Source organism: Schistocerca americana, chromosome 3, assembly GCF_021461395.2.
Source record: "Schistocerca americana isolate TAMUIC-IGC-003095 chromosome 3, iqSchAmer2.1, whole genome shotgun sequence".
Classification (NCBI taxonomy): Eukaryota; Metazoa; Arthropoda; class Insecta; order Orthoptera; family Acrididae; genus Schistocerca; species Schistocerca americana.
The window spans coordinates 335,582,580-335,654,668 of record NC_060121.1 but is presented as its reverse complement, the minus strand read 5'-3'; the positions used below and the strand labels follow the sequence as shown (position 1 = coordinate 335,654,668).

The 72,089-nt window shown below is 40.6% G+C and overlaps 1 protein-coding gene across 1 annotated transcript; it reads left to right on the top strand.

Moving 5' to 3' along the window:
* Positions 1 to 36,113: 36,113 nt before the first annotated feature.
* LOC124606070 (lipase member H-like) lies at positions 36,114 to 55,179 on the top strand. The gene is made up of 7 exons (XM_047138034.1): positions 36,114 to 36,159; positions 44,972 to 45,095; positions 46,752 to 46,885; positions 51,411 to 51,659; positions 52,808 to 52,996; positions 53,912 to 54,068; positions 55,057 to 55,179. The coding sequence occupies exons 1-7, from the start codon at positions 36,114 to 36,116 to the stop codon at positions 55,112 to 55,114; spliced, it is 957 nt and encodes a 318-aa protein (XP_046993990.1). The 3' UTR covers positions 55,115 to 55,179.
* Positions 55,180 to 72,089: the final 16,910 nt, after the last annotated feature.

The window sequence follows — 72,089 nt, the reverse complement described above, 5'->3', positions numbered from 1 at the left end:
AAGCTGCCGAAAATCGCTTGTCACCGGCCGTACGAGCGGCTCTGGGGCAGCGCAGGATGACCCAGATCGAGCAGAACGCCCTCTATGAGGAAGAGGAAGGACTAGTTTATGGACTCGGAATAGCAGATTGAACGTACGTTGCATAATATTGCATTTATATGTGGTCAAAACTTCAAAAGCGCTTTTCTCGAAATGTCGTTTTCTTTATATCAGCCGGTATGGTAACTTCAAATCTACGGAACCGATTGGCATGATTCTTTGTTTCCGACGACGCTAACTTAATTGTCTAGGAGTTGTACCACTTTTATTCCGATCCATCAACTATAAATATTTTTACTTGGCCGACGAAGTCAAGAAATCGTTAAAAAAACCTTTTTTTTCAAATGGCCACCGTTTTGTTTCCTATGGTCCCAACAACTTAAGCGACCTACAACTCCTAAAGAATCTTATACACTTCGCTCAATATTGTTTTCAGACGAGCCGGCTGACTTGTGACATACCGCACGTGGAGATCTACATCGAAATTTTGTTTCGTTCCGATGGTATTTCCGCCTTTGCGCTTCAACATTTGCGGTCGAAAAAATTCCAGGTTGTAGAGGAAGTATCAATAAACATTTTGACCAAATTTGATATTGATATCTATAACACATCCCGAGAAACAAAATTCTTAAAGAACATGTTTTTTTTCGGGCCACAGATATTAGACCTCCCCTTAAGGGAAACTTACGTTTTCTCTTCTACACATTTTCTAACATTTGGACCTTTGCCGTTAGATATGTATTTCTGATATAATAATGATATACTATAACCCAAAATGGATTCGTGGCAGTACTTTGCGATGAACTGTCTGCATAGAGGTGCGTTAGCTGGCCACACACGAGCGGATGTTAGGGACGGGTCACAGATATTTCCGACGGATTCTGGAACACTTGGAGTCTTCGCCTATGCTTAAGTGGAGACACGACCTTTTAGCCGTGAACTGCAGTTCTCGGCACACGGGCCAGGCCACGTCCAGAAAGTCCATGAGCTTTCCTGCAGTTTTCACATGACAGCAAGTTCTAGTTGCTTCCAATATGGCAAAGGGTGGACTAGTGACCACATCGAAAAACTCATAGAACTCTGCCGCAAAAGAGCTTGTTTGTGGAAAATTATCCAGGAAAATTACACGAAAGAGAGTAGAAAAGTAGAGTGTACGAAGAGATGTTTGTAGATGGTGTTACAACTGTGGTCCTAAATGGAATGAAAACTTAATTAATAAATTTGAGACCAAGTTTCATGTAAGAGATGAGAAAGGTGGCTGCTTTACAACGCAGCGGAAAAGGAAGGGATGAATTGCATAGACTAATAAAAATGATGTATTATGAACCACTGTCTTCCATCCATTACTTTACAGTAATGGTTTTTTTCTTTGCAAAGGATTAAAAACGCGCTATTCCTAGCTTTTCTAACCTTCAGGTTCTCAAAATAGTGCAGAAGCTTCAGAAAGCAATTTCGCTCCCGTGTCATTCCCGTCTTCCCTGTGCTGTCCGTTTCCCTGTTGCACCGAGCTCCGTTGACACCCGGGCTCGGCCGGGTACCCGGACGATCCGCTGGCCTTGTCGGTGCTCGCACACTCTGTCCCCAGTACAGTTGATCTCGACTCTACCAGCGGTGCAGTCAGCAGAAGGGAGCGATCGGCCGCAGGCTGGCTCGTCTCTGTCCCTCTGGGTGTCATCCGCGTCACCCTTACAGCACAGCGGTTCGTCGACGATATTTTGCACCCCGTTTTGTTGTTTGCTCTTCGTGCCAAGCCATCATTGGCTGTGGTTTCGGCGAGGAAGTACCCGACCGCACAGGGCGCGAGTTTCTACTGGTTGTCTTCGTACTTGCCAAACCCTACCTAGGCCAGCAAAGTCGCTGAATCTCTCTCCCCAATTGAGAACGTTTGGACCATTATGGGCTATGCTCTCCAACCAGCTCGGGATCAGTTGGACAGGATGTGGCACAATATCCCTCAGGAGGACATCCAACAACTCCATCAATCAATGCCAAGCCGAGTAACTACATTCATAAGGGCCAGAGATGGAGCAACGCGATATTGACTTGCTCAATTTGTGAAGGTCTTTTTCTTTAATAAATCATCCAATTTTTTTCTGAAATTATGCTCATTTGTTTGTCTGTGCATGTACATAACATCTACCGACTTATGTCCCATTCGGATAATTGCTTCGTGATGCGTCGTTCTTTTTCTGTTAGCGTGTGTATTGAGCCCGCCTCAATACATGCCAGCATGGTAGTTCGCTGTGTCTGGTCAGAGGATTAATTGCCCTCTGTAATAAAAAAAGTGAGTGAATGGCTCAACGAGGAACTTGAACGGATATCATGTGACGTCCGCCCCGAAAGCAACGAACAATAACTAACTAAATGAGATAAAAAAAATTGTTCAAATGGCTCTGAGCACTATGGGACTTAACAGCTGAGGTCATCAGTCCCCTAGAACTTAGAACTACTTAAACCTAACTAAGGACATCACACACATCCATGCCCGAGGCAGGATTCGAACCTGCGACCGTAGCGGTCGCGCGGTTCCAGACTGTAGCGCCTAGAACCGCTCGGCCACACCGGCCGGCAAATGAGATAAAAGAAAGATAGCTTTCGGACTTTCAGATAAGAAAAATGATGTGGTGTGGTGGCCATCAACTACGTACCCTCCGACACAGAGTTGAAATATTAAAAGTTTTGGCTGGTTTCGTTGTCTAGAGGCTGGGATACGTAGTTGTCGCATTACAAGCCAAACACTGCTGAGTCTACAGTATACAATATGAATATACACATGAATCGAATGGTCGAAGGTTCATATCACTCGGCAATTGCGAATTTTGAATGTTATACAGAAATTTATAGATGAAAGATTGCAATTAAATTAAATCTGCAGGTACTATCTTAACGACTTTAAATGATGAGTACGATAGCGGAAGTACCTTTTAGAATGCCGTTTATAACTGCAAAACACTTATTGGTGTTAGTGGTCCAGCAATTAAACAAAATATAAGTTCAATAACAGGGGAAACAATGGTTGCCTACTTCACGTAATTAGTTATGTACAACAACATAGCTCGCGAGATATTCTCTTCTAAATGCATACTACGTCTCCACTGCAGAAGCCACGGAAGTCTCACAAGCGCACAAGTCGGCACTACGAAAAATTTCTATCTCTCGCGACCACACGCAAACTGCTCCACTCTCCAAGTCTTTCCCGCGACCGTGCGTCCTTCGCGCCATACTGTCCTGGACTCTCTCGTGTCCTCCCCCATACCGTCCCTCGTGCCGCACTTACTCCCTTGTCCTCTCTCGAAACGATCCTCCTCCCCCAATTCTATACAGCCTCTCGACGTGTTCTTTTTGGAACGATCACTGTGATTAGCTAGAGCGCTCCCACCCTGTCTCCAAGCCAACGCACACTCACAAACATAATGAAACACATTCGAAATACTGGATTTACATTTAAATAACTTGATAACTTGAAATTAAATAATTAAATGGGCCATAAACATGCTCTAACACACATTATTAATTACATATATAAATTAAATAAACATATGAAATTAATATGTTCTGGGTTATTAGGCTGCGTCATGTTTCTTCTAAAATGATCGGCGTTTCGACCCCTCTGCTGGGATCTTCCTCAGGATCTTCTGGTGTCCACTACTGTTCTAGCCGTAGTGGACACCAGAAGCTCCTGAGGAGGATCCCAGCAGAGAGGTCGAAACGTCGATCATTTTAGAAGAAACGTGATGCGGACCGATAACCCAGAAGATTTTAACTTCAGTGACAATGGCCACGAAAGCCTGCAGACTTAGATAAATAAACATATATCAAAGGAATAGGAACAAAATAGGCCTGTAGCCTAATGTCTCTGTGCTTTCTAAGCATAGCAAATATTTATCCAATTTCTTCACGAATAATATATATCGGATATAAACAAAGACATAGACGAATAAATATACTTATACGCATGCTGCTACCGATTTTTCGTGTAACTGTGGAGTACTTATGGCTTGACGCAATTAATAGTAATTGGCCACTTTGACCTTAGATAACTCAAGTGCCATTCAAGTTACATGCCAGTAATTTATACCAATTCAGCTTTACACTAATAGCTTTCTAAAGACATGTCTATCGACTAAATAGGATGAATCATTTAGATTTTGGAAATCCATTACTCGGTGTTACTTGTATAATTTATCATCAGATACTAAACTTTAAACTAATAAAGATATTTAAAATCTGATTACACCATCAAAACCATCGTGCAAATAATGTAAGATGCATGTTTCTTTTTGAGGTACCATGATTCATCTGGCTGCTATTAATTTCTATACAAACTGTGAAATGTCTGCCATCAAAGTATCACAAAGTCTGCCATCTTTGGCACTCCTGGCTTGTCTCCTTCATCGACACGGTGTCACCATGTAATTTCCAGCCATTTGGCCGGCCTTCACCCCGGCTAACATTCGGCACCACGCTGCCGCCGATAAGCTGCGGCTCGCCGAGAGGCCCCAGCGCGGCCACGCCACCTCCGAACTTAAGAATATTTTCATGGAGCCACAATTCGCCCGTTACCTCACAAGCTGAGTGCTCAGGGCGGCAGAATGCCATGCAAGGAGCCCGGGTTCGATTTCCGGCTGGGTCGGAGATTTTCTCCGCTCGGGGACTGGGTGTTCTGTTGTCGTCGTATTCATATCCTCCTCATCGACATGCAAGTGGCCGAAGTGGTGTCAACTAAAAAGCCTTGCACCAGGCGACTGTCTAGCCGACGGGAGACCCTAGCGACACGACATTTCATTTCGTTTCACTTCCAATGAGTACATCTAAGTTGAACGACGCACCAAAAATGCCATGGCGTCTATACAACAGTCTACTACCACTGCTCGAATCAGTACTTGCAGACTCGTCCTTCAGTTTTGTCTCCAAATGCTGGTGCCAATATTATACATCTTGCAGGTATATGTTCGACATTCCTGTCTGAAAATAGCTGTTGGATATAGCTGTAACTTCCAATTCAGTGTCAGTAAAAGCAGTTATTCGACTGTCATCGGCCTCCACCTGAATCTGGGAACAGCTAGTAGTGCACTTCTCTTCCTCCGTTTCGCAATCTAAACCAGCTACATCTCCATCTTTGGCTTGCGGTTTCCAGTATTTCACTCTTTGCTATACGTCTCACTAATGGTGCTCCATTCGACCCCTGCCTTCTCTCCCATGAGATGTTCGTGTATCTATTGTTGTTTTATGGATGAATCTTTGTGGTCCACTACGTCCTTCTCGGAGAACGTAATTTTGTGACTGCTGACTGCTCGTTTGCCCAACGCCATCCAAAGATCTAAGCTATTCAATAAACTTATTGACTGATTTCTCGTCGAGAAGGGCACATTGTGCGAGGCCTGTTCAGAAAGTAAGCTCCGATTGATTGCCAAATTGAAACCACAGTGAACATCAGAAATGTTTTACTTGTAAGAACTAGCTACACCTTTCAGCTACTTCTCTACGTAGTCGCCGTTCTGACTTAGACTTTTGTCATAGCGTTGTACCAACTTTTCAATAGCCTCATCATAGAAGGCAGCCACCAGTGCTTTCCGCCAATTCTCCACGCTGGCCTACACCTCGTTGTCTGTGTCAAAATGTTGTCTTCAAAGACAGCGGTTCATGTGACCAGAGATGAAACTCAGGGGGAGGCAATTGCGGACTGTATTGTGGGTAATCTCACATTTCCATTTGAAAACGATGCAGGAGCATCTTCATTGCCCCTGCAGAATGCGGCTGAGAATTGTCTTGAAGAAGAAACAGCACGACAGTTATGTAATGTTAGCTGCATAGCTTCAGGCGAAATTTCTCACCAGGCCCTCGTACTTGGCGGCAGACACTATTTTCTAGACATCTTTACGCACTCACTGCGAGCTCAGAAATGAGAAGAACGACGTGATGCTAACTGGGGTTATACTAGAGACACTACCCAACACATCTGTACAAAGATTTATCGGATTTTCATAGTCGTTTCCATTTCGCGACCGATCGGAGCTTACTTTCTGAACGCCCCTCGTAAGTGTGCCGATAAAAGTGACGTCACAGTGTCTCACTACTGTTTTACAGTCTAACTGACCTGCAAGAACATCCAAGTTAGAGGCATATGTTGCCACTCTTCCTTTAATAGGTATCGTACAGTTCGTGGAAAACTTTGAGCAGGCGGATGTCTGTGCTGAAATTCCAAAGAGTGTCCGAGAACTTCTCAGTAAATTCTTGGTACTTCATCTGCTCCGTGCACAAGATTATTAACCATGCACTTTCTTCCAACTCTAACGTTTGTTGGATTACCAATGTCTCACTAATTTCTTTAACGCTAAAATATTCCTCGAGATAACTGTGAAATGTTTTCGGTTTCGCATTTCTCTTACGACCAAACCTATGTAAGGGAATTTCAGTTGTTGGCACACTTAGAAGAGTGCGTCTGTTTTCAGGGCTATGATTATTCTCTTTCGCACAATTATATTTCATTGCAGACGTATCTGACTTAAGCCCTCTGATAGCCTGATCCAATGCAACATTAGACTGTGCAGAGGTTTCGTCAAGTAGATTTGGACTGGCGGAGATTTTGTTCTGTATCTCGCTTACACCTCTCCAATTATTTTCTACTCTCGTTTCAAAAGCCGAGATGCATTCACTTTCTAGTTGCTAGCTTTGCTTTATTTATGCCGTATCCTCTCGAGTTGCTTGCTATCCCTGCTCAAACTTGCTGTCTGTTTCTTCTCGGAAGTTTTTGGTAACACTGGCAGTGTCATTCTGTATCTATATACAGGGTGTATCAGAAATGTCGCAGTAAACTTCGATAGGTTGCAGAGAGTGTCTTGAGGAACAAATCGAGGATAGGAACCCGATTCCAGAAACGTCATCGAACGTGCACCGTGCTCCGTGCACAAGATTATTAACCATGCACTTTCTTCCAACTCTAACGATTGTTGGATTACCAATGTCTCACTAATTTCTTTAACGCTAAAATATTCTTCGAGATAACTGTGAAATGTTTTCGGTTTCGCATTTCTCTTACGACCAAACCTATGTAAGGGAATTTCAGAGCGTCAAAGTTATATAAGCCAGCGCCTACCAGAAGGCCACCCCTTCAGCAGGAAACGTGACTTTGTGCGCTCACAGACCGTAGGCGGAATGTCTCGCAATGTTATTTGTCATTCATTGATCGCGACTGCCACAATCTCCAGTGAAGAAGATGGAGCTAGCTGCTGCATGGAAAGCCCTTGTCTCCTATGAATGTGATGCTCTGTTGCTTTTTGGATGACAGTTTCAGACACGCATTTCCATCTGTAGTCCAAGTTGGTTGGTTGGTTGGTTGTTGTGGGGAAGGAGACCAGACAGCGAGGTCATCGGTCTCATCGGATTAGGGAAGGATGGGGAAAGAAGTCGCCCGTGCCCTTTGAAAGGAATCATCCCGGCATTTACCTGGAGGGATTTAGGGAAATCACGGAAAACCTAAATCAGGATGGCCGGACGCGGGATTGAACCGTCGTCCTCCCGAATGCGAGTCCAGTGTCTAACCACTGCGCCACCTCGCTCGGTTCTGTAGTCAAAGTGCACGAACAACCATCCAGTAGTCATCAAATGCGCTTTTGGAGGAACGGAACGCCCTACCATAAGAACTCCTTCCTATTTTGAAAAATATCGCATTACCGCCTTTAGCTGCTGATAAAATGCTTTACTTACACAACCAGTGTATAATTCACTGTTTTATGATCTGGCGATAATACTTGTATGAACCTGATGAGGGTCAGACAACTGAAAGTGGTTGTGTAAATAAGGAATTTTACCATGAGCTGAAGACGGCAATATGACATTTTTCAGTTATATGAGAACAGTGGGGCACAATCTCCTGAAAATCCTTGCCAACCTCGCGGTCAGCATGGGATCGCCTAGCAGAGTATGCATTGCTGTCCGTACTGATCACACTCATATCCCAAATTTTTTAATGCCTACTTGGCCATCATGAATCGCGGTGACATCTGTATAATTCTTGTCTTTGAATAAAAACGCCCTTCTCTACCTCATATTGCTGTTCTAGACTGTGGCAGTTCTTTCAATGTATGGTCCAAGTTTCATCGAGCTATGTTACCTGGCAGTGACACATCTTGTGAAAGTTACTTTCGTCCTTAAGTTTTGCACACCATACACTGAAAATCATCTTGCAGCTTATGGCGGAGGGTACCTGTAGTACCACTACCACTTCTCCGCTTACCTTTTTCTTTCGCACCGATCAAGGTGATGCAGCGGCTAGCACACTGGACTCGCATTCGGGAGGATGACCATTCAAAGCCGCGTCCGGCCATCCAGATTTATGTTTCCCATCATTTCCCTAAATCGCTTCAGGTAAATGCCGGGATGGGTCCTATGAGAGGGCACGGGCGATTTCCTTCCCCGTCCTTTCCTGAGCCGAGTTTATGCTCCAATGCCCTGATTGTTGACTAGACGTTAGACACTAATCTCGTCCAATCCATTCCGCGAAAGGTGTTTGGGAAGAACAGCTGTCGCCAACACTCCGTATGAGCTACAACTGCACTGTTTTCTCAAAAAATGGCTCGGAGCACTATGGGACTCAACTGCTGAGGTCATTAGTCCCCGAGAACTTAGAACTAGTTAAACCTAACTAACCTAAGGACAGCACAAAGATCCATGCCCGAGGCAGGATTCGAACCTGCGACCGTAGCGGTCTTGCGGTTCCAGACTGCAGCGCCTTTAACCGCACGGCCACTTCGGCCGGCACTGTTTTCTCCCATAGCGGTCATTCCCAACATGCGTATGGAAGAAAGTAAAATGTTGACTGGGTTTCTTGGAACGTACGCTCTCGAAAACTGAACAACAACCATATTTTTGTTGAGTATAACTTCGCTTGCAGCGGCTGTCGTCGGAAGTGAAGAGCATCCACGTAGCGCTTTGTTTCTCACAAGCAGTCAAATTCCAGGACCCACAAGTTGCCATCAAGAATTCCCTAAGTTAATTACAAGCTAGGGGTGATGTCAGCTAATTACATGCTCGAATGATGCAACGGATGATCGTATCTCTGTTATCGCACGAGAAACCTGTTAGGAGTACACATTTCTGAACAGCGCTTGAAAGTACTGATTGATATCATAATGTTGATTCCCCTGTCCTTAAAAATAAATTACTTCAGTGGACAATCAAAAATGGACGTCTGAAGATTTTTTTTTGAGGAAGACCTTGTGCTGTGCACTAACAAACAGGGCGTTGTTGACTCGCCTGACAAGGATCGAATCCACGTGCCGGATTTACGAGCACTAATCCGCCTCTTCGGAAAGAATGAGCGTACTTTTTAAGCGGTTATACTCCTCCTGAAAACAAAACATACGCCTTTAAAATGCGGTAATCCAGAGAACATCGTTTCACCGATAACTGGCGCTAATGACTCCCACACCTTACAAGGGAACCTCCCCATCGCACCCCCCTGAGATTTAGTTGTAAGTTGGCACAGTGGATAGGCCTTGAAAAACTGAACACAGATCAATCGAGAAAACAGAAAGGAGTTGTGCGGAACCGTGAAAAAAATTAGTAAAATATACAAACTGAGTAGTCCATATGCAAGATATGCAACATCAAGGAGAATGTGAGCTCATCACCGCCGTGGTCCCGTGGTTAGCGTGAGTAGCTGCAGAACGAGAGGTCCTTGGTTCAAGTCTTCCCTCGTTTGAAATTTTCACTTTCTTTATTTTCGCAAAGTTATGATTTGTCCGTTCGTTCATTGACGTTTCTTTTCACTGCAATAAGTTTAGTTTCTGTGTTTTGCGACCGCACCGCAAAACCGTGCGATTAGTAGACGAAAGTACGTGCCTCTCCAATGGGAACCGAAAACATTTGATCGCAAGGTCATAGGTCAACCGATTCCTCCACGGGAAAACACGTCTGAAATATTCTATACGACGCTGGTGACGGCATGTGCGTCACATGACAGGAATATGTTGTCGACCCACCTAACTTGTACACTTAGCGAATGGGTAAAAAGATTCTTCTACCTTGCCCGATTTAGGTTTTCTTGTAGATGTGATAATCACTCCCAAAATAGTGATGAAAACATAAGAGTTTGTCACATAAACTGAAAATAAAAAATTAAACTTTCCTCTCGAAGGAATACTTGAACCTAGGACCTCTCGTGCCGTAGCTGCTTTCGCTAACCACGGGAGCACGGCGCACCTTGACTCCCAGTGTCCTTGATGTTGCCTATCTTCGCATGGACTACTCAGTTTGTATATTTTACTAATTTTTTTCATAGTTCCACACAACTTCTTCCTGTTTTCTCGATTGATCTGTGTTCAGTTTTTCAAGGTCTATCCACTGTGCCAACTTATAACTAAATCTGAGGGGGGTGCGATGGGGAGGTTCCCTTGTTAGAATAACTTGCATTTGCTGCTAGAGGAAGAATATCCCACCGCAAAAGTAAAACGAAAAATCTCTACCAGATGTAGAATAAGCGACCGTGCATCCCTAACAGGCTCTACCGTAAGTGAAACAAATACTGGGAAAGTTCCGGTGTAAAGTCAAGCGCCGACACGACGGACAAGAACGTTAGAACAGAGAGGACTGTGAGACGATGTCAGCCAATAGTGCGCTAATCGATACCTCTCTAGCACGACAAAGAGACAGTAGTGCCAACCACACGAAGAGATAAGCGCCGCGGCCCAGTTGAAGATGAGCCGTCCTACAAAAGCCACAGCTGTGACTTAGGAACTCTCTTATTTCGCTTTTATTACGAATTGTGTATACTGAAGAGACTTCTTATTGGTCTGTCGCCCATTGCTTGCAACACTTCCGTATTATTAGGCCGGCCGGGGTGACCGAGCGGTTCTAGGGGCTACAGTCTGGAACAGCGCGACCGATACGGTCGCAGGTTCGAATCCTGCCTCGGGCATGGATGTGTGTGATGTCCTTACGTTAGTTAAGTTTAAGTAGTTCTAAGTTCTAGTGGACTGATGACCTCAGAAGTTAAGTCCCATAGTGCTCAGAGCCATTTGAACCATTTGCCATCAATATTGTTATTTATCTTACTGTAACAAAAATTCATTAATACGATTTGCTAGAATTGTTGTCTAGCGGTCCGAGATAAGTTTCCTAGGCACTTTTCCTAGGCACCCTATATTAGACGAGTGGACAGGACACAACAGTGAAAAAGGAAGAAGAGAAAACTGCCTGAGGTTGAATCAGAGATCCCTGAAATTGCAGCTATAATTGCTATTGTCCTTTGAATAGTGTCATATGAGTTGGATGGGAGGGGGGTAATCATGGAAACTGATTAATAATTACTGGTTGAATGTTTAAAAAAACTGATTGGAAGCAATATTTGAAAGAGACTGGAAGATAATTTATAAACCTGTACACATATCCTGGGTCAACTCTTGACGGGTACTAACATCAACAGACCTTCAGTGTCAATACATTTAAGATAAATATTCAGATTCTGAGTTACGTACTGCTTCACATTAATTGCATTGTGCGTAGTGCTGATTCTCACAATGCCAATGCAAGATCACCTCTCCGCAGTTCGCCCAAATTCCTCTTGTCTGCTTCGAACCTCCTGATGCAGGATTCTCGTTGCGGGCGAAATGATGAACAGACAGGTGTCATCGATGTAAATATATGAATAAACTTGGCCTTCCTAATAACCTCTATAACACTTTTTAATAGACGGTTGGAATAGACATTTTTAAACAATACTGGTACGACGGAGCTAGTCATACGTCCACCCGCTACCACTTATAGAAACAAAAATGTGAGATACTGGAATTAATCAATTAAAGAGCGTATCTCTTTTCTTTTTTGTCTCAAAATATTATCTTTGCCATAAAACAAGTCGTTGCCTTACCTTCGGCTTTGTATAAACATATATATATAGCTTACATGTTTAAAAAGAAAAGAAAGAAAAAAAATAATAATATGACTCATCATAGCTTCCTTCATGCGCGAAGCGAAGCTAACGCGTAAGTGAAAATCGTCAGTATTCATCATCTTTAACTCTTTTTAAGAAAGAATGAATTTATTAACGATGGTTTACAGTGCTACACAGAGCTGTCAGTGTACTGTTCAACAACTACCAACGAACTCTGTTTCTTTTTATCTAAACATTATTTAAATTCCCCATCTTGGGTTTGGGCTGTCAGTGGCAGAATTTCCTATATTTCGCATCTTGATTACATAATTCATAAACATAAAATAAAATAATTCAATACGTTAATAAAGGTGGTTGGTAAGGCAGAGAGCGCAGAATTGGGACTGAATGTTGCCAGTGAAAAACCATTCACCAAACAAAAACAAATTATTTTATTGCACTCGAGGTCAGTAGCATTCCTTACATAAATCCGTAAACTTTACACAAGGTTAATACCGCCCGGCTTAACACAACTATGTATGGATTAGAATCCCGTGCTTAACAGGCACTAAAGATGTTACTCAAAAAAATCAGTTAAAATTCGCTTGTAGCCTTCCTGACAATCTTCACTCCTTCCAAGATAAGAGTGTTAAGTGTAAATCAGATATGGCTTGGATTCAAAGAAATAGTATCGACAGTAATAGAGAAATTTGTACCAAGTAAATTAACAAACGACGGAGCTGATCCCCCGTGGTACGCAAAACGGGTCAGAACACTTTTGCAGAAACAACGAAAAAAGAATGACAAATTTAAATTAACGCAATATCCCTAAGATTGACGATCTTTTACCGAACCTCGAAACTTAGTGCGGACTTCAGTGCGAGATGTTTGTAATAATTTTCACAACGAAACTTATCTCGAAAGCTGGCAGAAAATCCGAAGATTCTGGTCGTATGTAGAGTATCCTAGAGGCAAGACACAATCAATGCCTTCTCTGCGCGACATCATTGGAAGTACTATCGATGACAGTGCTGCTAAAGCAAAGTTACTAATCACAGCCTTCCGAAATTTCTTCACCAAAGAAGACGAAGTAAGTATTCCAGAATTCGAATCAAGCACAGCAGCCAACATAGTTACTCAGAAGCAGATAGCCTCAGAGTAGTGAAACAACTTAAATCACTTAACAGAAGCCAGTCATCTGGTCCAGACTGTATACTAATTAGGTTCCTTTCAGAGTATTCTAATGCAATGCTCCATACACAACTATCAATACAACCGCTCGCTCGACGAAAGATCCGTACCCCGAGAGTGGAAAGATGCACAGGTGCCGGCCGCAGTGGCCTAGAGGTTCTAGGCGCTACAGTCCGGAACTGCGCGACGGCTACGGTCGCAGATTCGAATCCTGCCTCGGGCATGGATGTGTGTGGTGTCCTTAGGTTAGTTAGGTTTAAGTAATTCTAAGTTCTAGGGGACTGATGACCACAGCAGTTAAGTCCCATAGTGCTCAGAGCCATTTGATTTGATCCACATATCACACCAATATTCAAGAAAGGCAGTAGCAATAATGAACTAAATTATAAGCTCATATCATTAACGGCGATATGCAACGGTATTTTGGAAAATATGCTGTGTTGGAACATTATGAATTACCTCGTATAGAACGGTGTATTGACACATAGTCAAGACGAATTTGGAGAACATCGTTCTTGTGAAACACAATTACCGCTTTACTCACACGAAGTGTTGAGTGCTACCGACAAGGTATTTCAAATTAATTTCATATTTTTTCATTTCCAGGTTTTTGACACCGTTCCCCACAAGCGCTTTGTAATCAAATTGCGTGCTTATCCTACCAGTGTGTTATTGAATTTCCTGTCAGAGGGCTCATAGGTCCTAGTACTTGACGCAAAGTCATCGACTAAAACAGAAGAGATTTCCGGCGTTCCCCTAGGTAGTGTTACAGGCCCTCTGTTGTTCCTTATCTATATAAACGATTTAGGAGCAGCTATCCTAGGCTGTTTACAGATGGCGTTGTCGTTTATCGACTAGAAAAGTCATCAGAAGATCAAAGCAAAAAGTTCAAAACGATTTAGGAAAGATATGTGCATGGTGCCGAAATTGGCAACTGACGCTAAATAATGAAGCATGTGAGATCATCCACGTGGGTGCTAAGGAAGTTCGTTAAACTTCGGGTACACTATAAATCAATCAAATCCAAACGCCGTAAATTCAGCTAAATGGCAAGGAATTTCAATTAGGAACACCTTCATTTGTAAAGGATACATGGAAAATAACGTGTGGAAAGCGAACCAAAGACTGAGTTTTATTGGCAGAACACTTAGAAGATGCCACAAGTCCACTACGCTTCTCCGTTCTCTTTTGGAATACTGCTGTGCGGTGTGGGATACTTACCTCATAGGATTAACGCAGTACATCGAGAAAGTTCAAAGAAGAGTAGCACGTTTTGTATTATCGATAAAGGGAGGAGAGAGTGTAACTGACACAGGATTTGCGGTGGATACAATGAAAACAAATGCGTTTCACGTTGCAGCGGGAACTTCCCACGAAATTTCAATCACCAACTTTCTCCTCCAATGCAAAAATATTTTTTTGACGCCGACCCACATAGAGAGAAACAATTATCATCAATGTATATTATAAAAGTAAGTGCACACTGTGTGTGCCTCTAAAACTCAGAAACGAGTTCCGGTACGACCATGGCAGTTATATGGTGTGTTAGCCGTCTATCCCCCATCTACGAAGAAGGTTCCCGCTATTACCTGAAAGGCATGTTTTCGAAGATATAAGGTCCGTCAAGTTTGGCACGTTAGGAATTTCTAGATTCCAGAAAATCCGACAGCATTCCAGAATGTTCCAAAATGTTCCATAATGATCTGGGATGTTCTGGAATATTCGGAAACAGTCTGGACCATTCGGGAAGATTCCAAAAGGTTCGGGAACATCCCAGAACATCCTAGATCACTGCGAAACATTTCAGAACACTCTCGAATGTTGTGGAATGTTCTGGAACATTGTGGACCAGTGGAAGCCTTTTTGGTATGTTCTGGAAGTCGTCATTGGGGAGCTATTCATTGGTAGGAGTATGTAAAGCAAGAGACGTCATGGGTTTGAACGTCAGTTTCTAATCTGTGGCATAGGGTGGAACCGGAAAAGTAGTGCAGTGAGTGAATAAAAACAAACAGTGATGAGTGAATTGTCAAAGTGGTGACTGAATATAAATCGAAAATAAAGTGCGAAAAATTTCTAAAGTGTACTTAGCATATTTCATAATAGAAACTTGAGCTATATTTTAAACGGAGCCCAAACGTTAAAGAGGAGGAGATCTTGCCAGTTCTGAAGCAAAACGACGAAAACAAAAAGAACAGCGAAGAAATGAAACAGACAAAGAGCGCGAAGCACGTTTAAGTTTCCAACGAACGAGAATGAACACTGCGTGATGCAGAGAACGTGGTGGCCAAGCGATGCCAATGCCAGTGGCTTCCGGGTACCCCAGATCCAGAATGCGATCCCCAGTGTGCTCCTCCAGGACATCACACTCCTGCTTCGATGGGGTCGAGCTCCGTCTTGCATGAACCACATTTTGTCTAAATCGGGGTCATTTTAGATTTTTTTTTTTTTTTACCAGTTCTTTATCTCATCAGTCCACCTAATTTTCAACATTCGTCTGAAGTACCACATCTCAAATGCTTCGATTTTCTTCTGTTACAGTTTTCCCACAGTCCATGTTTCACTACCATACAATGCTGTACTCCAGACGTACAGTCTCAGAAATTTCTTCCTCAAATTAAGGCCGATATTTGATATAAGTAGACTTCTCTTGGTCGGGAATGGCCTTTTTTTCCATTGCTAGTCTGCGTTTGATGTCGTTCTTGCTCCATCCGTCATTGGTTATTTTACTACCTTAACTTCATCTTCTTCGTGATCACCAATCCTGATGTTAAGTCTCTCGCTGTTCTCATTTCTGCTACTTCTCATTACCTTCGTATTTCTCCGATTTACTCTCTATCCATGCTGTGTACTCATTATACTGTTTTTGCCGTTCAACAGATCATGTAATTCTTCTTCACTTCCACTTTCTCTTGAATATACGGGATAAAATTTGTGACAGACCTGTTTCCCTTTATTTGATAACAGATGTGTTCTAACAAGAACCAACTGTCCTACCGAGAATTTTCGCTTGGATACACCTCTGTCAGCTCTAAGCTTCCGTTTTTCAGCTGCTCGTGTAATGTTTTCCAGTGCTATATTTATGATCTGTTGGTGTGTTGGCTTTTTGGATGGGGGGAACAGTACCACTTCTCTTACCCTACCCATAAGTTGTTTGTTCTTGAATACTGTGATTGGCGGTAAAGGTGTAGTACTATGTGGCATTTCATTAATGATATTTTGTAACTGATGTAAATTTGCATCCCATGTCATGTGTCATGAGCTACAGTACAACTGACACCATGTTCCAATATCTTTCATTGTCTGTTCCGCACTATTGGCGCTTGGTTTGTAAAGGGATATGAATAAGGGGTTAATTTTGTGTCTTTACAAAGTTGATACCATGGTTTTGACCTATATTGCAGCCCATTGTCTGAAATTAATCTTTGTACATGTCCCACTTGTTTAAGGAAATCACACTGTTGTGCTTTACTAATAGTAATACCTGTTGCACGTTTCAGAGGGGTTAATGTGACATATTTTGTTGTTAATTCTATAACCACGAAAATAAACGAGTTCCCATTCCTTGTTCTTGGTAACGGTCCCATTGAATCTGTTGCTGCCAAATGTTTTAATTTTTTCGGTGCTATAGGTGATAATGGTGGTCTGGTCTGAAATGTCACGTGTTTGGCTCGTTGGCAATCTTTACATCTTTTAAGTACTTGACGAATTCGTCTTTCCATATTGGGGAAATGTGCTGTCTCTTTGAGTTTCATGAAACATTTCTTTGCCCCAAAGTGTCCATCACTTATATGAGTGAACCGTATATACTTATTTATTAATTCATCAGGAATGCATACCGTCCACAAACTAGTGCCTGAGTCTCGTCTGTGGAACAACACATCATTCTTCAGCAGATAATGCTGACGAACGTCGACCGAGTTCTTGTCCCTCCATTTATGCTTGACCCCCAGTACTGCTGGATCTTTGTTTTGCTCGTGTGCTATATTTGAAAAGGTTGTTGTAATGTAATTCTCGAAAGGTACTCCTCTTATATAATATATTCCAACTTGGCCTTGTTCTGTACCGAACTTACCTGGTGTTGCGCCATTTGGACATCGTGAAAGAAAATCTGCTAAGCTGTTTGCAGGTCCTGGCATGTGTTTTACACAGAAATCATATTCTTGCAAGATTAAAATCCACTTGCTAGCTTACCATGTGTCAACTTTGCTATTAGTAAAAACTCAAGGGCTTTATGATCCATGTATACAATAGTTTTCCTTCGAAATAGGGAATATCGAAACTTTCGAAAACCCGAAACGATCGCTAAAGCTTCCAACTCTGTAATGGAATAGTTCCTCTCGCTTTTTGGTAAGACACGACTTCCATATGCAGTGGTTTTATGCACAGTCTGTCCATCTTGTTCGTAACGTTGAAATAATACTACTCCTAAACCAGTCTTGGCGCTGTCTGTTGCCATATAGAAATATTGGGTAAGATTTTGGTGTGGCAGAATTGGTGCTTCCGCTAAAGCCTTTTTTAATTTATGAATCTCTTGTTCTGCAGTTTCATCCCATATCCATGGAGTGTTTTTACCAGTTAAACTGCATAACCGTGGTGTAGCAAGAGTAACTATGCAAATAAACCTTTTAAAAATGTTTCTAGTCCCAAAAAGCCTCTGAGTGTTTATTATATGGTGTTACAAAATTTCTTATTGCTTCTAATTTATCTGGATTCGGTTTTATTCCCTGTGCAGATATGACATGTCCCAGAAAGTTTATCCAGTTTTTGTTGTGTTCCAAATGTGGATTTTTACAAATTTACTGCTACCCCATGTTCTTTAAGTGTTTGCAGTAATGTATCCAGAACTTCATCGCGATCCTCCCATGATGACTCAGCTATGAGAATGTCATCTACATAACATGTCAATAGTTCCTGTAACTCCTTAGGTAAAATACTTCCTAAACCTCGAATAATAGCTGCGGATGGTATGTTAAATACGAAAGGGAGTCTTTTAAATCTATAACACCTACCAAAAGTAGTGAATGCAGTACACTTCCTACTTTTGGGCGCTAGTTCAATTTGTCAATAATCAGGTGATGAGAATACTCTTACAGTATGAAATTTATGTAGTAAATCTTCTAGTGTCTCGGGATGATCTGTTTCTGGAATTATGATTGTGTTAATTTGTCTGGAATCTAGCACTAAACGTATCGTTCCACACTTCTTTTCTTCAACACGTAACGGGCTGTTATACGTTGACGGTACCTGTTCAATATCACCCTCCTGTTCCATCTTGTTTAATTCTAAGAATACAGCTCGTTGGTAACTCAATGGAATGTTATATGCGGCTACTCTAAAAGGTTTCTGATCTTTAACCTCGAATCTGTATTGAAAATTCTTGATTGCTCCCGGTTTTGGTTCAAATACAATAGCATGCTTGCGTAATATTCCATCTAAATCCCGCCTTTGTTGATCTGTTAAACTCTCTAGACTTTGTATTCTTTTCGATCTCTTTGTGAATATCTTCAAGTATTTCTACATCCATAGGCTCTGATTCACTTATCCTTAGATATCGCGGATTATCGTGACACGCCATATCTCCTTCTACTTGCATCTGTAACTGTGTGTAGTTTCCGCAGATTTCTTCGTGTCTCAGGTTGTCTTCAAACTTTAAAGCGATTTCTCCTAAAGTGAGACTTCTCTGCCCACATCTAACACCACTTTCTGTTGATTAAGAATATCAGCTTTGATAATCATATCGACTAAGTCCTATAATTGGACCATGTACTTTAACCATTCGTGTTTTGAAATCTAGCAACTCACTGTCACTATTACATCGATTAAATAACGTCTCCGGTATTGCCGTTAGCTCACTTCTGCTATCTATAATGACGTTAACGCCAATACCTTTTACTGTTACATGCAGGAGCTGACTTATTTCCAAAATGCTTTCACTTTTAACTTCCTCCATTAATTTATCCTCAATTAAATCATAATTAAATCGATTTATTTGTGTCTGTTCAACTATTAGGGGAGAAGTATTTCCCGTTTGCAATTCGTGTAACTGTATTTTTTCTGCTTTTAGATCAACTGCTACCTTAACCATCTCGATTTTAAAATTTCATTCTGATACCTTGCTCTCTCTTTTAAATGTGTTTGTTCGTCACACATTCGCGTGATCGTGTTTAATTTGGATTTTAAGACATGACAAATGTTCTTGAACTGTGATAGTACCTCTCGCTTAGATTCTGTGGTTTCATTAAATTCTACAGGGTGTTACAAAAAGGTATGGCCAAACTTTCAGGAAACATTCCTCACACACAAAGAAAGAAAATATGTTATGTGGACATGTGCCCGGAAACGCTTAATTTCCATGTTAGAGCTCATTTTAGTTTCGTCAGTATGTACTGTACTTCCTCGTTTCACCGCCAGTTGGCCCAATTGAAGGAAGGTAATGTTGACTTCGTTGCTTGTGTTGACATGCGACTCATTGCTCTACAGTACCAGCATCAAGCACATCAGTACGTAGCATCAACAGGTTAGTGTTCATCACGAACGTGGTTTTGCAGTGAGTGCAATGTTTACAAACGCGGAGTTGGCAGATGCCTATTTGATGTATGGATTAGCACGGGGCAATAGCCGTGGCGCGGTACGTTTGTATCGAGACAGATTTCCAGAACAAAGGTGTCCCGACAGGAAGACGTTCGAAGCAATTGATCGGCGTCTTAGGGAGCACGGAACATTCCAGCCTATGACTCGCGACTGGGGAAGACCTAGAACGACGAGGACACCTGCAATGCACGAGGCAATTCTTCGTGCAGTTGACGATAACCCTAATGTCAGCGTCAGAGAAGTTGCTGCTGTACAAGGTAACATTGACCAAGTCACTGTATGGAGAGTGCTACGGGAGAACCAGTTGTTTCCGTACCATGTACAGCGTGTGCAGGCACTATCAGCAGCTGATTGGCCTCCACGGGTACACTTCTGTGAATGGTTCATCCAACAATGTGTCAATCCTCATTTCAGTGCAAATGTTCTCTTTACGGATGAGGCTTCATTCCAGCGTGATCAAATTGTAAATTTTCAGAATCAACATGCGTGGGCTGACGAGAATCCGCACGCAATTGTGCAATCACGTCATCAACACAAATTTTCAACACAGATTTTCTGTGGACGTTTGGGCAGGCATTGTTGGTGATGTCTTGATTGGGCCCCATGTTCTTCCACCTACGCTCAATGGAGCACGTTATCATGATTTCATACGGGATACCCTACCTGTGCTGCTAGAACATGTGCCTTTACAAGTACCACACAACATGTGGTTCATGTACGATGGAGCTCCTGCACATTTCAGTCGAAGTGTTCGTACGCTTCTCAACAATAGATTCGGTGACCGATGGATTGGTAGAGGCAGACCAATTTTATGGCCTCCACGCTCTCCTGACCTCAACCCTCTTGACTTTCATTTATGGGGGCATTTGAAAGCTCTTGTCTACGCAACCCCGGTACCAAATATAGAGACTCTTCGTGCTCGTATTGTGGACGGCTGTGATACAATACGCCATTCTCCAGGGCTGCGTCCGCGCATCAGGGATTCCATGCGACGGAGGACATTTTGAACATTTCCTGTAACAAAGTGTTTGAAGTCACGCTGGTACGTTCTGTTGCTGTGTGTTTCCATTCCATGATTAATGTGATCTGAAGAGAAGTACTAAAATGAGCTCTAACATGGAATGTAAGCGTTTCCGGACACATGTCCACATAACATATTTTCTTTCTTTGTGTGTGAGGAATGTTTCCTGAAAGTTTGGCCGTACCCGGTATATTAGATGTGTCTGTGCCGGCCGGAGTAGCCGTGCGGTTCTAGGCGCTACAGTCTGGAACAGGGCGACCGCTACGGTCGCATGTTCGAATCCTGCTTCGGGCGTGGATGTGTGTGATGTCCTTAGGTTAGTTAGGTTTAATTAGTTCTAAGTTCTAAGTGACTGCTGACCTCAGAAGTTAAGTCGCGTAATGCTCAGAGCCATTTTTGAGATGTGTCTGTACTTGCACCCCAAGTCAATAATTCGTTCTCATTTTTGTTGTCTGCCACTGAAGGTTGCAGATTCATCTTTGTAGCTAAATTGTCTTTTATGGCGACGCTGTTTTCTGCATTTGGCTTGATGATGACATAGTCTTGTTGATATTGCTGTACTCGTATGTCCTCATATGTTCCACAATTATATATGTTAGACTCTGATTTATCGGCCTGTTCAGATACTTCCCGGTCTGATACATTTTCCGCCCTAGCCGAAATATGTGTCCTATTATTGACCTCTCTATGATCTACTTGTTCGTCTCTGTTCTGTTCGATTCGCTGTATCCACAGCGCTTCCGACTCTTTCTGTTTATCTTCGAAAGTGCCATGGAAAGATCTTAGCAAATCTTCTAATGTGTCAAACTTTTGGTTAGGTGTACGTGTTTGTACTTTCCTTTTTACTCTCTAACCTATGCTAGCCGTATTTGGTGAGTTACTCTTGTCGTCTTGATCAAAGGTATTGAGACTTACATTACGACGTACGTAGGGAGTTGGAAAATAAGTTTCCCCTGTCGACTGTGGTCAGAGTTGTGCGTGAAAGGAAAGAAAAGAGAGTGAGACATTAAAGATATGACATATCTTTATTTTTCTACATAATTTCTGAGTGCATTGAGACATCTGTGATACCGCTTTCTAAGCTTCAAAAAGCCTTCCAGAAAAAAATCAGGGCGTTGCATACGGAAGAAGTTTTGAACGGCTTGTTTGACGTCAGCATTGCTGCCAACGCGCCTTCCGCCAAGAGTCTTCTTCAAAGCTGGGAACAAATGGAAGTCACTTGGTGCGAGATCCGGACTGTAAAGCGGATGGTGTAGGCGCTCCCAACCAAGAGTTGCAATATCGTTTTACATTGCCGTCGCCGTGTGTGGTCTCGCATTGTCATCCGACAGACGAACCCCAGATCTGAGAAGGCCAAGCCGCTTTTTCCGAATCACTCCTTTCAATTTCGACAGTGGCACAGTACCACGTAGCATTGATGGTTGCATCCTCCAGAAAGCCCAGCAGCAAAACTCCTTTGGCGTCCCAGAAAACGGTGAGTAGCACTTTACCTGCAGACGCAGTGCTTTTGAACCTCTTTCGGACAGGTGATGACGGATGTTTCCACTCCATGGATGCGGCCTTCGATTCGGACGTGTAATGGTGGACCCACGTTTCATCCCTCCGTCACAATCCGAAACAGAAGGTCATTGCCAGATTCATGGTAACGCACGAGCTGTTCCAGGCTGAACACCATGTCACCATGTCGTCTTTCGCCCGTATCACACAACTCTACCCACAGTCGACAGGAGAAACTTATTTTCCAACTCCCCCTCATATATTTTCCTGTTCAGAATCGACTTTTGTCAGTTCAGAATCAAATATTTGCGCCATATACCTTAGCGCTTTCTCATTGTCATTTGTTTCTTGAATAGGTAAAGCTACTAGTTCGTTCTCGTTGTCCATATTTGCTCATTCTATCTCGTCCCAACACTTCAATTGTGACTTCCTTCCTAGCTGAAAAATCACTCCTGATACTTCTGACGATCCTTCTCTCGTCCCTATATCCAGTTTCTATTCCTGACCATTATATCTTAACCTATTTATCGCTACGTTTACTGTGTTGTCCGTCTCTGCAGAGGGTATATCATCTGCTCGAACCCCTGCAATACCGGGTGTTAGTCATTCTGTACGCTTCGCTGGATTTGGTGGTCGTAATTCCACGTCCCTGAGCGGTTCATTTCTCCTGTAATTTCCTGACGTGTTTGGTTGTGGCTGCGTTCCAGAGCCCCCCCCCCCCCCCCCAATCTGCTTTCTCTCCATGGACCTGGCGATCGCTAATTGAAGTAGGGCTGTCTGTTTTCCTAAGTTCTCCAGTTGCCATTCCGATTGTCGTCCCTGTTTGTCCTGTTCCAACAATTATTATTATAAAAACCATATCCGTTACGCTGTGGTCGCGTGTTTACACTGTTCCCACCTACGTAATTATTGCCATTTCTCCCAGAATTCAAGCCCATTACCTGTCTACCATCACTGTCAGTACTGTCAGTCTTATTACTTGTCCTTTCAAAGTTATTCTGTCCTGACTCGCGACGTCTTTGAGCATCGTTTTCATACATGAATTCGAACTCTCGCAAAATACCTTTGAATGTTTCAAACATTGTCATCCCCTCGTCCTATCAATGCCTGTTGATATCTCATCGGTAATTTCGTCCTGCATATTTGGATTAATTCACCGTCACTATATGGACTGTTCAAAATGGTTCAAATGGCTCTGAGCACTATGGGACTTAACATCTATGGTCATCAGTCCCCTATAACTTAGAACTACTTAAACCTAACTAACCTAAGGACATCACACACATCCATGCCCGAGGCAGGATTCAAACCTGCGACCGTAGCGTATATGGACTGTCTAAATATTGATTTCGTTTAGTCATATTCTCGAAGAATTTGACTGCGGTTTCCTCCTGCGAGTTTTCAAATGGGACATTTTGCAATAGGTCATGCTTTATTCTCATTTGTGCCTCCAGGGACCAATATCTGGCAATAAAGGCTGCTCGAAACGATTCATACGAATCACAAGCTGCGCTATCTTTTGCATAGTTTCGGCTATACTTCCGTCCATGTGTGCACAAATGAAATCTAATTTATGTTTCACAGGCCAGAGTGTTGGTATCCCTACTTTGAATCGATCTATGAACGTGCGAGTGTGCAGACTGTTCGTGTCTTCCTTATAGTGCTGATATTTGCGCACTGTAAGAAAGTGATTACCATCAAAGTTAATACTTCGTCCTGCGATGTACCTTCTGTGTTTTGGAAACTCAAATTCTACCCTAAGTTTGCATCAAATCTCGGCAAACGTGTGAAATTTGGATTCTCATGGTGTGACATTTGTGCTGCAAATTCACTTGCAGGTTTCATTGCGCAATATGCATGCATAACACCCACTGCTACCGGCTCTGTACCTTGTTTAGAAAGAATTTCTGACTCGAGACATACCGTACTGTAACATGTCGGCACTCGTGCTAAAGGTTGTGGTATTGCGTAATGTGGAGCTATCGTTTGGTCTGCGTATGTCACGCTCTGTGTTTGACGTACGTAACCTTGCTTAAACCACATTGTTCCCTAGTGTTACTGCACTCTTATGGAATATGCTGTTTTGAATTAATTTCCCGATCTCTGTTTGTGTTTTCGAAATGACATTCACATGCGCCTCTCCATCGTGCGTCACACGTACTTTCGCGTTCGTTTTCTGTCGTGTTAGTGGCGACTGTTGCCTTTACCGTCTTCACAGTAGTATCTACTGATGTCAACGTGGATTCTGTCGTCGTCTGTGACTCCCCACTAACACTAATGATAATTATGGGAATTTCACTTAGATAACTTTGCGTATCTATCTCAGAATAAAAAAAGATACTTCAAAAAATGTCCTACCCCTCCCTCTACACTATCCAGCTGTTGTTTTCATGTAATACTCGAAACAAAACGTTTTCCGAACTCTATACAGACTACTGTCAGTTGTATTTATCCTGGCAAAGTCAGGATATATCTAATACAGATGTTAGAGTATTGCGAAATTTTCATTCCTGATTACAAGTATTCTGATTAATTGTAGAAGGAGTGTCCAATTAGTCGTTCTTTCAATTTGTTTTGAAATTTTTGTGGATTTTTAATTTCCTGCCTGATGTCCACTGGCTACCTGTCATAGATTTTTGGACCAGAATACAAAACTTCATCAGGGACAAATAGTCCATAAGGAAATTATTTCTTCTCCTAGTATTGCAACTGTTAATTTCTGTGTTCATCTAAAATTTGCTCTTTTTATCAAGCGAAAACAGCATCAAGAAGTATATGTATTGGCATGTTAGTGTACGAATACCTAGGTCGATGAAGTTTCTTCTACAAGATGTTCCAGTGTCAACTTGACACAATATTCTTGTAGCACGATCCTGTTGAATAAATACCTTTTCGTCCCAGTTGCAGTGGCTTACAAGATTACAACATAGGAAAGTACAGCACAGGAAAGTAAGCTAGGTATGCCAACAATCCTGTCTGCACAACACAGGGAGGAAGATTTCTGAACTTAGACCGCCACAACTGAGCTTTTTGTTTAAGTTATCTATATGCTAGTGGCACATATGCTGGTATCCTTCTGAATGCTCAGGCACGTCACACATGTGGCATGATCCAGTGTGAGCCCATTGATCTTTACTTCAGGTGCCTCAAAGTAATTTTTGTTTCTTTGAAATTGACCACTCTGTGTTTTAAGATTAAGGGTTAAACTTTTGGCTATGAATTAGTCGCAAGGCCATTCAGTTACTTCTTGAATGTGACTGGCATTGATACGCTTTCGTGCTTCAGTAATATACTTGTGTCATCAACAAGCGTTATAGTTTTGTAAGAGTTCTCCAATTCTCCGGTTAAATCATGTGGACTAAGAACAGGAGCCGCTTAAGCACAGTACCTTCAATATAACGTATTTAATGCAACCTCCCTCTTCATTTTATCTTATTCCTCTGATATCGTTTGTTAATGTGACATTCTGCTTTCTATTTTTAATCTATGACTCCGACCACACAACGGAAAGACCTTAAGTACTATACCCACTTTAGTTTCCCGAGAAGAGTTGTATAATCTGCACAATCAATGGTCTTGACTTGACAAGATCGCAGAAGAACCCCACAGGGTAACATTCGTTGTCTGATTAGTCTAAAGTTCAGTTCTCGTAAAGTCTTTTCGGAATCCAAAAATAACTGCTCATAAAAGCTGATTCTCAGAGGAGTGGTTCAGCATTCACTTACAAGCTAGCTTAACAAAAACAAAAAAATTGATAACACAGGAAAGAAGAAGACGAGTCTATATTTGGAGGTCAATTGTTTATCTCCATTTTTGTGTATTGGTTTTACTACTTCATGCTTCAGCCATGATTTATCTAGTGATTACAAGAGCTCAAGAGTCTCACTAACAACTTAGCACAACATTTAGTACTTCGGCTCAGATAGCATCATAGTCACCAGAGTTACCGAGTGACTCCCAATCTGGAATGCAGGCAAAACACATTCAACGTCAAAACACATGTTGTATTGAGAAGGAGGCTTAATAGCTAAAAACAGAAGAAGTTCCTTCAAAATGAAACTGTCCATCCTAAGAGTCGGCAATTGAAATTTCTCCGATGTTTAGACAAATATTTACAAAAATGGCTCTGAGTACTATGGGACTTAACATCTGAGGTCATCAGTCCCCTAGAACTTAGAACTACTTAAACCTAACTAACCTAAGGACATCACACACATCCATGTCCGAGGCAGGATTCGAACCTGCGACCGTAGCGGTCCCACGGTTCCAGACTGTAGCGCCTAGAACGGCACGGCCACTCCGGCCGGCATAAATATTTGCATTTAGCTATACCCAGCCCAAACAAATACTGTTTATCACGTCCTCCATGCGATACCCAGTGTCAACGAAAAACGTCCGCTACTGCAGCAGCGTCAGAGCCGTCATGGCCAGTACTGGCTGCTACAGACATGCAGCAACGCTGTTCAGTCACTGCTGGAGTACTTGTCATTCTTCTTATTTTACTGTACCTGTTAATATATAAGGATAAGGCAAATGTCGCACTAGAATAATTTGCAACCCAGCTATCGAAAGTGGCCCTAAGAGTCTGTATTTAGGAAACAAACCGACAGTTTGCATCGACACTGGGCATCACATGATAGGCGTATGAGCAGTATTTGTGCTGACTGACTCCAGCCACACACTGCAAAAATGAAGTTGCAAATATCTGCCGAAACATCAGAGAAACTGCTCCCGGCGACTAAGGTGCATGTGTGTGTGTGTGTGTGTGTGTGTGTGTGTGTGTGTGTGTTTGTAGTTGGTCTAATCTTGTCTTCAGGATACCTACGTAAAAGAAATGTAGGGAGCTGACAAACACCTCTAGATGCATCACGTAAGACTGGTACCCGAAGGTTTATAAGTAAGCATTCAGGAGACAATTTGCTTCTATCTTCAAGAATCTGCTAAGTTTTTCAACGTTTCCGTGATGCTTTCTAATCAGTTAAATAAATTTCCGATCAATACGCTTGGATCCTGCTTGGTGTGGGTTGCAGACTCTTGAGCAATATCGTCAGATGCGAATCACAGAAATTGTAAGCAATCTCCTTTGTAGACTGACTGGATTTTCCCAGTATCCGTCCAGTGAACCGACGTGAACCACCTGCCTTGCCTACCACTGGCCGAAGTGCTCGTCTCATCCCATATCCCTCAAAGTTGTTACAACGAAGTAATTCTACAAGTTGACTGATTCCAGTTGTGGCTCATCGATGTTGAACTCACTTTTTGAGATTTGTAAAATGCACAATTTTATATGTCTGAATATTTAAAACAATTTGTCAGCTTCTGAATCATTTTGAAGTCTTACCAAGAATTGATTGGATATTTACGCATCGTTTTATAAGTAGCATTTCGTTATAGATAACAGCATAATCTGTGAAATAATGAAGTACATTTAATATTGTCTGCCAGGTCGTTAATTTCCATAAGAGTAACCAAGGTCTCAACACACTTCCTTGGGGAACTCCTGAAGTTACTTCTACTCCCGTTGATTATTCTCTATCCAAGGTTCCATAAAAATATCCTCAATCTGCTAACAACTTTTACTTCGTACCTAATACAATAGTACTTTTGTTAATAATCATTGCCATGGTGCTAGTCAAACGCTTTTTGGAAGCCAATAATTACTACAATGAAGAACCAAAGAAAATGGTTGTTGTTGTTGTTGTTGTGGTCTTCAGTCCTGAGACTGGTTTGATGCAGCTCTCCATGCTACTCTATCATGTGCAAGCTTCTTCATCTCCCAGTACTTACTGCAACCTACATCCTTCTGAATCTGCTTAGTGCATTCATCTCTTGGTCTCCCTCTACGATTTTTACCCTCCACGCTGCCCTCCAATGCTAAATTTGTGATCCCTTGATGCCTCAAAACATGTCCTACCAACCGATCCCTTCTTCTAGTCAAGTTGTGCCACAAACTTCTCTTCTCCCCAACCCTATTCAGTACCTCCTCATTAGTTACGTGATCTACCCACCTTATCTTCAGCATTCTTCTGTAGCACCACATTTCGAAAGCTTCTATTCTCTTCTTGTCCAAACTAGTTATCGTCCATGTTTCACTTCCATACATGGCTACACTCCATACAAATACTTTCAGAAACGACTTCCTGACACTTAAATCTATACTAGATGTTAACAAATTTCTCTTCTTCAGAAACGATTTCCTTGCCATTGCCAGTCTACATTTTATATCCTCTCTACTTCGACCATCATCAGTTATTTTACTCCCTAAATAGCAAAACTCCTTTACTACTTTAAGTGTCTCATTTCCTAATCTAATTCCCTCAGCATCACCAGATTTAATTTGACTACATTCCATTATCCTCGGTTTGCTTTTGTTGATGTTCATCTTATATCCTCCTTTCAAGACACTGTCCATTCCGTTCAACTGCTCTTCCAAGTCCTTTGCTGCCTCTGATAGAATTACAATGTCATCGGCAAACCTCAAAGTTTTTACTTCTTCTCCATGAATTTTAATACCTACTCCGAATTTTTCTTTTGTTTCCTTTACTGCTTGCTCAATATACAGATTGAATAACATCGGGGAGAGGCTACAACCCTGTCTCACTCCTTTCCCAACCACTGCTTCCCTTTCATGCCCCTCGACTCTTATAACTGCCATCTGGTTTCTGTACAAATTGTAAATAGCCTTCCGCTCCCTGTATTTTACCCTTGCCACCTTCAGAATTTGAAAGAGAGTATTCCAGTTAACATTGTTAAAATGGTATACCTGCCTAATAGGCAGGCCCCCGCGAGCATGCAGAAGTGCCGCAACATGACGTTGCATGGACTCGACTAATATCTCATGTAGTGCTGGAGGGAATTGACACCATGAATCCTGCAGGGCTGTCCATAAATCAGTAAGAGATCAAGGAGATAGAGAATCCTTTTGAACAGCACGTTGCACGGCATCCCAGATATGTCAATAATATTCATGTCTGGGGACTTTTGTGGCAAGTGGACGTGTTTAACCTGAGACGAGTGTTCCGGTAGGACCACTCTGTAATAATTCTGGACGTTTGGGGTGTCGCATTGTCCTGCTGGAATTGCCCAAGTCCGTCGGAATACACAATCGGTATGAATGAATGCAGATTATCAAACAGGATGCTTAAGTACGTGTCACCAGTCAGAGTCGTGTCTAGACGTATCAGGGGTCCCATATCACACCAACTGCACACACCCCACGCCATTACAGAGCCTCCACGAGCTGGAACAGTCCCCTGCTGACATGCAGGGTCCATTGATTCATGAAGTTGTCTCCATACCCGTACACGTCCATCCGCTTGCTAGAATTTGAAACGAGATTCGTCCGACCAGGCAACAAGTTTCCATTTATCAACAGTCCAAGGTCTGTGTTGAAGGGCCCGGGCGAGGCTAAAGCTTTATGTTATGCAGTCATGAAGGGTACACGAGTGGTACTTTGGCTCCTAAAGCCCATGTCGATGATGCTATGCTGAATGGTTCACAATTGTTGATGTCTCAGCACTGAAATCTGCAGCAATTTGCTAAAGGGTTGCACTTCTGTCACGTTGAACGATTCTCTTCAGTTGTCATCTTGCAGGATCTTTTTCCGACTTTAGCGATGTCGGAGATCCGATATTTTATCGGATTCCTGATCTTCACGGTACTCTCATGGAATGTTCGCATGGAATGGTCGCACGGGAAAATCCCCAGTTCCTTACTATCTCGGAGATGCTCCGTCCCATCTCTCGTGCGCCGAGTATAAAAGTACGTTCAAACGCACTTAAACCTTGGTAACCTGTCATTGTAGCAGCAGTGACCGGTCTAACAACTGCACCATTCACTTGTCTTATAGAGACGTTGTCGCCCACAGCGTCGTATTCTGCCTGTTTATATATCTCTGTATTTGAATACGCATGCCTATACCAGTTTCTTTGGCGCTTCAGTGATATTCACTAGATAACATTTATCCGTGGCTTTCAGGATGTGTTCATGGTCTTTTTCATTTCGCAAGATGTACCTCTGAAGAAGGAATACCATCGGCAGACTCATCTAGGAATGTACGCTCTTGCAACATTTGCACTAGACCCTAATGCGATGTAGAATGCCTCTCTTGCTGCGTCTGCCGCAGCAATTTGCTAGAGATCTCCGTGACGCTGCCGCGCATAGTTAATGAACATGTAACGAAGCGCACTGCCCTTCTTTGAATCTTCTCTGTTTCCTCAATCAGTCCAATTTGGTACAGATCTCAAACTGTCCATTATAATTATCCGGGCTGTTATGCCGTGGTCGGTTGGTGAATTCTTTGTCAAATTCCAACGTTTCGTCCCCGTCTGCGGGAGACATTTTGAAGGTGGTCTGTAGCTCGATGGAAGGTCAGTAGCGAGCCAGTGGGTGTGTTGGACCTTCCATCGAGCTACAGACCCCCTTGAAGATGTCTCCCGCAGACGGGAATGAAACGTTGGGATTTGACAAAGAATTCACCAACCGACCACGGCATAACAGCCCGGATAATTATAATGGACATGACATTTCCGGCCTTGCAAGTCTACATTTTAGTATCAGATCCCATACTGACGAGCAGCGTGCAGGTATTGGTCGAACGAGTCTTTTTACAAGCTACTTCCTCTGTCGATGGACAATATTTCCTAAAGATTCTCCCAATGAATCTCTCTCTCTGGCGTCTGTCTTACTCGCGATTAATTTTATGTGATTATTCCACTATACATCGCCCCGAACGCATACTCCTACATATTTTATGGAAGTAACTGCTTCCAGTGACAGTTCCGAAATTTGGCAATCATACAATAAGTGCCATGTGAGAAAAGCGCAAGAGTCGTACAGCTTTATCGATGTTATTGCAATCCATTCTGGTTGCCATGGAGGAGGTCATTCTCTTAGAGATACCGCGTTATATTTGAGCTCAAAATATGTTCTAGGATTCTACAGCAGATGGACATCAATACGGGTAGTTTTATGGATCACTTACGTTACGTTTGTTGTACACGGGTGTGGCCTGTTCTTGTTTTCTGGTCGCCAGTCACAGTTTTTTGTTCAAGGGAGTTGTCTCGGAGGATCGCAAAGGATTTCAACCGACGCCATCCGCACAGACCACGCCTTAGCCAGTGTCTGGTGGAGAAGCTTCCCGCGAAATTCCGCGGAACTGGCTCTGTCGCAGATAAGACGAAATTCGACGGTCTTAAACAGCTGTAGACGAAGCAACATCAAGCGCTGTTCTGGCATCGATCAATAGGAGTGATGTGGACAATCGGGCTTTTGTACTGTTGCGAACTTCTTCAGTACAGGTTCACAAATAGCAGCGCGTTACCTGCAGCTGTCAGAGGAAGATGTGCTGACATCGGTGCTGTCTGAAGACGGAACATTGGCAAATTCCTTTCAGCACGATAGTACCACACCTCAGTTGTCTGGATATACCTGTCTGTCCAGTTGCCTCGGATACGGAAAAATAGCAAATGTCGCTGAAGTGGTCCCCACGTTCCCAGAATTCATTAGAATGCTATCTATGGGGAGACGTGAAAGCAATTGTGCATACAGTGAAGGTCAAAATGCTTGGACCCCTCAGGAAGCGGAGTGTTCATGCTTCTGCTCGCATACCGGGACGTGTGTAGAGGATAATATGAACCTTACAGCATGATGAACATATCGGTAACATTCTGCAGCCTTTGTGTATTATAAGCAACATTTGCAGTGCTCTACACAAAACGCAGCATGAGTCGAGAATTGATAAAACTGCGTTCAGATGAAAGACACCATTGTTTTCCTTGCGTAACTGTCGCCTGTGTGATACGTTACATGATCACCTTCCAATTTCAAAATTCCGACTTACATCCAAGACGATTGATTCCTAAAATGGCCGTCATGTTGGTAACAAACCGTCACAGGTTCCACCCACCCGCCCTCCGGCCCCCACCAGCAACTCTCATTTCAAACTACCTGGCTTTACTTTCTGTTTATTGCTCTGAGCACTATGGGACTTAACATCTTAGGTCATCAGTCCCCTAGAACTTAGAGCTACTTAAACCTAACTAACCTAAGGACATCACACACATCCATGCCCGAAGCTGGATTCGAACCTGCGACCGTAGCGGTCGCGCGGTTCCAGACTGAAGCGCCTAGAACCGCTCGGCCACCCCGGCATGCTTCTGTTTATGTACATGTTTTTGTTTTTGAAGGATAGTTCCACACCTGTATATACTGTATTCATAGACGACAAGGAGAAACATCCACAACTGAATCTGTGAAGAAAATAAATAGTATTGCAGAATTGTGGGTATTTAATTCAGTGTTCATCTTAAGATTCTATGAAATGTTTCTTTTGGGTAACGTTTACCTTAAATCGTTCTACATTCCTTAGAGTTCTCAATCATAATGGGATCTATGGAGAATGAATGACCGACTCCCTCGGTAAAACAATACAGAGGAGATTTAAACTGCTAATACAAATAAAAGCATGTGTATATAGGGCAGTATTAAATGCTTGAATTGTACCTATTTGTGAAACAAATTTACGAGTATATAATAAATATATATTTTGTGCAAAAAACAAATAAAAATGAATAAATAAAACATGATTTTGCGACTGGTTGCTGCATATTTAGTAACTTTATGGTTTACGGTCGCTGCACGACTTGGGAACCACATGGAGCACACCATTCAAAAATGTATTTGCATTGACTGATTATTTTGTCAGCTCTTGGAGAATTTTTTGTACTTTACGAATTAAAACACGCAGGACACTGATATAATATTCTAAGCTTTTTTATTATTTCTACAAATTGCTTTTCGACTGTTACGCCATCATCAGATAAAATGACGAATATGTGTGCTGTAGGCCCAAAGATTTTAAAGTAGTACACTACAGCGTATCACAGCTGGTTTCCAAAGGAGACACATTCCAATATAGGACTAAAACGAGAGGGTTTTTATCAGTGAAAAGTCTGATAGTTTTTGAATCCGAAAGAGTAGTTAGAGGATATGCAAACATTGCCTTTTGAACTGGTTCTGAGAGCTATTTGCTACAGAATAGAACACGCGAACATTAGCTTACGGACTTTTAAACGACTAATCAAAAATGTAATATGTTGAGAAAAGGCTTCTAATACGCTCCACCACAAAAAGTTTCCGAAACTAACTGGAATTAATAAAAAGAGATCTAGGACGCCCACTGGGTGATGACATCTCCATTAAACATCTAGTAGTCTACTGACTGGAAAAATGTATCCTCATTTCTAATGCTCAGCCAGCTGAAGAAATAAAAGTTTTAAACAATTTCAAGAAGAAAGTGAGTGACAATAATGTTCTGGTAATCACATCAGAAAAAAGCAGTGTTTTTATCTTAATGAACAAAGGTTACTACGTAAACAAAGTGGTAGGTTTTCTAAGATCCACCAACTTACAACCCTCGCAGAAAGACCCTTCACAATCTTGTAATTATAAAGTTGAAATTGTTATTAAACTGTGTAAAACTATAATATTTGACTGTGATACCTACCGTATTTTCTCACTAACATGAATTCTACAGTTCCCATACTGTATGGCATCCCTAAACTCCATAAAGACGGTATTTCATTCCGTGGTGTAGTGTCTTCACTCTCAGGCCCATGTTACAAATTAGCTAGAGAATTAAATGAGATGATCAAAATCAAAACAAAGTTTAAACGTAGTCATCGTATTCTCAATTCACTTGACTTAGTGAACGACTTAGAACATATCCAAACCTCCTCCAAAGGAGGCAAGATTATTTTGATGTCAGCATCGTAGTCATCAATATAACTGTATAAGAATGCGTAAATGGTGTCACATACTTACTAGATAAACCACGAGGTACGTAGTTGACATAATGTTAGCTACACAAACTTGCCTAACACAAAATTTTTTAAGTTTCAGTGGTAAGATATACAAACACTTGGATGATGTACTATGGTATCCCACCTCAGTCCAAACCTTGCTGAGATATTCATGGCTAATTTCGAAAAACAGCTCTTGCAAAATAGCCCCTCTTACAGGGTTGGGCACTGGTTTAGGTATGCTGATGATGTGATGTGCTGATGGACGAGAACTGCCAGACACCTTCAAACATTCCTCAAGCAACTATAAGTACTATATCAAATTCACAATGGAGTTTGGGTGTAGCTACATAAATTATTTAGATCTAACCACAGATGTCAATGATCACAAGATTTATAGGATCTATCACCACAGATACTGTAATACTAGCTGCCTTTCATTCAATGCTATATCGTTAAATATCCACCCCACAAGTGATGACCACTTCCAAACTGAATTAAATACAGTCAATCAAGTAACATCAAACAACGGCTCTGTCCTCCCACGGTGGACTCCACAATACATAAAAAGCAGAAAGAATGTGTCCACTCTCTTCTCTATCATGTTCTCAACTCACTACCCCAAGATTAAGTCTTGGGGTAGTGAGATGAGAACAGGGTACCATATTCAATGAAAGTCGTCTGAATATGGCCAGAAAGGAGGTCGTGGATACAAGGTGCAAGTGAACCTTTACATCACATCCAAAAAGGGAGGAAGGTGAAACCGTCATTAATTAATGGAAATTAATAAACATATCTTCATTTCCTCAAGCTCAGTATCGACTGATCAGAATCAGTTCCCTTACTTGCCACTTGTAACTGCTTATTCCTCCAACTCACATGCGCCAAATTCTTCCTTTACACCATTTACTATAGTTTTATTCGTCCTGTTAAAAAATCACATTGTAGAATCACTGCTGCTTTACTTACTTGCTTAATTTCACTTGTATGTCTAACCTGTTTTTAATACTCGACCTGTTAAAGATAAAATTATTTTGTTCAGCCACTCGCTTGAAAAATGTCAACTAAGTTTACTGTTCAATTCATTTCCTTCTCAGAGTAATGTTGTAATTTCTTATACTGTTCAAATACTTTGTCTAAGTTCAACAATTTTACATAACATTTGCACTCAGATAAATCCTCTGGTGTTAATCCTAAACCAAACATTAAGAGCTGTAGTATTTGGAAAGTAACAAAGATATTCTGTAAAAACATCTGTACCCGACTAGTTTTAAATCTTTGATCCTACAAATTTTCACGTAGCAGATATTCATCTTTGTACTTCATGTTGGTATAGCCACTGAAAAATAGCTCACAAACGCTATAAATATCGTAGAATACTGCAGCAGTGTCATGTGTGTTTTAATTCGTAAAAATGTTTGTAATAAATCGATCTCTTCTGTAAAGTATTTCATAAATATTTTCTTTGCCTTTGTATTTACTTTCTGAATGACAGTGGTAAAATATTCGCCAATGAGTATATGGTTTCTTAATAAAGGCGCTGAAAATATTTACAATGAACGGTATTTGTTTATTCCCTAACTTTCTAATAAAAATCACTTCTACCTAGACGCTGTTCGGAATTTAACCCCTCCTCCCCATTTCTCTCTAGTAAGTCGTGGTCATTTCGCCACGTTTCTCGATACATGTTACAGATATATACAGTTGATTCTGATTCCTCATTAAAGTATCAAAATAACAGATTCCTGAAACGTATCGCAAAAAATTTCAAAATGTGGTGTCATCTCTCATCCCATTGTCCACGAGTAATGTTTAACTTTCTATACAACGAAAGTAGCTCCTGTCGTGTGCGGCCTGGGCTTAACTAGACTTCTGTCAACGACTGTTACTAGTAATAAAAACAGCTGTTTATATAGGAAGGAATCAAATGCAAATTAACCGATACAAGAGATTAAATTATTGATAACGAACTATGAGCGATGTTGATGACAGAAGTAATGAAACCGTCCCGCTATCTTTCCATCAGCAACGGGTGCAATTGCTGATAAGGACCCTTTTATATATGTCTTGCATTGCACGGTGTAGGACATGTCTTGCCAAGATGAAAGTCATTGCTTTGATTGTTATACTCTCAGCAGTAGTCTCAGGTTAGTAACCACAGTGTACACTTTTGTTTCACCGACGCCAGAAAGAGATTCTGTTCTAATACTCCTGTATTTATATTAGGTATGTGTTGCTGCAATATTAGAAAGTAAGTGTACTTGCATTAAAAAGGTTTTAGAAACTGAATAAGACTGTTTTGTGGTCAATCTGTCACATTTTAGACTTGAGAACCAGGGGTCCGTGTCTCAAAACGTAAGGAAATCAATTTTGTCAATAATCTATATCACTAGTCGGTTTCAGTTAGAAACAAAGCAAGAAGTAAACTTTTTAACTATGTCCATTCACTAACATGATATGGAATACTATTTCATGTGAAACATCTACTACAGAGAAAGTTTTCATTAGACGAAGGGGTCACGTGAATTATATGTAGTATTTGTCTATAATTATGGCACATTCAAAGAGCGAGACATTACTATAGCATCACAAAACATACATTTACGACTGACTTTTAGTGTAAATGATCATTCAGTATTGTAATCGAGTTGTAATATTCACAAGTATGTTACAATACGAAAATTAATACCATCTTTACTTCTCCCTAAAATTGATTGTGTCCGAAATATGGGCCAATTACACTGAGGTACAAATTGTTCATCACAAAACCAGAAAGGAAACACGTTCTTCGTGTTCTGCAACTATTATTTCTTTGATAACGAAGAGGTTTTAAGTTTCTAATGTCGTCGCCAGGTGACAAAATCGATTCGTGAAAAATTAAATACTAGTGATGAAAATGTTTCTTTGATTATATAATTTTCATATTCTGTCACGTATCGACGAAGAAATCAGTTAATATTATTGTTCACCTTCTCAATGATGTAAATTTCTAACAGATCCGAAAATAACCTTAAAAACGAACTTTTATTCAGTAATATATGACATAAATAATTAATTAGTTAGTACACATGCTTTCTTCTTGTTCTTTTTCTTTTTTCTGTATGGCGGTCTGTGTAAGACGATAGGAAGGCTATTTATAAGCTGGGTTTTCTTTTTCTCCCATTAAAATATATTCACCTTTTTTCTCCTTCTCTCCCGTTGTTCTTTAGATATCCTCAGTGTCTCTTTTCTTCTCTGTCTGACTGGTTACCCTTCATTTTGTTTCTCTGTCATTTTTTATCACTGATCTCTGGTATCTTAATTGATGTATAGTTTCTTCTTCAGTTCTCATTCTCTCAAATCTTGATTTCTGTGTCAGACCAATTCTTCCTAAGTGTAGTAAATTTAATAATCCACTTTTTACTCTTGTCTTGAAAAGTTTCTCCCATTCTCTTCTAATCATTCTACTCAAGCCCATCCAGATTATGTCTCGAACAGTATCGTTCATTTGAGTCCAGATTCTTCTATGCTGTACTAAACTTCCATCGCAGTTTTTGTCTTGATCTTCGGTCCCGTCTTTTTTCTCTAATTTTTGGCTTACAGTACCCCTCTAAAGAGACTGCTCTTTTTTTATTTTTTTATTGTTCTACAGCATATTTTCCCAGTGTTACGGTATTAGCCGAAAATAACACCGTGTTCCCTATTGTTGTCTTGTAGTACGTAATTTTGAGTCTCTTCATACGTTATTTTTATTATAAACGTCTCTATCTAAATAGTACGTCATTCCCACTCATTTTACCCTTTCTTTTACCTCCTCACCAGTTCAGTTTCTCTCTGTCATTCACAACACTAGTTGCTTAAATTGCCCAACTTTTCCGCGGTACCTTCACATGTTTTCTTGTCCTATAGGGTATTCAGTATTTTTGCCGTGTTGTTGGTGATTCTTAGCACTACTCTTCTCCAGGTCACCAATTACTGCTACGCCATTCACAAAAAAAAAACGGTTCAAATGGCTCTGAGCACTATGGGACTTAACATCTGAGGTCATCAGTCCCCTAGAACTTAGAACTACTTAAACCTAACTAACCTAAGGACATCACACACATCCATGCCCGAGGCAGGATTCTAACCTGCGACCGTAGCAGTCGCGCGGTTCCGGACTGCAGCGCCTAGAATCGCGTGGCCACCGAGGTCGGCCATCCACAAAAACCAGGGAATCCAAATGTGCCATTTTGCTCTTCTTGACATCGTTCTTTCTTTTGTATTCTTGTTTTGTCGTTTCTTATTCTCCATCATCCGATCGTATCATCCAGTACTTTTGAGAACATTACTGGTAACAGCTCATCTTGCAACACTGTCTATCTGAAATTTGACAATGCAGGTCCATGGTCTATCCCAGGTTTTTATCTCCTTTGGCTCGACATTGATGTGTGTTGTCCTCACTCTCATTTTATACCTTCGGCACGGTTCCATTATTCTTCTGGCAAATTTTGTTCGTCATCGTACTTTCTGTGTAGCCTCCGACTAGAACCTTATGTAGGCTCCTTCTCCATAACAGGGTTATATAATCTTCTACCAAAACTTCCTCTAACCTTTCAGGTACGTATCTCAGTGCATCATCGAATTTTAATCAGAAGTTGTGTCTCTATAGTCCTTCCCGCTTTTGTTGCCATTCACTGCGCGTTTGGTTACTACTGCACACTTTTTGTTGACTGCTCTGATGGTCATCTTATGTATCCAATCCGACTTCTCCTCACCTCTGTTATGCAGCCTTCGCATCTCTTGTCTGCGATAAACCGCTACCAAAGCACCCAGGTGTGTGGCTTTCTTTTCCCAGTGCGATTCCTGGTTCTGCTTTCGACGTTTAGAAACACCGAACTCTAAATATTTATGTTAGTACCCCGGAAACGACTTCGTTTCACGTCATTTCCATGTAAAACGTAAATAGCTTATATAACATGTGATGAACTGGTGGACTAGCTGTTTGATCATGGAAAAAGTACTGAACTGCCATGCTGCTAGGAGAACATACTGATACAATATGCAGAACTTTCCATGTCCTATGGCCAAAGGCCCCGTTACCATTAGAGACCATTCAGAGAAATACTAATGCAATACAAAATTTTCATTGTGACCAGAACGTAGAGCAGTGAAACGAGCAGAAACGTTTTCCTTTGACTGCAAGGAAAAGAGATGCTTTCTAAATGACAAAAAAATACTCATTAACCTCTTTTGCGATAAGCAATCGACATTATTCGTACCATAGGCTTGTAATCGAAAACACGAAAACTGTAATTGAGTACAGATTTTCCGTTACAGTGAAAAATGAAGCAACAGTTTTGAATAATTTATATATGCTGAGATTCTTCAAACATTTGACTACTTTTCTTCGAAGTTGTCGTTGTTCACGCATTTGTTCAGAGCGTGGCGGCGAAGCTATTGCCAGACTAGAGGAACGATTTTCAAATCCCGTTCTACTATCGTGATTTAGATTTTCCACGATTTTCCTAAATCTATCAGGACAAATATCATGATATCTTTGAAAAGGTCAATGTAGGCTTTACGAAACACGAGATAAGATAATTTTTGTTTCCTCTCATTACTGCCAGCATTTTCCTCCAGCTCATACAGGTTTGTATTCTTATGGCTGGATACTTTAGCAAAGCGATTGAAAATTCTTAACATTTGGTTACTATGCAACTTTCCCCCGTTTTGCCAGTAACGTAACTTAAGCCAACAGGTAGTTCATTCTGCAAAACCGGGTAACATCGTGCGCAGTAAATTCACACTTCTTACTGTGGCTTCTTCAAAGATCCTGGAAATTTTCATTCATTTCACAGTCCATTTGCTTCTAAAGGGTATCAGTATCTAGTAACGAAAATCAGCTCCGAGTTAACTGCGATTTACACAATCACAGTCCAACACAAAAATATAGCATCCATATAGACTTTGCTTTGCCTTACTGTTTCGTGTTCAAAATGGTGATCAGAGCCCAGCTACGAAGATCTGTATCAAGTGGCCAACAGACAGTGAGCAAGAAATGGGGAATACTTGTGAATTCAAAAGAAAACGAAATATACACTATGTGATCGAAAGCATCCGGACGCCAGGCCGAAAATGAGTTACAAGTTCGTGGCACCATCCGTCAGTAATAATGGAATTCAATATGGTGTTGGCCCACCGTTGGGCTTGATGACAGCTTCCACTCTCGCAGGCATACGTTCAGTTAGGTGCTAGAAGGTTTCTTGGAGAACGGCAGCCCATTCTTCACAGCGTGCCGCACTGGGGAGAGGTATCGACGTCGGTCGGTGAGGCCTGGCTCGAAGTCAGCGTCCCAAACATCCCAAAGGTTTTCTATAGGATTCAGGTCAGGACGCTGTGCAGGCCAGTCCATTACAGGGATGTTATCGTCGTGTAACCATTACGCCATGGGCCGTTCATTATGAACAGGTGCTCGATCGTGTTGAAATATGCAATCGCCATCCCCGAATTGCTCTTCAACAGTGGGAAGCAAGAAGGGCTGAAAACACCAATGTAGGCCTGTGCTGTGATAGTGCCACGCAAAACAACAAGGGGTGCCAGCCCCCTCCATGAAAAACACGATCACAGCATAACACCATCGCCTCCGAAATTTACTATTGGCACTACACATGCTGACAGATGACGTTCACCAGGCATTCGCCATAACCCACACCCTGCCATCCGGTTGTCACATTGTGTACCGTGATTCGTCACTCCACACAACGTTTTCCTACTGTTCAATCGTCCAATGTTTACGCTCCTTACACCAAGCGATTTTTCGTTTGTCATTTACTGGGGTGATAGTCCGCCTGCTTCGCTGGGTGGTAACGTACTCGCCTCCCATGCAAGCGGACCCGGGATCGATTCCCGGCTGGGCTGGAGATTTTCTCCGCTGGCAGACTGGGTGTTGTGTTGTCCTCATCACCATATCATCTTCCTCACCGGCGCGCAAGTCGCCCAATGTGGCATCGACTGAAACAAGACGCACTTGGCGGCCGAACTTTCCGGATAGGGCCTCCCGGCCATACGCTCATTTCATTTACCACTCGACCATGAAATCAACTACCCACCTAACTGTCGTAGTACTTGCAGTGGATCCTGATGCAGTTTGGAACTCCTGTGTGATGGTCTGGATAGATGTCTGCCTATTACACATTACTACCAACTATCAGCAGTCTCTGTCAGTCAACAGATGAGGTCGGCCTGTACGCTTTTGTGCTGCATGTGTCCCTTCACGTTTCCACTTCACTATCAAATTGGAAACAGTGGACGTAGGGATGTTTAGGTGTGTGGAAATCTCGAGTACAGACGTATGACACAAGTGACACCGAATCACCTGACCACGTACCAAATACGTGAGTTCCGCAGAGCGGCCCATTCTGCTTTCTCATGATGTCTAATGACTACTGAGGTCGCTGATATGGAGAACCTGGCAATAGGTGGCAGCACAATGCACCTAATATGAAAAACGTATGTTTTGGGGGTGTCCGGATACTTTTGATCACATAGTGTATGTTACTAACCACTTCTCCTACAATTTGTCTGATTATTCACAGACTAGATTATACACTGAAGAATTCAAAATTCCTAATTGTAGCATGTAGCACTATACGAATCAACGATGGCCCGCACCCTTGGTTGAGTGGTACGCGCTTCCGTGGTACATACACTAACATTCAAACGATACGGACAGGGTAAGCATGGTATCTCCACAAGGATGAGACGCAAAATCATTAAGCGTAAAACTCGAACTCGGAACCTTTGCCTTTCGCAGGCAAGTGCTCTATCACTTTTTTTTCGGTATTGTTCGTTGCGTTTGGTCTGGACGGACGTCACAAGACATCCGTGCAAATTGTACCTCGTCTCTTACCTTCAGGAGTGCCAGTTCTGCAAGGTTCGCAGGAGAGCTTCCGTAAAGTTTGGAAGGTAGGAGACGAGGTACCGGCAGAAGTAAATCTGTGAGGACGGCGTGTGAGTCGTGCGTGGGAGGCTCAGATGGTAGAGCACTTGCCTGTGAAAGGCAAAGGTCCCGAGTTCGAGTCTCGGTCCGGCACACAGTTTTAATCTGCCAGGAATTTTAAAAAAACTTTAAGTGGTCAACGCGTTCGACTGGGTTGCAGCGGGCCCAGCCGCGATTCCCGGCAGGGACAGGAATTTTCACCACCAGGTTTTGTGTTGCTCTCATCATCATTTCATCATCGACATGCAAATCGCCAAACGTGCCATCAACTGAGAAGACTCAACTGGAAAGACTTGCAACTCGGCAGCAGAGCTTCTCTGTGTGCGGACTCCCGGCCATTAATGCCATACGATCGTTTCATTTTCTATTTCAGTATAAGTTATCATTCCGAATACGCTTCCTCCTTATAGCATTTAGATAATCGTTATAGTTTAACATTTATCAGTGCCAGGCAAGATATTATACAAGAATTAGCAGAAAAACATTTGTTATCTTGGTATAACAGGGAAAATATTATTTTTTTGTACAATATCGACCTTTCTGCCAACGGTATCGCGTTGATTTATACACTTTCTGAGCCACAACAGAGAACAGCTTATGGACTATATGCTAATGCTACCAATAGAAGTATTTCTGATTGCTATTTCTCTTTGTGAATTTACACCTGGAGGCAGAAACTCCTTCGCTATTGGTCTTATAGATCGCAAATATTTTTTGCGGTAAAGAACGAAGTAACTGTCATTTCACTCTAGCTGTTCGTTGGATAGAAAAATGAAGTAGTCACATTATACGGTGATTATAGGAAATTTTTACGATGTAGCCGTAAAATATGCCACATTTTGTTGAAACTTTCCTATGCCATACTCAGTTGCTTCGCTGGTAAATCTCTTTTAGCAGCTGCTCTCGTACATACCATGTGAATGTACCAATATTCGTAAGTATGGGGTGATCACACAGTTATACACTACTGGCCATTAAAATTGCTACACCACGAAGATCAATTTAACCGATTGCGATACGCAAATGATTAGCTTTTCAGAGCATTCACACAAGTTTGGCGCCGGTGGCGACACCTACAGCGTGCTGACATGAGGAAAGTTTCCAGCCGATTTCTCATGCGCAAACAGCAGTTGACCAGCGTTGCCTGGTGACACGTTGTTGTGATGCCTCGTGTAAGGAGGAGAAATGCGTACCATCACGTTTCCGACTTTGATAAAGGTCGAATTGTAGCCTATCGCGATTGCGCTTTATCGTATAGCGACATTGCTGCTCGCGTTGATCGAGATCCAATGGCTGTTAGCAGAATATGGAATCGGTGAGTTCAGGAGGGTAATACGGAACGCCGTGCTGGATCCCAACGGCCTCCTATCACTAGCAGTCGAGATGACAGGCATCTTATCCGCATGGCTGTAACGGATCGCGCAGCCACGTCCCGATCCCTGGTTGTTCTGGGTACTGATTTCTCAGGATCTATGAACCCAAACTGCGTGAAAATGTAATCACATGTCAGTTCTAGTATAATATATTTGTCCAATGAATACCCGTTTATCATCTGCATTTCTTCTTGGTGTAGCAATTTTAATAGCCAGTAGTGCATATAATAAAAAAGTTTAGTGAAACCACCACAAGAGCAGCAGAAGGACGTTCGTGGGGATGCAATCAGAACATTCATATTCGTATTATGCAGACCACCATGGACTGCAGGGTAGAGGGTAGTTGGTATGATACCACATGTCACGTTTTCTTCCTAACCCAGTCGCGCATAGAGCGCTGGAAAAATGCTTGCTGAAGTGTCTCTGCGTGTTGCAATTGGTCTGATCATGTGCTCAGGGTCCCTATGGGAGCGATAAATAGGGGAAGGAAGAATATCTCTAGATTCTTTGGTTTACACTGGTTTCCAAAACTTTATAAGAAGGCTTTCGCGGAATGATTACAGTACATCTCCAAGCTCTACCGATTCAGGGTGGCAAATGGGAAGTTGCGGTACGGAAAATGGCCCAGAGATCACCAGTGTGTGTGTGTGTGTGTGTGTGTGTGTGTGTGTGTGTGTGTGTTTGTTTGTTTGTGTAGTGGGTAAAGTTTTATGAAACAATGTTTGTATAGTGTGTGCAGGGTCCCTATGGGAGCGATAAACAGGGGAAGGAAGAATATCTCTAGATTCTTTGGTTTATACTGGTTCCCTAAACTTTATAAGCAGGCTTTTGCGGAATGATTACAGTAAATCTTCGAGCTCTATCGATTTAGGATAGCAGATGGAAAGTTGCGGTACGGAAAATGGCCCAGAGATCACCTGTGTGTGTGTGTGTGTGTGTGTGTGTGTGTGTGTGTGTGTGTGTGTGTGTGTGTGTGTGTTTGTGTGTAGTGAGTGAAGTGTTATGAAACAATGTGTGTATAGTGTGTGCAGTGACTGATAGTGAGATATGAGTGAATAGTGTGGCATTACATAATTTAATACGTTATTTGTAAAAAAAAGTGTTGTATACCAGGAGTAAATCCAATGATTGTCTCTAGCTAGAAGTCTCTTCGACATGTCCTATATCCCTGTAAAAAGAGATGTACGGGAGAATAAAGCTACTACTACTACTACTACTGCTACTACTACTACATTTCACAGCGTTTCCGTGACGCTCTTCTGCGAGTCAAACTTGCGAAAATTCCTGCCGCCGATTTTTCTAAATGTTCGGTAAATGCCATGTTAGTCCTGTTCGGTATATATCCCACACACTTTTGCAATATTCTAAGATGGGAAGCACAACTTATTTGTAAGCAGTCTCCTTCGCAGACTGACGACATTTTCCCACTCTTCTGGCAATGACACCAAGTCTGTGACCTGCCTTATTTACAACTGAGTCTACACGATTATTCCATTTCATAGGTCCCACCTACTCAACACCAACGAAATTCTGCACTCTTACTAGTTAGTTCTTCATGTCGTAGGTCTGTAACTCAAAGAATCGCATGCCACTATTGTGCATAGATGTAATTTTTTTTCCCCACAGCCCATCTTCGTCGGTGGGAGCTGGTTCCCACGAAGGATGGCGGAGTCGAGCTTTACGACTTGACCCAGCCTTTGCCGGAAGTGCGGGTCGATACGAGTGACGTCATCTTCGAGCTCTACACAAAGTAAGACAAGTTACTGTTAACTGTAATACGCACTCTAATGGTAATATTTGATTCTTGCATCTCTTCTGCGTAAACGTTATGTCTAATACTGAAATCAGTGTGATATTTAATGTTGGAAACATACGCAGTGACTTGTTGAAGCTGTCGTGGTTGTGTGGATACTTCATGTCTCGCAGCATTGCGAATATTTCATCCGTTTTTAAGTTCTGAGGTATATGTAAAGTGGAATCCCAAAATTATGCTACCTCTGCTTTTATTCACCCACTTACTTCTAATTTTATATGACTCAATTTCCTTGACCACTAGGATGTGCAGTCACAACTCTAGATTATCACTACAGAGTAGCAACTTTCATATTTGCAGTCATCAGTCTCTCAACAGGTCCCCCATATATTCCCCCTGTATGTCATCGTTTCATACTAATTTTCATCTAATGACGCCAATACTCTGTGTAGCATATCCTATTTTCGATTCGTTACCCCTCCTACCTCCAACTCACCTCACTAAACCTGCTGCTTGTTCCAGTGTCAGTTTAATTATCACTGGATGCCGTAGGGCTTAGATCATGTACCACGAACGTGAACCTTCATCTTGTACCGATTTATCATAGTTTCCTTTCTGCCCTACACATTTTGTCCCTTCCTCTTAATTTATAGTTAATACTTTTAAACATACAAACTTCTCAGCAATTAATTATCCAAGATGCTGATAAGAATAATATGGAAAAGAAAGGAAAAGAGTATTGAGGATATATTAAATAGTGAACAGTTCCTCTTTCGGAGAGGCGAAGTCACCTGAGACGCAGTTCTGTCGTTGTACTTGGTAACAGAGGCAAGAAATAGGAAGAATCAAGAGACTCTCATGGGATCTCTCGAATTAGAAAAATCTTTCGACAAGCTAAAATTGTGCAATATGTTTGAAATACTCATAAAAATAAGCATAAGCTATAGGTAGAAACAGGTACCATACAATATGGGCAAAAACCAAGAGGACACATTAAGAATGGAAGACCAACGGAGAAGTGCTTGGACTAAAAAGAGCAAGCTTTCTTCGATGTCGTTCAACTGAAAGGCCCCCAGACCCAACAAGAAATCTCGTAAATGAAACAAATGTTCAGGATCAGAACCGTGCCAAGCTGATTCAGCGTCCCCGACACAATTGCTAATGCTTTTGCTTGTGTGAGAGATGTGTACATAATGTTGCGTCTTACACTCTGTAAAGATATTGACAAATGGGCGAAAATGGGAAGACACTGCCAGGAGCCATGTCACGTAATATGTTCCTTTGATTTACCCAGTAAGCATGATAAAACTCCCTCTGTGAAGCCCAAGCCCTCACTGGGAGACAGTTGTACAGGCACACTTTTAAGAATTGTTCGAGCTGCTGGTTGCCGAGAACTAGTTCGCAGCCCACCACTCATATGCGTGTATCACTGATGTGCGTGAACGTTTCTGTGCTATGATATCACACCAAAATATCCTTTAATCATTTTACAGCACTAATTGACCACTAAGATTGCATTCTGAAGGGGAAAAGTTTCCATGGAAATCATGATGACGCCTCAAATCACAAATTTGGATGTCGCAAACAATGACTTAATCTATCATACAAATATATATATATATATTGTCAACAGTGACTTCTGTTCCTCAACAGATCAAACCCAAGCAGCGCTCAAATTTTGACAGCTGGTGGCTCTTATACTGGGAACTTCGTTGCCTCAAAAGAGACGAAACTTGTTACCCATGGATGGATGAACGAAGGGGATCACATGAGTGCAATCCGTGATGGTAAGTGCTGTTCTTTAAAATAATGAGGTGCATATCACATAATACAAATTTGGAGACTCATCACAAATGAATAATACTTAATTCCAATCATCAACAATGAATACTAATCTCAGGTAACAGAAATCTTAACTGCAGTTATTGAATTTTTTTAACATCTCACGTCAGGTATCTATTATTTTCAGTCTAATGAAAAATATACTGCAGATCGAAGAATACAACACAATCCTTTACGAAATTACTCAGTAGAGTCATATAAGTCAATGGCTATATCACTGCCTTTGTGTAGCTTATTTGGCAGACACTTTCTCAGTTTGTATTAGTGCAATATTTATGATCAATTCGAAACAAAATACATGTATCCCTCATTTCAGTCAAACAGACTCAGTTTTGTCAGTTTTATGAATCAGGTTTTAGTAGTAAACTGTGGTTTAAAAAGGCTTCAGTAGTAAAGTGAGCTTATAAGGGGTATGACAATGATGTGACACACACATCAGTTCCAGAATGAGATTTTCTCTCTGCAGCGGAGTGTGTGCTGATATGAAACTTCCTGGCAGATTAAAACTGTGTGCCGGACCGAGGCTCGAACTCGGGACCTTTGCCTATCGCGGGCAAGCGGTCTACCAACTGAGCTACCCAAGCACGACCCACGCCCCGTCCTCACAGCTTTACTTCTGCCAGTACCTCGTCTCGTACCTTCCAAACTTTACAGAAGCTCTCCTGCAGTAGAGCGCTTGCCCGCGAAAGGCAAAGGTCCCGAGTTCGAGTCTCGGTCCGGCACACAGTTTTAATCTGCCAGGAAGTTTCACACACAGTTGCTTTTCACTATGTTAAACCCAGCCACAAATTCTTTCATAATAACGGTATTCATCTTACAAAAATTTGACACTACAAATCATGAAATTTCTTCAGATAAGACATTACCACTTTTAAAAGCATGTTCTTAATAACAAACATTAAAAGCATAGTACAGAAAAATGAAATGAAAAAAATAAAAGTAAATCATATTAGTAAGAAGTCGCAAAAATGAAAAAGAGAAAGAAACACGAATGGTGGGATGAAATACGTGAGGAAGCAATAGAACAAAGGATGAAGGCATGGAAGAAATGGCACTCAACCAAAAGTGATAAGGACTACCTGGAGTTCAAACAGCAAAGATCTTCTACAGCAAAACTCATTAGATCAGTAAAAAGACTATTTGAAAAGAACCAACTTACACAAATGGATAAAGATTTTAAGAGAAACAATAACAGATCCTTTTACAGCACATTCAGACAGAAACTACAAAAATATGTAGCACCAAATCTGTGTTTTAAAGATACCAGTGGAAAACTGGCAATGAATAATGAAGAAAATTGTGAAATATTAGCAAAATATTTTGAACAACTCCTCAACTGTCAGGAACCTATTGAAAAATTACCAGCCAACACCCCAAACACAGTAAGCAATAATTCTGAACCCCCATGCCTCATAGAAATCAGAGAAATCATTAAAAACCTTAAGAACAATAAAGCACCAGGGGAAGACATGATAATTGCAGAAATGTGGAAAAGTGTGGATAATACAACTCAAGAAAAACTACTGGGAATAATCAATGAGATTTGGAGAACGGAACGTATACCGGAAGAATGGAAAACTGCATTAATCCACCCCATCTTCAAGAAAAGGGATAAAACCGATGCAAATAACTACAGTGGGATATCTTTACTTCCGGTAAAGTATAAAATTCTATCTAAGGCCCTACAAAACAGATTGGAGAAACAACTTGATCAAGAAATTGGTGAATACCGAGCAGGCTTTAGGAAGGGAAGATCTTGTGTGGAGCAAATTTTAAACTTGAAGTTAATTATTAAATATAGACGATTAAGAGGAAAAGACATCTTTATCACGTTTGTTGACTTCAAGAAGGCGTACGACTCCGTTGACAGAACAACCTTGGTTAACATCTTTAGTGAGTTTGGAGAAAAGACAAGAAAACAGTCGCAATCGTCAAAGAAACACTTACGGATACCTATGCAAAAGTAAAGTTCCGTGGTGAGGTATCCAGACCATTCAAAATCAGAACAGGATTAAGACAAGGAGATGGGTTGTCACCTACCCTATTCAACTGTGTGTTAGAAAAAGTTATTAGAGAGTGGAGGAAGAAAACGACTAAAGAAGGAATACAAAAAATCTGATTAGGAAGAATAAAGGATGGATTAGAAGTAGATTGCCTCGCTTTTGCTGATGACTTAGCGATTCTGGCAGGAAGTTTGGAAGAAGCAGTCAAACAGATCAATATTCTGAATGAAACAGCAGAAAAAGCAGGACTGAAAATCTCCTTTGAAAAGACAGAGTACCTAACCAATGTAAAAGAGGCACCGAACAATATGATTACAAAGTATGGCCAGATAAAGAAGGTTTCTAATTTCAAATATTTAGGGGAAATCATCCACCCCAATGCTTCAGATAAAGAAGGAAATAAAACAAGAACAAGAAAAATGGAAATGGCATTCCAGCTAACAAAGAATGTGTACAACAAGAAGTCAGTATCAATTAACGCAAAAATAAGGCACTACAACACTGTGATTAAGCCAGAGTGTCTGTATGCATCTGAATGTTTAGCAATGAACACTAACAAGGAAATGGAAGCTATAGCAAAAAAGGAGCGAAAAATCATTAGAAGAGTACTTGGGCCGAGGTTTGAGAATGGGACTTGGAAGCTTAGAAGTAATAGAGAAGTCTATGACAAAATTGAGAAAGTGAGAGATACCATGAGGAAGAGAAGAGCAAGCTTTTACGCCCATTTGAAAAGAATGAATGATGAAAGGCTGACAAAGAAAATATTCATGTTTTTTGACAAGAACCTCAGAACCCAAATTACCTGGTTCAAAGAAGTCAAAGCAGACTTAGAGGAGATGGGTATAGGAGAAGATGATATAACCAACAGAGACTTAATGAGAGACAAAATTCAACATTTTGAAGGATTTGAAGTGAAGAAGAGAAGAACTGGAGGAACAGTGTGGACAGAAGACCGAAGGGAGCAGCACAGAGAGAGGATGAAGACATATTGGCAGAAGAGAAAAGAAGAGGAGCGCAATAGGAGAAATGTACATTGAAAAATAGTTGTTTAACGCGGTCCCTAGACGGCCAAAATCGGAATAAAAAAAATAAGTAAGGAGAAAAGAAGACGTGCTTCTAAAAACTAAACTGCGAAAGAAACTTTTTCCCCTTCATCACAGCAACACCTTTTTCCAGATGTATGACTCCAAGCAATCATACATTCTTTGATACTGGTATACATGGCGATAGCCCTGTGCTGCATTTTATGAGTTCAATAAACAATAAACAGTAAACAGAATTTCTCAAACTATCTTTCTTTTTACAAATCATGAACCAGACACAAAAACTGATGTAAATATGTAATACATTGATGCTATAATCTAGTATGAAATATAATATGTATACGAGGGTAGATCAACAATAGAACAGATGCGAGTAACGAACACACACATAGAGACAATGGCAAAACACTAAGCTTTCAGACAAACCATTATTCAAATCTAAACTACCAACTGGATCAGGAGTTAACATTAGTTGCTCTGTCTGTGTGTGTGTGTGTGTGTGTGTGTGTGTGTGTGTGTGTGTGTGTTTTAGCTTTGAAGAAAGATTCAGTCAGAAAACTCAGAAATTTATTGTTACTTTGTATTTCTGCGACAATTCTGCAGGCAGCCTCTTCTCTTTTGGTAAGAAGTGATCTGTGGAACAAATATATGGTAGTTAGACTGAAATTTTGTTTTATATTTCAGGGAAACAAGCCAAAAAACTGTTTAAAATACAGCAGAAAAACTCTCAACTAACTATAGAAGAAAGTTATGTATGGCTTTGTTATATGCAGTGCAGTTAGTGCTAAGGATTGTGCACAATAGAGTCAGTCTTCCACTTAACAGACATGAGAGAGTAGGATACACTATTTCACATATTTGTTTCTGCAGCACTATCCTGTAATGAAATCTTTCAATTAATTTATTGCAGAGGTGTATAAATTTAGACGCAATAAACACGACACTATGCTTATGCTCTGCACAAGGACAGCAGGAAAGCTACAAAGGAAATCTTTCCTCAATATTGGTATTTCCTTGCACAGTGGTAAACATTTAATTACATGTCAGTTCTAGTATAATATATTTGTCCAATGAATACCCATTTATCATCTGCATTTCTTCTTGGTGTAGCAATTTTAATGGCCAGTAGTGTATATAATAAAAATTTTTAGTGCAACCCAAACACAAGAGCACCAGAAGGACGTTCGTGGGGATGCAATCAGAACATCATACACAGAAAGTAGAAAAATACAAATGTTTTGTCTTATTTTGGTGCTTGGCCAAGTGGTAGGTAACTTCTATGAACTTCCTCAATTTGAAATAACATTTAATTCCCATCTAACTAGGATAATTAGTTTTTTTTTTGTATATTGCCCTTGCTACAACTAAATGCCTTTAACTTCGTCATTCCAGACACAGTAGTAACTTTATTTGAATATTTTCAGGCTGGATACAGGCTGGAGATTACAATGTTATTGTCATAGACTGGTCAGCGGAAGCAGGAAACTGGAATTATGCTCAGGCAAAAGCAGCTGTAACAGGAGTTGGAGAAATAGTGGCAACTTTCATCAACTGGCTTGCTTCTCTTGGTGCCAGCACCAATAACATGCAGCTTGTAGGACACAGCCTAGGCGCTCACGTCTGTGGTGTTGCAGGAAATCGTGTTACTGCAGGAAGACTGAACAGAATTACAGGTCGGAGGTTTTTTAAGCCACATTGTTAAATGCATTAATAACAGAATATGTTGTTTATATGTCTGCTGTTCTGTCACAGAGTGTGTAACTTCTTGTCTTATTAGCCTCATGGACCAATTCTATGTATGTTTCATACTTCCATTTGTAATCTCTACTACCTTTTTACACATTTTCGTTTCTGCATTTCTCTTTTTATTCCTGATGAATTTTGTTTATTTATGAAGGCTTATGGTACCTTATAACCATAGTCACATCATTATCTTTTACTGGTCAGAACAATTTACAAACACATTCTGTATTTGTCATGTCTTTACCTCTTGTGCAAATACTTGAGACTGACATCATAGTTGTTAATGTGTTCATCGCAAACAGAAATAACAACGGCTAGATTATGTCTTTCAAGGAATATCAATAGTAACGTTTGCGTTTGTCTTGAATTTCATCATCTTTATCATGAGCTTGGACAATTCCAACTTTCTTAAATTATAGGAATATACTTAAAGTAAATCCATAATTTGAACTCAACTAAGTCTACTGTACTATTTTGTTATTATTACTCCATTTTTGTTTTTGTCTATGAGGTGTAATTAACATTGATTAATGACAGTGATGTTCTGACTGTTTAATATCAGTTTCAATAAATGCAAAATTATCTTCAGAAACAAAATAAATAATTTTTAAGTACTGATCCATGTCAATATTTGTTGCTTTAGTCAAACATGAACATTAACAATACATAGAGCAGGAGGCAGAATTAGCTTCTCAGTATTATAGTCTAAGTCAGAATATTAATTCAGAGAAAGTAAAGCTTCCCTAAAAAGTTTAGTCTTCCAGCCATGAAATGTGTAAAAATAATGATTTCATGGGAACAGATATAGATTCATGAGATTATTAAATGAATCACCAATGATCCAGTTCATTAATTACAAGTACAGCAAGACAGTTTGATTATCTTAAACGATTCACTTAAGGAACTGTTCCTCTCATGAAGAACCAGTGACTACATTGAAAGATTTTTTGCCATAGAAAACAGTTTGAATTTAATTGCAGTAATAACTAGAATAAGGAAGAATGTATTGTTACAAATATATTGTCCTACCTTGTCTATCAGAAGTCCATTCATCATAAGTCTGATTTCATCTGCACAGGCATGGACCCAGCAGCACCACTCTTCGGCTCAGAGTCTGCCGCAGACCGTCTTGATGCAAGTGATGCTGGCTTTGTACAGGTGATACATACCAATGGTGGACTTCTAGGATGGTATGATGCTATGGGAACAGCTGACTTCTATCCAAATGGTGGAAAATTTCAGCCTGGTTGTGATTTTGATGTTACAGGTTAGTTTTTTTATGAAATTATGTTCTTTTAAGTCCTTTTACAAGAAGTAGACACAGTTGAAGTACTGACATGCAAGCTGTTTCATACCAACCTAATTAAATGTGGTATAGATGCTGATATTATATGACCTAGTTTGTAAAAAGCTAACATTTATTTTTGTCACACACAACCTCATATTTGCAGCTTTCGCACTTCAATTTATCAAACAATTCACATGTGTGTAGGAATCCATTGTGACATATGTTACTCTTTTTCAAACCTAAATATATTAGACAAAATAGATCCTTGTCTATGCATTAATTAAAGTTCCTTGCCACATTTTTCAATCAGTATGTGAAGGCATATCTCAAGAAGTACTGTAGGCATTTTGATACAGTTTTCACTAATAGCTAAACTGATTTGCATGGAAGGGTTATGTATATAATTCACAAATGTTTCATGTAGATCAACTGAACTATAGTGAATTAAAGTCCCCCACCACTTTTTTCTCTCTGTGTGTGAAGCCTAACCTTATGAACCACTGTAGAGATTTTGATTTGATTTTGACTAATAGATAGTCTGATTCACAACCAAGGTTTGTGTATACAATCTATTACCACTATGGCCGAGTCATCCAGCTATATATACTAAGTACTGTCTATGCAAAGCCAGGGTGAGTCACTAGTAACAATACGATTTTATGGTATTTCTATTAATAAAAATGTAGGTACAGAAAAAACCTTATTTGTCTAATAGGACAGTTTCTTCACAGCCACAATATTACTTCCAGATTTTTGCTGTCCTTTTTTAATCATTACTGACTGATGTTTGCTAGTGTAGCACATAATACTGTCTGGTAATTCGTTATATATTCACATTTGTGTCAATGACTACAGTAAAATGTGTGCATACATCTTCATTCTGCAAATTCACAGGTGCCTGTAGTCATGGCCGATCAACTGAATTCTTTGCTGAATCCATAACAACAGGAACAGGATTTAAGGCATATCAGTGTGGCAGCTGGGACGACTTCAATGCTGGAAATTGTGCTAGCAATCCAACAGCTCTCATGGGAGAGAAACTCTCAAGCAGGTACAATATGTTCAACAATGTGTAATATTTGGTAAATGACATAGTTTAGGAATTATTGGGTGATTTAGATCAAAATCTAATGAAGAATTACACATAATCATAATTGTCCTTTCATTCATTCTAACATACATAGATCACCCTCCTATCAGGATGATAGACAATCTTGATTACTTATTACACTGGAAGACTTTACTATAACTCTCCACACTTCCTAAACCTCGCCAGTCGTTTTCCTTCATCCTTCTCCCTTCCCCTTCAGCCCTTCTGCCAGAATAAGGAGCCACCAGCTCCAAAAAGCTAGCACATTTCTTAACTTTAATCTCAGTTTTCTCCTGCTGCTGATTGTTCAGTTGATTTTATATCTATCCAGTAATATTACATTTTAAAAAATTGGTTATTTTCGTTGAAATATTTGTGAAAGTTCCTATCATCACAATGGAAAGATCTTGATCTGAACTTGAAACAAGTAGCAAAAGTAAAAATGGAAACAGCTGCAGCTTTGGAGGAATTCCATTGTTATTTGTTGACCATAATATAAAACAGCCTCAAGATTATACTATAATTACAAAATACTTCAAACATGTATAACTGCTAAACTTTGAAAGTAGAAGCACCTTCTGGTGAAAAACAGAAAATTGTTGAAGGAAAGTAGATTTATAAGCCCTGAAGTTACATAAAAGAATCATACACGACCCAGAGTCAAGGGCAACTTGCAAGATAGTTTATCTCGTAAGGCTTCCTTGGACTGAAATTCTCTGTGGATTTTCCTGTAATCTTAAGCCTTACAAATCTCTTTCATGCCACTGTTTTTCTTCCTCCTACTACACCAGTTAGATACTTATTCAGACAAAAAATTTATATCTCTGTGTGAATCTATCTGCAGCCACCTGGTGATCAGATGGTCTCTGTCCATATTATAAATATTTTAATATCATTAATAACTACATATTATATTTCAGTAAGACTGAACAGACTTTCTTTTTTTCAGTGCATCTGGAACATACTTTTTGGCTACTGCAAGCTCATCGCCATATGCTCTCGGTTAGACATGGTGTCTACTGTTTCATTCTTCCCAGGGTGTAAGTTGCATCCCAGTTAACCTGGAAATGTAATATCCATGTTTATCCCATGCATAAATGTCATTAAATAAATAATTTGTTGATGGCAGTCTGTAAAATCTCTTTCATTTTCCCAGAAAACAACAGTACCGATTATACAATTTTAATTAAACAAAGAGATGTACACAATTTGTGTGCCTATTTTTATCATCACTAATGTTATGACATATTCTTCTCTATCAGCGGTGTTAGTTGTCTACAGCAAGGCAGTAATACTGTAGTTTATTGTGCTGGTTTGGCAGCATCATAAAAGGATTAAGATCAATAGTCGTCTGTGGAGTTCTTAATCAACTAAAAGAAATAATTCAAATACCTAGATCACAGTCAAACTTGCCAAATCAACCAAAAGTTGTATTATGATTATAACACAAACATAAAGACTGCATTGCTTTTTGACCAGTAAGATAGATTCTGGATAAAATTTTATGCTTAATTAGTAAATATAGAACTTCAGTAATTTCTAATAAAAATTTAATATTTATATGCCTGTATATGACCAGTCACTCCTCACTCGGCCACATCATTTCCATATTGTAAGTTTGTATGTCTGAATGCACTTGGTAGAGGTAATCTGCGTAACTACAAGGATCATTCTAAGGTAAAGTTACAAGTCAAACTAAAATGTCATAACATTGTTGTTTTTTTGTACAAGTATTTCTGAAATTCCACAGTTCTCTATATATCTTTTACGGCTTGAAGGTGAATTTCATATTTCCATTTTGATTATAAATAACAAAAGTGAAAGTTAATGCTGCAATTCGGTTAATGCATTCAAACTAAGTATGAAGAATTCATTGTCATCTCCTTCCTGATTGTGATGACAGGAGAAAAACTGGATATTGTGTTTTACTTTCAAAAGTGTTAATAAGGGAGAACAGGAGGAATTTGATATGTGGGGATATGAAATGATCACATTAGTTACATAGGAGGTAAAGCATGTGGAAGATTTTCCTTCATTGTTAGAATATTGGGAAAAATGCAGTGTGTCTACAAAGAAGGTTGTTTACAAAACATTTTTTGACTCATCCTAGAATAGCATTCGAGTGTGTGGTACACATATCAAACAGGCCTAACAGGGATATCAAAGTAGGCCAAAACGAATGACCAGTTTCTTTGACTAAGGTGAGGATATCAAATAAATGCTAAAAAACATGAACCGGCAGACACCTGTATATAGACATTAACTGTACTGCAAAATGCTATTTCCAAATTATCAATAATCCCAGTGAAGAATCCAGAAGTATACTAAAGTTCCTTGCATTTTGCTCCTGTAGGGACCAGAAAGACAAGATTAGAATGCTAGCAGCATGCACAGGTGCACTTAAGCAATCATTCTTTGCACGCTCCATATGCAGATGGAATGGTAATAAGTATTTAGTCCTTAATAGGGTTTCTTAATATTTTACTGAGAAATACTGAATTTTTCTCATTTATTAGTACTTAAATGAAGACTATTTGAGAACTAAGATTACCACTTCCCTAGAAGATGACAAAAAGAAAGCATCCTAACGACCCGCGAAACACAACTTATTGTGCGTAAATAGAGCTAAGTGTGGGAGAAACAACATTAATGATTGGTAACCGTCTTTTAGGTTCAAGACTTGTTCCAAATGAACAACTAAATCACGAATTCATTTACAGCAAAAGCTTAGCTCAGTAATTGTGCCAAGAATATATCAAAAATACAACAAAATTGAAGGCGCAACACAAGACTCATTAGCTCACTTATTAGTAACATTGGCGACGTGGAACATTGGGATAAATGGCAATAAAATTCACTGATGGTACTTGACGTGATCATATTACAAAGTCAAGATAGCGAAAAAGTTTATTTTATTAGAGAGAAACATACATCATTATGCTCTTTGATTTAGTTCCAACATACTTTTTAGAACTATGCACAAACTTTTGAAAAGGTGACTTTGGTGAAAATCTGGCTGCTGTTGCAGTTAGAGCGATAGTGTTCAGTAAGATAACAAACAGAGTGATTCAGCTAGGCTGTTTAAATTAGATATTTCCTGAAAGTTTAGGACATTGTAATTCTGGTTCCACACAAAAGAACTGTGGTAAAATCCTCTCAACATGATGCATAATCTCTTTTCATTGTGAATTATTACAGAGCTATCGATATGAACTTCGCTGCTTCAAACTGAACTCCTGCAATTTCTGCTGATATTGTCACTTTTCTAAGAGAGGTGAATTCAACGGTCTTTTTCCCTTCAAGATACGATTAAGCATTTATAACTTAGCGTTATCTGTTTTTCAACAAGAAGCCATTTCCTGTCTTACGAGCCGGCCGTTGTGGCCGAGCGGTTCTAGGTGCTTCAGTCCGGAACCGCGCTGCTGCTACGGTCGCAGGTTCGAATCCTGGCTCGAGCATGGATGTGTGTGATGTCATTAGGTTAGTTAGGTTTAAGTAGTTCAAAGTCTAGGGATTGATGACCTCAGATGTTAAGTCTCACAGTGCCCAGAGCATTTGAACCATTGGAACCTGTCTTATGCGAAAGTTCGTCTAATATTGAACTTTCTCGCAGGCTGAAAGGGCTCTCCAGTTTGACGCAACTGAGAGAGCCTACTTACAATATGGACAACAGGTTAATTTATAACTAACACTAATCGCTCTAGACATCGAATGATGATTTGCCAGTAAGGGTTGTAATAGTTTTGCTCTTGCTTCTACCAGAGCCTTCATTGTATGCCGCACGTAAAAATAGAATAGGCTTGCAAAAACTGAATTAAAGTATATAGAATGTTAAATAATAATTTCACAACACGGATTTAAAGTCAGAGTATACATCTACACCGCAAAATCAAGACAGCAAGAAAAATAAAGGCACAGAAGTATATGGTCATAAAAACTTCCTTAACTTCTAGTTACATCGTGAAGTGTCTGAAATGCGCACCGTCTATCACAATACACGTTTTCAGGTGTAAGGACTTCTGGAAAGTCTGAAGAGATTCCTCCGATATCATTGCACATGCTGCATCAAAGCGTTGCTTTATGTTTTCTTGGGTCGTCGGACTTAGTCATAGACTTCATCTTTGAGTTTACTGGAGAGAAAAACGTCCAGTGGCGTCACATTAGGCGATCGTGCAGGTCAGTCCTAAAGGCTGACAGCTTTGTTTGCGAGATGAAAGCAGAGCTCACCATTAGCAGCATAGACGAAAGGACTGATTGCCGACCTTTGGTACAGAGCCGAGTGGAGGGTCTGAATCAGAGGCTTAGAGGTTCTGCGACCGTGCAGGCTGCAGATTCCTTCAATTGCGCCTTAGGGTGATAGGGTTTTGGGTTTCACTGAGTAGTTGAGGAGTCCACTACATACAGGAGGCGGCTACACCGGTAGCAGGGACAGTGTGGCGTATAAAGTGCGATTTTTTAGGTTAGAGCGTGTTAAGCCAATGCAAGAAGAGAATCTGTCTCAAAGGGAGCAGCTCGAACATAGGAATAACGTAGAAACAGGAACTATCAGCATAACAGTTCTAAATTGTCGTAGCTTTGTAGGGAAAGTACCAGAGCTCCAAGCGCTAATAGAAAGCACTAATGCTCAGATAGCTATAGCCACCGAGATCTGGCTAAAGCCTGATATAAGTTCAGCCGAAATTTTCGCGAAGAACATAACAGTGTTCCGAAAGAATAAGCTAAGCACAGTTGGCAGTTGTGTGTTCGTTACTGTTAGAGGTAATTTATCCTTTAGCGAAACTGAAGCAGATAATGCCTTTGTGTTAGTATGGGCAGAGGTCATTCTTGACAACCGGAAAAAATAATAACTTGATCCTTTTACCGACCACCCAACTCAAATGATACATTTGCTGAAAGGAAAATTTAAGTTTAATTTCAAACATTTGCCGGACTCATATAATTATAGTTGGTGGTGACTTTAATTTACAAGCGACATATTTGCGAAAATACATGTTTAAAACTGGAGGTACGCACAAATCATCATCCGTAATTGTGCTAAACGCATTCTCTGAAAATTCGTTCGAGCAGTTAGTTCATGATCCCACGCGAATAGTAAACGGTTGTGAAAACACCCTTGACCTCTTAGCATCAAATAGTCGTGAGTCAATAAAGAGCATCAAAACACGGACAGGGATTAGTGAACATTGGGTTGTCTTAGTGAGACTGAATATTGTAACCCTCAAATCCTCCAAAAATAAACGAAAAATATACTTATTAAAGAAAGCGGATAAACGTTCACTTGACACCTTCCTGAGAGACAGTCTCCACTCCTTCCAAACTAACAATGCAAGTGTAGATCACATATGGCTTGAATTCAGAGAAGTAGTATCAACAGCAGTTGAAAGATTTATACCAAATAAATTAACAAACGACGGAGCTGATCCCCTTTGGTACACAAAACGGTTCAGAACACTGTTGCAAAACAACGAAAAAAAGTGCCAAATTCAAACGAACGCGAAATCTCCAAGATTGGCGATCTTTTACAGAAGCTCGTAATTTATTGCTGACATCAACGCCAGATGCTTGCAATAGTTCCCACAACGAAACTGTGTCTCTAAACCTGGCAGAAAATCCAAAGAGATTCTCGTCGTATGAAAAGTATGTTAGCGGCTAGACACAGTCAATGCCTCCTCTCCGCGATAGCAATGGAAATACTATCGACGACATTGCTGCCAAAGCAGAGTTACTAAATACAGACTTTCGAAATTCCGTCACCAAAACAGACGAAGTAAATAGTTCAGAATTAGAATCAAGAAGATCTGCCAACATGAGTAACGTAGAGGTAAGTATCCTCGGAGTAGTGAATTAACTTAGTGATACAGGGTACTTACAAATGGTGGAAAAATCGAAATTTTTATGACTTTATTAGATTCTATACTCTTTCCTGATTACATTGATATACACAATATAGTGTTTCAAATGAAAAATTACCTATATATGCCTAATTTTAAATTTATGGTCATTTATGCCACCACGCTCGCTTTATTCCTGTTACAGAAACCAGTATTATTTCGAAAAGAACTGTGAACGTTCTGCTTTAAGCGATTATACGTATGACACATTGTATATATTGGCAACAGTGTAGGTTTCTAGTGTCTGTAAACGATTATCTTTGCTAGTATTTACTTTTGTTTCTCTGAAGCAGTTTGTTCACATGTTGCTGAATGTTTGTTGCCCAAGTGCTACATGTATTTGTGGAAGTACACATCCTTTCGTGTGCAATAAATACGAACTCTGCCACGGATCAAGAAATTCAATGGAAGGAAATTCCATGGTAACCAGTTCACAAACAATGCAAGCCACACTGTAGAAAGTAACCTATGTATCAGTTCTTTAGGGAAGAAACTCCCACATGGCACACCTTCTGGTGATTCAAATTTTTGTGTTAACAATGAAGCTGTTTGCAGTTGATCTGTAAGTCGCTAATGTGGGTATCTTATCTTCTTTGCTAAAGGAAGTGGCGAAATGTAAACAGTGTGATGGTGTAGGCTGTCTGGAAGTAACTGAAAAACAAAGTATCAGGAAGACTTTAAAGTCAAAATTAGTTATTCTGTGTAGATCTTGCGATAAAACTACCTCGAAAATGACTTCGAACATTGTGCATAATTCATATGATGTGAATTTGAAGTTGTTGTTATTGTGTTCTTCAATCCAGAGACTGGTTTGATGCAGCTCTCCATGCTACTCTATCCTGTGCAATGTTCTTCATCTCCCAGTACCTACTGCAACCTACATCCTTCTGAATCTGTTAAGCGTATTCCTCTCTTGGTCTCCCTCCACGGTTTTTACCCTCCACGCTGCTCTCCAATACTAAATTGGTGATCCCTTGATGCCACAGAATATGCCTACCAACCGATCCCTTCTTCTAGTCAAGTCGTTCCACAAACTCCTCTTCTCCCCAATTCCATTCAATACCTTCTCATTAGTTATGTGATCTACCCCTCTAACCTACAGCATTCTTCTGTAGCACCACATTTCGAAAGCTTCTATTCTCTTCTTGTCCAAATTATTTATCATCGACGTTTCACTTCCATACATGGCTACACTCCATGCAAATACTTTCAGAAAATACTTCATGACACTTAAATCTATACTCGACGTTAACAAAATTCTCTTCTTCAGAAACGCTTTCCTTGTCAATGCCAGTCTACATTTTATATCCTCTCTACTTCGACCATCATTAGTTATTTTGCTCCTCAAATAGCAAAACTCATTGACTACTTTAAACGCCTCATTTCCTAATCTAATACCTGAAGCATCACCCGGTTTAATACGTTTACATTTCATTATTCTCGTTTTGCTTTCGTTGATGTTCATCTTATATCCTCCTTTCAAGATACGGTCCATTCCATTCAGCTGCTCTTCCAGGTCCTTCGCTGTCTCTAACAGAATAACAATGTCATCGGCGAACCTCGAAGTTTTTATTTCTTTTCCATGGATTTTAATCCCAACTCCAAATTTTTCTTTTTTTCCTTTACTGCTTGCTCAATATACAGATTGAATAACATCGGGGATAGGCTGTCTCACTCCCTTCCCAACCACTGCTTCCCTTTCATGCCCCCTGATTCTTATAACTGCCATCTGGTTTCTGTACAAATTGTAAATAGCCTTTCGCTCCCTTTATTTTACCCTGCCACCTTCAGAATATGAAAGAGAGTATTCCAGTCAACATTGTCAAAAGCTTTCTCTAAGTCTACAAATGCTAGAAACGTACGTTTGCCTTTCCTTAATCTATTTCCTAAGATAAGTCGTAGGGTCAGTATTGCCTCACGTGTTCCAACATTTCTACGGAATCCAAACTGATCTTCCTCGAGTCGGCTTCTACCAGTTTTTCCATTCGTCTGTAAAGAATTCGTGTTAGTATTTTGCAGCCGTGGCTTATTAAATTGATAGTTCGGTAATTTTCACATCTGTCAGCACCTGCTTTCTTTGGGATTGGAATTATTATATTCTTCTTGAAGTCTTTGTACCTACTTGATGCTCTGCTACCTTCACTATTTCGTCTCTCAAAGCTACCCATTCTTCTTCTATTGTATTTCTTTCCCTCATTCTTGTCAATCGTTCCCTAATACTCTCCCTGAAGCTCTCTACAAGCTCTGGTTCTTTCAGTTTATCCAGGTCCCATCTCCTCAAATTCCCACCTTTTTTGCAGTTTCTTCCGTTTTAATCTACAGTTCATAATCAATAGATTGTGATCAGAGTCCACATCTGCCCCTGGAAATGTCTCACAATTTAAAACCTGGTTCCTGAATCTCTGTCTTACCATTATATAATCTAACTGGTACCTTCTAGTATCTCCAGGGTTTTTCCATAAATTCCATGTATTCCATTTGAAGTTAGTGTATGCAATGAGTGCAATAGCAAAAGGTAAAATGGCTGCTCAAACGTTTTGTGGTTTGATGGACCTGCCTCCTCCTCCCAGTATGTTCAGCAAGTATGTACATAAAAACACTTTTAGGTGCCTTGACGGTTGTGTCTAAAACATCTATGAAACTTGCAGTAGAAGAAACTGTAAATATTAGTGGAACTAGGGACATTTCTGTTGCACTTGATGGGACATGATAATATCGAGGACACAATTCAAGGAATGAGAAGTGGTACTTCTCTGGAGAATTGAAAAGTTGTTGATGTTGAGTGCTTATCTAAGTACTGCCACGCCTGTAATGGTAACAATGAACCTTGGTGTTCTAAGAATTATGATGGATGCAGTGGAGGTATGGAGTGTGATGTAGCTCTACAAATATTTCAGAGGTCGGTGCCCGTTTATAAAGTTATATACGAAGTACCTACGCGATGGGGACTCTAAAGCTTTGAATAAAATTAATGAGGTGATATTATGGTGATATCTTGGTGACAAAACTGGAGTGTTGTGGACATGTGGAAAAGAATATGGGTGCTAGATTGAGGAAGCTACGAAGAGAAATGAAAGGAAAGTTGCTATCTGGTGGAAAATCGCCGTCTGGTCGAGGCAAATTGACAAAAACTGAAATAGACCTTCTTCAGAGTTATTATGGACTCGCCATTTGATGAACTACACCTCTGAAAAAGCAATGAGAAAACCTGTATGGGCTACCTACTTTCATAAGGTGTCCACAGATGACCAACCTGTTCATGGTCTTTACCCTAAAGGAGCAGATTCTTGGTGTGGTTACCAAAAACCGAAAGAAAATGGTCAAATATACCATCATAAGCATTCTCTTACTGAGCCTCTTATGAATGAAATAAAACCAATTTTTAGAGACCTGAGTGACCCTGTTTTGCTTAGTAAATGTCTTCATGGGTGCACTCAGAATACAAAACTAAGTTTCAAGCATTCCATATGGGAAAGATTACCGAAGAATGTTTTTGTAGGACTAAATAAATCAAAAGTTGGTCTAATAGATGCAGTGATATGTTTCAATGATGGAGTGATAGGAATGTTGGAAGTCCCAAGAAATTTAGGCATAAAATGTGGCACTGATATGGAAGATCAACTACTTGGTGTGACAGACAATGGGTGAATGAATCTAAAAGATTCGCTCTTCAAGTTAACCAAAGAAGCAATAAGTGTTAAAAGGAACGCCAAGAGGAAGCTTGAAGATGAAGAAATGCTGTAGGATGAAGTCTATGCTTCAGGAATGTTCTGGGGCACAGTTTGATTGGACTCATATCTTCATTCGCAATTTCTCACAAGTTGTATTTTTCACAGTTCAGGTACAGATATTTCTTAAGGTTTATAAAGTATTACTCTAATTTTTTTTCTGCAACTTGCAATAGTCCATACTTATGTAGTAGGCCTAAGCTTTGTTGCAGAATCAACTCAATTATAGAAAAAAATTACTTTTTTATTAGGAAAAAATTATAATCATTAAAATGTAAGATGTGATATTTTTTATCCTTGTAATATACATAATAGGTGGAATTAAATAGGTCTAGTACCTCAGCCATCATGTCATGCATATCTGGTAAAAATTTGGTCTCTTTTAAATGTATAACATTAGATTAAATGGTACCTCAATTTGAGGAAGCATTTTGGAAAAAATGCATCAATATCTTTGGAATTTTTTAAATAGTACTAAGCAGGTTCAAAATTATTTGCTTAGAAAGTGTGCTGCATGACCTGATACCAACAAAAAATGTGTAAAACATATACATTATAAACGGTGCCTGAAAGTAATAGGTATTGATTTTTACATAATATTGAACTGGAAAAGTACACTGTACCCTTAAATCACTCAATAAAAGCAAGTCTTCTGGTTCAGACTGTATACCAACTAGGTTCCTTTCAGAGTATGCTGATGCAATAGCAATAGCTCCATACTAAACAATCATATACAACCGTTCACCTGGTGAAAGATCCATACCCAAAGACTGGATAGTCCCACAGGCCAAACCAATATTCAATAAAGTTAGTAGCAGTGATCCACAAAATTATAGGTCTTATCATTAAAGCGGATATGCAGCAGGATTTTGGAACATACAGTATATTGCGTTTGAAAATTTTGAATTACCTCGTAGAGGACAGTCAGTTGACACACAGTCAATCCAGCGTTAGAAAACACCACTAGTTCTTTACTCACACGAAGTGCTCAGTGCTATTGACAAGGGATTTCAAATTGATTCTATATTTCTAGATTTCCAAAAGGCTTGTAATGAAATTGCAAGCGTATGGAATATCGTTGCAGTTACATGACTGGATTCATGGTTTCCTGTGAGAGAGGTCACAGTTCTTAGCAATTGATGCCTTTCATTACATGGCGACAGTGGCACAAAAAATAAAGAAGAGAACTGATCTTCACAATTCACTGCAGTTCAAAGTTTCCAACCCATGGGCAAAGAAATTTAAATGTAAAAATAAGATTGCATCTCACAAAATAAATCACGAAGTTTGGAAGTGGTCTGTCACTAGATCAAGTAATTAATACCAGCCAATTAAGATTTGATAAAGAGTTACGATCTAGAAGAGAAGCAAGCATGTCTTTGATGCTACTGGACCACATACTCTTATATGATAAAGCCTGGGATTTCAGGGATGGTACACTGCAGTAGTGGGACAAAGCGAAAGCTCGTGCAATTTTGATATCGAATTAATTGACTAATTATTTAAATTGGTCAATTAATCTCCTCCTGGGAAATTCCAAGTCCTCCCCAGCTCCTCCTTCCTCCCTTCACCGACAGGAAATTCAAATTTTAGAAGTAAATTTAAATTTTCACACTAAATTCAAATTTCCCCAATAAATTTTATTATTAATTAAATTTCAGAGAACATAATAATAATAACAACAACAATAATAATAGTAGTAGTAATAATATATTCTTTATTTAGAAAATATTCAATTTGCCTGTCACATCGGACATAATATGTTATTTATAGGGGCTCAGTTGGATGGAAATCCGGATTTTGGCAGGAAATTTAAACTATGTGCATGTGCTTGCAACATGACAAACCTCTCTCACAAGTTTCTTTTTTTTTTTTTACATCAAAGCTATTGTGTATGGTCACTGCATACCCTGGGCCCACTTGCATTCTAAACACAAGGAGAGGCCGCAAGAATGAAGAATTAATGCCCAATATACATTCTGCTTAGAAACTGAAGAAAAATTAAGTAGTGCACATTCATTTTCTTGATGGAGAACACTTGGCATGGGCTGTGGAATGGGTTCAGGTACTATGCTTGTAAAACTCATCACAGAAGGTTCATATGTGGCATGGATGGCAGCTATTTCACATAGCCATACATCTCACATGGTGGCTGGTAAATTAGCACAATGCATAATGGAATACAAGATGGACGATTTGGAAGTGTCCGCCTCCAGTAGCTGAGTGGTCAGCGCGACAGAATGTCAATCCTAAGGGCCCAGGTTCAATTCTCGGCTGGGGCAAAGATTTTCTCCATTCAGAGACTGGGTGTTGTGTTTCCCTAATCATCATCATTTCATCCCCATCGACGCGCAAGTCACTGAAGTGGCGTCAAAGCGCCCAGCGAACAGTCTACCTGACAGGAGGCCCTAGTCACAAGACATTTACTATGGAAGTGAGTCTGTTACTGTAAAGTACAGAATAGAAGATGGTGCATTGTCAAGTTGGAAATCTAGATGTCTGGCTGGGGTAACTTTTTCTCCTAAGTACGTGTGTAATTCTACCCTCTCTATTGTAATTAGCCTCTCCTCTGACGTGACAATTTCAGTGTGGCCAGCGTATATGTCATACAGTTCATACAGTGAAATGTGAGCCTCTCCCTCTACTAAGTTAAACTGTATACTGTGCATTAGAAACAATTTAAACAAATTGAGGGATGGAAAGGCCCTCCGCCCCTGTCCCCACTGTCACCACCCTGAGCTGCCACCACTTCCACCCCCATCTGGGCACCACTCAAACCTCTGCCCTGTGACCCTTATGGCCGCTGCCTCTGCATACCATTCTGATCCTGAAGCCTCAATACTGACACTAACCTAGATGCAAGTGAGCAGTGTGCAGAGAAACAATTTCCTCTTGAACGCTGGGGGCGGTGGAGTGGGGAAGGTTCCTCTGCATCACTTTACCTGCTTCCACAGCTAACTCAGTTGTCACAAGCCGATATGCATACAGCTCCTGGATGGGAAGCCACTGGTCGCCGAAGCCTGTAGAGCTGAAGAGCCACTGTGAGATGGCGTGTGCCACCTGCTTTGATCAAAGTTTAAGTTGAAACTGTGTGTGGGAAAGGGCTCTCCTTGATGTCAGCACCACTTAAGCAATTGTCACCATAAGTTTGGTGAGAAATAACACATATTTCACATGGTATTGTTAACCCACTTTCCCTACCAAACTTTAAATAACTACCCTTCCTACATCACAGTTTAACCAATCCTTCCCCTTCTACCACTCTGTTATCACAGTTTAACTACTACACAATCTCCTTTAACTTTCAAAACCAAGAAGACACTCTTCCTTCATTTAAAAACGACAGGGGCACATTCACAGGAAATTGATGAGTGAATGATGGGGAGACCACTTGTTGTCAGAACCATAGAGTGCTTTTCCTAACTTTAAAACTGAGTACACAGTTGAAGCAGCCTGTATCAGAGTGCTACCGTTCACTTCAACATGTAATTTAACTACTAGTGTGTCAAAGTGTCTGACTATATGCATAGGAGGATATGGTGAGAGCTGATTACAGGCACAAAGGCAGAAGGCAACTGGTGTTTGATAGCGGAGATTGAGAGTGTGGTGAAGGGTGTTAAGAAGAAGCTTACTCAGACTGGGAGAAGGTATGTTGTTCATGGCCATACATGAATGATGAGATTACAGATTATCATCCATCTCTTTCTCCCCTGGACATTTTCTGTGTTGGTCTGCTGTTATCTATCACATCAATGAATGATGATGCAGCACATGGGGTGAAATTTGGAGACCAATCCATTTATTTACAACACTACTGTTACGAACTTTTTTGGACTAATGAGCGCAATGGCTCCCGTATCACAGAGAGTGGACCGCTGACTGTTATGGAAGCAACCTGTATACAATAACGTTGTGAACTATCTTTGAGTGTATAGTATACCCTTGAATGAGTTAGATCAGTGCATCAATACATGCAATGATGCAGTGCCAGATTCATCTACTATTGCTCCAATGGATATGGAGCCCATCCATGTCATTTTTATCGATGGAATACCCAAGTTTTGTGATGTACCGATCACTCTAAGGGAAATACAAGCATAATTTAGTGCATGAAAGGAACACTCAATCTGGAAATACTGTGCTGCTGTGAAAAATTAGCCAATGGGTTTTGCTGATGTACTGCAACCCATGTACCATTGCTAAAGTGTAAATAAAAAATAATATATTATCGTAAATCTGAAGTTCTTTTATTCCGTTACCATCTCATTATAATGTATGATGTGTAGCCATTGTAACTCAGAAAATAAATGTCAATTCAGCAGCATGTTTGGGGGGGGAGGTTAGTATTTAACATCCCATCAACAATGTTGACTGGAATACTCTCTTTCAAATTCTAAAGGTGGCAGGGGTAAATTACAGGGAGCGAAAGGCTATTTACAATTTGTACAGAAACCAGATGGCAGTTATAAGAGTCGAGGGACATGAAAGGGAAGCAGTGGTTGGGAAGGGAGTAAGACAGGGTTGTAGCCTCTCCCCGATGTTGTTCAATCTGTATATTGAGCAAGCAGTAAAGGAAACAAAAGAAAAATTCGGAGTAGGTATTAAAATTCATGGAGAAGAAATAAAAACTTTGAGGTTCGCCGATGACATTGTAATTCTGTCAGAGACAGCAAAGGACTTGGAAGAGCAGTTGAATGGAATGGACAGTGTCTTGAAAGGAGGATATAAGATGAACATCAACAAAAGCAAAACAAGGATAATGGAATGTAGTCTAATTAAGTCGGGTGATGCTGAGGGAATTAGATTAGGAAATGAGGCACTTAAAGTAGTAAAGGAGTTTTGCTATTTGGGGAGCAAAATAACTGATGATGGTCGAAGTAGAGAGGATATAAAATGTAGGCTGGCAATGGCAAGGAAAGCGTTTCTGAAGAAGAGAAATTTGTTAACATCCAGTATTGATTTAAGTGTCAGGAAGTCATTTCTGAAAGTATTCGTATGGAGTGTAGCCATGTATGGAAGTGAAACATGGACGATAAATAGTTTGGACAAGAAGAGAATAGAAGCTTTCGAAATGTGGTGCTACAGAAGAATGCTGAAGATTAGATGGGTAGATCACATAACTAATGAGGAAGTATTGAATAGGATTGGGGAGAAGAGAAGTTTGTGGCACAACTTGACCAGAAGAAGGGATCGGTTGGTAGGACATGTTCTGAGGCATCAAGGGATCACCAATTTAGTATTGGAGGGCAGCGTGGAGGGTAAAAATCGTAGAGGGAGACCAAGAGATGAATACACTAAGCAGATTCAGAAGGATGTAGGTTGCAGTAGGTACTGGGAGATGAAAAAGCTTGCACAGGATAGAGTAGCATGGAGAGCTGCATCAAACCAGTCTCAGGACTGAAGACCACAACAACAACAACATCAACAATGAGGTCATCAGAGACGGAGCACAAGCTCGGATTAGGGAAGGATGAGAAGGAAAGCAACTGTGCCCTTTTGAAGAAATTATCAAAGCATTTAGCTTAAGTGATTCAGGGAAATTATGGAGAAACTTAACCAGGATGTCCGAACACAGATTTGTAACATTATCCTCCCGAATGCAAGTCCAGTGTGCTAACCACTGCCAGACCTCACTTGATTGCAGGATGGTAAGCCAGGTCTGTTAGAGAGAGAAGAAGTGACACATAAAAAACACTGTTATGGTAGGGAAAATGTATTAAAAATATTGCTATTAATTCAGTCACTAATTGTATTTCATCATCATTCATCAGCAACGCCGGTAACTCCTCCTCTGGAGGATGAACGATTGAGTTAATGGTGGCTCAAGGGACGCCTCCACATCAAACAGTGACAGGAAATTAGCTCTGTGGATTACATATCCACACATCAGGTGATCACTTCACAATAGTTCTCTCATACCCAGCATATAAACACGTCAAACTACACAGTAGATGGTACTAAAAAAAAAACATGCTACACTGGTGTCCAAACTTAAGGCAACAAACCGCCCTTTCCCCATCACAATATAATCATACAAACTGTCAACAGATGTCCGTACTATTGTGTTCTGCACGGAAGATGGCATTAACCACGCCAAAGCTACCGTCAGGGCACCTATCAAAGAGAGTAGTGTCTGCCGACTAGTGTCACATCCACAATCGCTGTGTACACAGCCACACTCGCCTACCAGAATCTCTGTACTGGAGGGTCATAGGAAGAATGGAAGCAGGACAGTCGCAAACTGATGTGGCCCGATGGCTTAATACGAATCGTTCTGTTTTTTCTCGGATGTGGTGGCAGTTTATAGGGACCGAAACTGTATCCCAAAGGCCCGGGCAGGGCCGACCATGTTTGACATCAGAAAGAGAAGAGCGTTAAATGGCTGTAAGGGCACGACGTTACCGCCTTAGTACTGCACGGCAACTGGCATCTGACCTCGCAGCATCCACTGTACATGTTGTATCGAGGCAAAGGGTGTTCACAAGGGTTAAGCAAAGTGGCCCTTATAGTCCGAGATCTGCTGTAAGTGTACCTCTAACACATCTTCGCAGAAGGGAAAGTCTACAGTGGAGTCGTCAACATACCACATGGAAGGTAGAACAGTGGACTACTGTTCGTTCCACAGATGAATTCTGATTTGGTCTGGAGAGTGATTCTCGACGGATTCCCTTCTCGGGGGAACATGGAACACGATTTTGGGACCCAAACATTTTTGAAAGAGATCGGAATCGAGGAGGATCCCCAATGGTGTGGGCAGGGATTATGTTGACCACTAACGCCTCTTCACTCTAACGCCTCTTCACAGAATTGTATGGGTGAATCGGCTAGGTTTAACTGCTCTCAGGTATCATGACGAAATCTTGGGACCTCATGTGCGGTTGTTGCAAGGTGCTGTGAACCCGGATTTCATGGTGATGGACGATAATGCTCGACCTCATAGTGCACGGATGGTCTATGTTTTCTGGAAATGGAAGATAATGCACACATGGCCTACCCTGTACGCTCGCTGGACTTGGATGCCATAGAGCACATCTGGGATGCACTAAGGAGACGGGTTGCATCAAGTCAACATCCACCAACCAATCTCCAAGACTTGCGGGCCTCTCTGCAAGAAGAAGGGGCCATATTGCCTCAACCAGAGATTGATGACGTCAGTTCACAGTATGCCCCATCGTTTTCAGGCCTGTATTGCTGCCAGAGGTGGTCACATCCCACACTGAGCACATTAACCAGTTGTTGGAATGTGTGTGCGGTTCCGTTATGCATGTTGCAGTTGTTTACGTTCTGTATTCTTTACATTTTTTCTCATTTACCGTCACCTGTTCACGCTATTTTGTCGAAAATGTACGCAATCTTGCAAAATTTCCTTTTGCTGCTTTAATTTTGACCACCAGTGTATTTTGATCCTGACGCGTAAACGAAAGACGAAGAATATTATGATATATTCTATGAACGTAGTGAGCCGTATTCTAAAAGAATTAACCAGTGCGCTTGGAAAGCGGACACTTAAATCACCATGTGCAATCTCTGATTTTATTACAATGGTCATTTCTCCCTATGTATGCACCTGTTAACACAATATTTTCACATTCGGGCGATAAAGTCGCAGACTGGAATTCTTTACAGAAAGTATCACTTTCCTTAAAAATCACACCTCGCATTGTAAGTAGGCTGTTTAGGTTTTGTTATTGGTAACGCCACCTCTGTATGAAAATCACTGGCTGTGCTGTGTGCAGTCTGTGGCTGCTTTGCATTGTTGTAATACTCGCCATTGTAGTGTTAGGCAGCTGGCTGTGAACAGCGCGTAGCGTTGCGCAGTTGGAGGTGAGCCGCCAGCAGTGGTGGATGTGGGGAGAGAGATGGCGGAGTTTTGAAGTTTGTCATGAACTGCTATATTTATATATGATGATATCAAGGTAAATACATTGTTTGTTCTCTATTAATATCTTTCATTTGCTAACTATCCCTATCAGTAGTTAGTGCCTTCCATAGTTTGAATCTTTTATTTAGCTGGCAGTAGTGGCGCTCGCTGTATTGCAGTAGCTTGAGCAGCGAAGATTTTTGTGAGGTAAGTGATTTGTGAAAGGTATAGTTTAATGTTAGTCAGGGCCATTCTTTTGTAGGGAATTTTGAAAGTCAGATTGCGTTGCGCTAACAAAATATTGTGTGTCAGTTTAAGCACAGTCATGTATAAATGTTCAAAGGGGACGTTTCATATGTCGACCCTTAGCCGAGGATACCTCACTGGAATCTTCTGATTTTTTTCTTGTAGTTTGTGTAATTAGTGTAGATTTTGTTTATTGATAGCGCGTAATCATAGAGAGAATTTCCTTTGTAGTTGTAGTTTTTCATTGTTGTACAGT

What these genes read in the sequence shown, in the direction of transcription:
- LOC124606070 (XM_047138034.1), top strand. Translation starts at nt 36,114, where the DNA reads ATGAAAGTCATTGCTTTGATTGTTATACTCTCAGCAGTAGTCTCAG. An exon ending in ATCTTCGAGCTCTACACAAA is followed by an intron (nt 45,096 to 46,751) that starts GTAAGACAAGTT and finishes GTTCCTCAACAG; the next exon opens with ATCAAACCCAAGCAGCGCTC. An exon ending in AAGACTGAACAGAATTACAG is followed by an intron (nt 51,660 to 52,807) that starts GTCGGAGGTTTT and finishes TCATCTGCACAG; the next exon opens with GCATGGACCCAGCAGCACCA.